This window comes from Miscanthus floridulus, chromosome 9 (assembly GCF_019320115.1).
Source record: "Miscanthus floridulus cultivar M001 chromosome 9, ASM1932011v1, whole genome shotgun sequence".
NCBI lineage: Eukaryota > Viridiplantae > Streptophyta > Magnoliopsida > Poales > Poaceae > Miscanthus > Miscanthus floridulus.
The window spans coordinates 54,253,184-54,325,272 of record NC_089588.1 but is presented as its reverse complement, the minus strand read 5'-3'; the positions used below and the strand labels follow the sequence as shown (position 1 = coordinate 54,325,272).

The 72,089-nt window shown below is 45.4% G+C and overlaps 1 pseudogene; it reads left to right on the top strand.

Moving 5' to 3' along the window:
* The first annotated feature begins 14,275 nt into the window (after positions 1-14,275).
* Positions 14,276-50,357, top strand: LOC136479930 (lipid phosphate phosphatase delta-like; annotated as a pseudogene).
* Positions 50,358-72,089: the final 21,732 nt, after the last annotated feature.

Genomic DNA, 72,089 nt, shown 5'->3' with positions numbered 1-72,089 from the left:
TTCATTTTTTTGTTTTCTTTTCAAAATAGGTTTTCGAAGTCGTATTGTACGCTGCTAATTATACATTTATACGCGCATATAGTATGTTTCGGTTCAAGCACAATGAACGTATTAAATCACACAATTCAAGCATAGAAATATATATATATATATATATATATATATATATATATATATATATATATATATATATATATATATATATATATATGCATGCATGCATCATATATATATTTACATGCATGCATGCATATGTGTATTTTACATTATATTATTTCATGTGCATATATTACAAAAGATTGCATTATAGTTGTTGTGACATAACAAGTTTCTTCTCATCCTCTAGCTTGGCTTCAATGGCAGTGTTGGGTCGAAGTAGAACTCGCCCTTGGAATCGATGACCTGCTCATTAAAAAATCCGGCTATAGACTCTTGAATTGCTTTGATTTGGTCTTGCCGTATGACCTTTTCCTCCAACCATCGAGTCTACAGGTTTGAATTAAAGGAAAATAAATTAATATATGTACATATATATATATAAAGACATAGTAACACAATCAATAATAATAATTAAATGAATATATAGTGTATTTTTAACGTACTTTGAGTCTCTCTGTAGGAGTTCTTTGGGAGACCACCTTGATAAACTTGCAAACATAGTAACCACAGTAGTTGTTCCCCTGTTCCTGCCTCAGACACCACTTTACGAGAAAAAGATTTGTCATCCAATCTGGTGATCCGGTGAAAGCTATATGTTTAATTAATAAAGATGATGCGATTCAGGGGACTTACTTTCAATGGGATTACATTCAGTGGCGCTTTGCATTTTTCCATGTGTTGCTTCTCAATAAAGGTTTTCCAAACACTGCCCAATAAAAAATTTGCCACGTCATCAGATATAGTTAATCATCATGTTTGTGTGTATATATAGTTGCTAGAGATCCCGAAATTACCTCTGGATAATATCTATCATATCTTGGTAGTCTTGTTGTGGTTTTCTCATCGAGTCATAGATTATCAAGTGACTTTTCACCAGATCGATGTCCATCAATATCCAGTGATTGCTGCATGTGTTTATAGGATATAACGCATAACACTCATTAATTAACTAGAATCAACATATGAGCCATTAAGGCTATGATCGACATGATTAACACTCACTTGAAGTTATAGGGAAAGAGTATATCCTTCTTGTGGCGTTGGTTCACTAAGAAGTTCATGAGGTTACTCTCTGACTCAGACTTCCAATTAGTCATTGGAGTAATTGGGTCTTTGAATACTATATGGGGATCAACAAAACCAATTTCATTGCATCCTTCCTTTCTGAGCTCTGTCATTGTAAATCTGCATATATATAGTACTTGTTAGGATAATTTATATGCATATACACACATATGATGAGTTTAATAATAGATCGAAAGAATTATTACTTACAGGCAATAGCAGCTAATGATAACTTTGTCCAGAGAGGTCAGGTGGCATAGTTGATGAAATTCTGCAAAGTCAACATACATAACATCATCGCCACGGAACCAATGTTCGTCTCTAATTCTGACACCAACGCAGAAGTCTCCACTGGTAGACGCCTGCATGTACCACTTGTTTAGCAGGTACATTTGCGTCCCCAGATCAGATAAGGCTTGAGGGTTGTATAGACTCTGGCCTAGTACAAATTTTTTCTTCCAAATATCAACCTCCGCCGCACTCTCAATGTTTCCATCACCAAACATCTGGTAAAGGTCGAGACCAGTCTCATCAAGAAATTCACCAAGGTGATCCAAATCGACATCCGGAGGTATGTTTGCCTGATGCATTAATCCTAAATTCGAACCATATTCATTACCAACAACTAGCGGGGGGATTGATTGGTGCGCTTGTTGTCCGAGTTGGGCAACTCCTTTCCCTGCCCGCTTCTTTTTCTGTGCCGCCTCAATTGACTTGGTGAGAGTGCGGTCATAGTCTGATAACGTTGATTTGGACGGCTTACGAGATTCCCGCTGTTGATGCTGGTAAGAAGTCACTTTTTTTCTTAAAATATCCGGAGCTACGAAGAAGTACGGTTTCTCTGGGTTTCTCCTTGCTTCTTGATTCATTTTAAGTTTGTCATAGAATCTAGACATGTCTTTTTTATATGCATCAGTTCCTTCTTCCTTCTCTTCAGATATTATTTTGGGAATAGCCCTTGGTTTCACGGTGGCTTTCTTTGCAGGCGGGGACTGGTTCTTCGTTTGAGGGGCTGGCCTCTTGCTAGGCTTCTTGGTAGGCGGGGGCGGGGGAGGCGTTGGAGACCTCCTTGGAGGTGTTGGCAGCGGCGTTGGAGACCTCCTTGGAGGTGGCGGCTGCGGCGTTGGAGACCTCCTTGGAGAGGGTGTGGATGCAGCCTCGTCTTCCAACACAATGTCATCGTACAGAGCACTATGATGATCTGGCGATTGAACAATTGGATTTAGGTTGGGGGAGGATCTGCTACAAAAAAAGGAATGACATATTATTATGAGCAGATTGTTAATTATTTAAGCCAATACAAATTAATGATGTAGTGTTTTTATCCGCACGTACCTATGGTGAGGTAGTTCAGGAGGAGGTGGAGCCGACATCCCTGGAATGATGATGTAGCGCTTGCGCCATAGAATGAATGTCTTCTCCGCTTCTCCTAGAGTCTTCTCACCATCACCTCCAGGAATGTCAAGAGGCAAATCACTAAAACCTTTTTCAGCTTTATCTACCGAGATGGTGGCATATCCTTCTTGGATTATATTCCCATGAATCCTTGGTGTCTTGGTTCGGTCGATAGGATTAACAAGACCGATAGCCACCTTGATTGTGGAATTCTCCTTCGGAATGTGTAGCTCACACGTTGTACAAGGTTCAGTGACGTCATCCACAGGGAAGCGCAGTCCTGTGTCCCCTTGATTTGGTATCTCCGTGGAAGCGCAGCTGCTTTTCAACTGAACAGATTGGCTAATGTTGATTCCTGGCTCTGATGCCTGCTTGCTTGCACTCACTGCTATTTGCACTTGCCTTTTGATTTCCTCCTGCATTCTCGCTTCAAGGTTTTTTTCCCGCTCCTGTGCTTCACGCACCGCTTCCTCCAACCTCTGGAGCCGTTGTGCCTCTTCTTCCTTCTTTCTCTGGCGACTTCTGTAGGAAGGTCTGTCCTGAGGGAATCCATGCTCCCACGAGACACTTCCTTTGCCTCTAGTTCGGCCACCATGTTCAATAGTCCCGATGGCGTATGTCAGCTCATCCTTATCTCTGTTGGGCCTGAACGCACCACTAGCAGTAGCTCTCTGAGCATAAAACAATCTTTCTGCTGCTTCTTGCAGTCTTGCGCCATAAACGCACTTCCCTGTCTCCTGGTCTAGTGTTCCCCCATGAGCGAAAAACCAATTCTTTGCACGTTCTCCCCACTCGAGTGATTCTGGTCTGATACCCTTGGCAAGAAGGTCTGCTTCCATTTTGTTCCACTTCTTAATGGCAGTCGGGTAGCCACCTGATCCCAAGGTATGGTGGTATGTCTTCTGTTGGGCATTACGTTGGTTCTTTATCACCCGACTCACACCCTCTTCCGAAGTCTTGTACTGTACAAACTCATCCCAATAGGGCCTCTGCTTTGAGATCGGGCCTGGGACAGTAAAATCTGGTGCTATGTTCTTCTTGACATACGTCGTGTATAGGTGTTTCTTCCAAGTCTGAAACTGGGTGGCCATCTTCTTCATTGCCCAATCCCTAACTCGCTCCTTCAATTCATCACCATCTATTATATCATCATAATCATCTGTTTGGAGCGTGAAATGTACCAAGACATCATTCCAAATTAACGCCTTGTCACGATCGGAGACAAAACTGATATGAGGAGCATTGGTCTTCTTCTTCCATTCACGGGTACTAATCGGGAGCCGGTCCCGTACAAGGTAACCACAGTGGTGCACAAATTTCATTTTATTCGGCCCCCCCCGGTTCTCCTGTATCCACATTGAACTCCGAGATGATGAAGCGACCCTCCAATGGCTTTTTGGGACCTCGAACATTTTTACTCTTCGTTGTAGTTGTTGATGTCGATCCAGAGGGCTACAAAACATAAACATTATTTTTAATGTCATGAGCACACATAAGACATATGATAATATATATATATATAGCTAATAATAAAAAATATATACTTGGCCAATATGTTGTTGCTCATTTTGTTCAAGAGCTAAGTACTGACTCCCGTCATCTACATCCTCTTGCACGTTATTTTTAGCACCATCATCGCCGGCAACTTGAGTGCCAGTGTTGATCAAATTCATCATCAACTCCTCCTCATCCATATTTCTCGGGTCGGCCATCTAGCTTCAAAAAACAAAACCAATATATAGTACGTCAAATCTTTGCTTATTACATGCGTAAAATCTACAAACAATATGCATTATTAAATCTTGCCCCTCGATCACGGACGCAATTCGCCACACTAGGACGAACTACGTCGGTACTAGGGCGAATTAGGGCACGAGAAAGGGCGGTGTGACAAGAGTGGCGGTGCTCCACTCCGCCGTATATATGTCTGTACACATGGGTGAACGAGGGCGGCGGTGCTCCGCCGTATACATAGAAACGCATGGACGAAATGCATATGAATACAAATGACGTATATATACGTGTCGACGCGGTGGCCGGTGTGCTGACGACGATGACGTGAGGCGGGCCGGCGTGCTGACGACGACGACGACGTGAGGCGGGCCGGGGCGGTGTCGGTGCGTGATGTTGTGATCCTATGTACCATGTGATCAACCATGTAGTCATTCATCATATGAGAAAATTCTATGTTAATAATATAAGTATAAGTCATTATGAAATGTAAGTATATGTGTCTTATTGCTCATATAACCATTACTATTTCCGAAATGATAAGAATTTATTTTCTTCTTCTACAGGCGATCTCTGATGCTATGATATAAAGTTTGAAGATAGTCTTCCCGGAAAAAAATATGTAATGCTCATATTACTTTAGCAACATTAATATATTATATCTGTATATTCAAAGTTCACAAATGAAGAAACATGTGATATTTTTGATAAACTAAAAAACGCTTAGTTTACAAACTGGGTATCAAAATTGAGTTCCTATTTGACCATTATATATCCTACAACAAATCCTTCAAAAAAAAAGACCCTACATGAATATATTTGGATAAAATTTCGTTAACAAACATTGATCTATGAAGATAGAAAAAATTCTTCTATTGAAACTGCATCTTGAAATAATGGCATATCATATAGTGATGAATATATGGCGGTTGATGGGCTGGATCATTAGCGGATGGTTCGTAGCGTTGTTTCCAAATAATATATAGCGTGTTTATTATACAAGCCATGGATTTACATCGATCTAATTAATTTCTAAAGTAATTTCATTGGTGATCCTAAATTATACTTGTCATTTAGAGTTCCAAATATTCAAAACTTGCCTTAAGATATGTTTTTATTTAAAATCATTTAGAGTTCCAAATATTCATTTTTAGTTTCTAGATTTTGTGATTCAAAATTTGGAATTTTCAATCGACCTCGACCGTTGACATGGCTTACACCAAAGTTGTAGTTTTCGACGTGATCTATAACTCGGCAGTGGAGGGCTCGGACGAATGTACAAAGAGATCGACGAATATATCACCTCGAAGCTCGGCAGTGTACGTACTGGAGGGCCTCGGGCCGGCGCGGTGGGGCAACGCGCGGTGGAGGGCCTCGGGCGCGGAGGAGGGCGCGGTGGAGAGCCACGGGCAAGCGCGGAGGAGGGGCACGGGCGCGCGCGGTGGAGGCCGCACGAGGAAGAAGACGGCGGCGCCGGTGTCACGGAAGGCGAACGGACGCGGCGCGAGGAAGAAGAGGGCGGCGGTGTTCGACGAGGAAGAAGACGAGCGGATCGATCTGCCAGGCGCTGGAGGTTATATAGCAGAGGAGAATTACTCCCGGTGCCAGCCACCAACCGGGAGTAAAAACCCTTTACTCCCGGTGCGTATTACCAACCGGGAGTAAAGGTACCTTTACTCCCGGTGCGTGTTACCAACCGGGAGTAAAGGTATACCTTTACTCCCGGTTGGTAACACGCACCGGGAGTAAAGGCTTTTTTTTGGCGGGCCACGAAACTGCAGCCCACCTTTACTCCCGGGTGGGCTTCCCACCCGGGAGTAAAGGTGGCCTGCAGTTTCGTTTCCCGCCTGTTTTAAGCAATAGGCTTGTTAAATACAATAGAAATGCAATAGTTTTTATTAAATACATAGTAAATTAAATAAAAGGCATAAAATTATTTTGTTAAAAATATGAATTTTATTTTTGTTTATTGCACATAGGAAAAATCGATAACCTAACTTTTTTTATTTTTTGTTAGAATTATAAAACATAATGTAACTAATATTTATTATTTCGTTAATGCAAAAATGTAGTGTTTAATTAAAATTATTAAAATTATTGGTTTTGGACAGGAAATTTGTTTTCACATCATTTTAACGTTAATATTTTAATATTTCATCACTCAGTATCCTAATTTACCTTTTTGAGAGAGAAATCCCACCAAATCAAACATTGATTTAATTTGAAACATGACATAATAAACATCTGAATTCACAATTATTACATAATATCTCAAACACACACTATATTAAATCACTATATCATCAAGTGGGCACAGCAGTGAACTTCTTCTTTACGTATGTCCCTTGGTTATGATCGCTTCGTAACCATGGAGTGTCCTCATCATTTACCAAGATGCTAGGGTCTTTGTTCACTTTGAAGGGCGGAATTCGGTCATCCTTTTCATATTCTTCTGACATGTCCGACTTGTCCTCAATTCCCACGATGACTCTTTTCCCTGAAAGAACTATGTGGCGCTTTGGCTCTTTGGTTGAGTCATTATCGTTTTTCCCTCTTTTTGGTTTGGTAGACATATCATTGACATAGAACACCTGATTCACATCCTTGGCAAGGACGAATGGTTCGTCTTTGTACCCAATATTACTAAGGTCTACTGTTGTCATTCCATACTCGTTGTCTACTGTTACCCCGCCTCCGGTCACCTTGACCCATTGGCACTTGAACAATGGGATCTTCAAAGTAGGTGCATATTCTAGTTCCCATATTTCATCTATGCGTCCATAATATGTCTGCTTATTCCCATTCGGGTCTGTGGCATCTATGCGGACACCACTGTTTTGGTTGGTACTCCTTTTATCTTGGGCTACTGTGTAGAATATGTTCCCATTTATCTCGTACCCTTTGTATGTGACGATATGCCATGATGGTTGCATAGCCAATAAATACAGTTGCTCATGGATGCTCTCATCACCTTGACATTTTTTTCGCAACCAACCGCCGAAAGTTTCCATGTGCTTATGCGTAATCCAAGCTTCAGTCTTCCCTGGAAACTCGGATCGTAAGAGATCCTTGTGTGTCTCAATATACGGATCTACCAAAGAGGAGTTCTGTAGAACTGTGTAGTGCGCTTTATTGAAATAATCATCATCCGTACCAATATATGTTTTCCTCCCTAGTGTCCCCTTTCCGCTTAGTCTCCCCTCATGTCTCGATTCAGGAACACCAATCGAGTCAAGGTCGGGAATAAAGTCAACACAGAACTCAATGACCTCTTCTGTTCCATAGCCCTTGGCGATGCTTCCTTCTGGGCGAGCACGGTTGTGAACATATTTCTTCAGGACTCCCATGAATCTCTCTAAGGGGAACATGTTGTGTAGGAACACAGGACCGAGAGTGAAAATCTCCTTGACTAGGTGAACTAGGAGGTGTGTCATAATATCAAAGAAGGAAGGAGGGAACACTAACTCAAAGCTGACGAGACATTGAACCACATCATTCTGTAGTTTAGCTAGATCAGTTGGATCAATTGCCTTCTGAGAAATTGCATTGAGGAATGCACATAGCTTTACGGTGGCTAGACGTACATTTGGAGGTAGAATTCCTCTTAATGCAACTGGAAGTAATTGCGTCATGAGAACGTGACAGTCATGGGACTTTAAGTTACAGAATTTCTTCTCTGGCACATTTATAATACCCTTTATATTCGAGGAGAATCCAGATGGTACCTTGATGTTGTTTAAGCATTCAAACATGATTTCCTTCTCCTCTTTGCTTAGAGTGTAGCTAGCAGGACGTAAGTAATGGCGTCCATCATCTGTCTTCTCTGGATGCAGGTTGTCTCTTTCTCTCAAACAACGCAGGTCCTGTCGTGCTTCAAATGTGTCCTTAGGCTTTCCATACACACCCATAAAGCCTAGCAGGTTCACACAAAGATTCTTCGTCAGGTGCATCACGTCGATCGAGCTACGGACCTCCAGGACTTGCCAATAGGGTAGGTCCCAAAATATGGACTTTTTCTTCCACATGGGTGCGTGACCGTTAGCGTCTTTCGGAATAGGTTGGCTTCCATGTCCTTTTCCAAAGACGACTTTCACATCATTGACCATATCGAGTACATCCTCACCGGTTCGGTTGCGAGGCTTGGTCAGGTGGTCTGCTTTCCCTTTAAAATGCTTACCTTTCTTTCTTACGGGGTGATTTGCAGGAAGAAATCGACGATGGCCAAGGTACACGACCTTTCGACATTTTTTCAAGAATACACCTCTAATATCACCGAAGCAGTGTGTGCATGCATTATATCCCTTGTTTGACTGTCCTGAAAGATTACTTAGAGCAGGCCAATCATTGATTGTTATGAACAACAATGCTCGCAGATCAAAGTGTTCCTGTTTGTACTCATCCCACACACGTACACCTTCTTTATTCCACAAAATGAGAAGTTCATCAATAAGTGGTCTCAGGTACACATCGATGTCATTGCCAGGTTGCTTCGGGCCTTGGATGAGCACAGGCATCATAATGAACTTCCGCTTCATGCATAACCAAGGAGGAATGTTGTAGATACTTAGAGTAACAGGCCAAGTGCTATGACTACTGTTCTGCTCTCCAAAAGGATTGATACCATCTGTACTTAAAGCAAACCTTAAGTTTCTTGCGTCATTTGCAAACTCCGAGGAATTCTCTGTCGATTGCTCTCCACTGGGACCCATCAGCAGGGTGTCTCAACATATTGTCTACCTTACGGTCTTCTTTGTGCCATCGTAACAATTTTGCATGTTCTTTGTTTCTGAACAGACGTTTCAAGCGTGGTATTATAGGAGCATACCACATAACCTTGGCAGGGATTTTCTTACGTGGACGTTCGCCCTCAACATCACCAGGGTCATCTCGCCTGATCTTATACCGCGACGCATGGCATACCGGGCATGCATCCAATTTCTCGTACTCTTTGCCACGGTATAGGATGCAGTCATTAGGACATGCATGTATCTTCTCTATTTCTAGCCCCATAGGACAGACAACTTGTTTTGCTTCGTAGGTAGTGGCGGGCAATTCATTGTACTTCGGAAGCATCTTCTTTTGGATTTTTAGTAACTCTCCAAATCCCTTGTCAGATACACCATTCTTTGCCTTCCATTGCAGCAATTCTAGTGTGGTTCCCAACTTTTTCTGCCCTGCATCACAAGTTGGGTACAACAATTTCTTGTGATCTTCTAGCATCCGCTCGAACTTGATCTTCTCCTTTTCACTTTCACATTCTCTTTGTGCATCACGAATGACCTGACAAAGATCATCAGCCGGCTCATCTTCTGCGGCTACCTCTTCTTCAGCTTCTCCCATTGCAGTATCATTGAAGCACGCACCATCAGGAATAATATCATTGTCGTCCCATTGTTCTTCTTCATCTTCTTCCATTACAACACCGGTTTCTCCGTGCTTTGTCCAACAAATATAGTTTGGCATGAAACCCGACTTGAACAAGTGTGAATGAAGAGTCCTTGAGCAAGGATATTCCACCGTATTCTTACATATGGCACATGGGCAGCACATGAAACCGTCGCGTTTGTTTGTCTCGGCCGCACGTAATAAAGAATGCACGCCGTCAATGAACTCTTGTGAGCGGCGATCAGCATTATACATCCAATGACGGCTCATCTGCATTACATGACATAAATATCATATTAAAACCTAGATCATAATTAATTATTTATACAACATGCGTGCCACCACAAAAGATACAAATTTATGAAAGCATCGCTACAATGTAGACAATCCCAACTACCACTAAAAGAACTAAAGCTAAAATACATTTCAGGAGCACAAGGATTTCGCGACCAATCTCAACTAAAACAGACAGATCCCCCGATTGTGCAACATCTTTGGGCTTCTTCGGCTGGATCACTGCCTCATTAGCCGCCGTATCTGCCTGTTGTGCAAGATATTTTTGCACGAGTTCAACATACTCTTCCTCCCAGTAGAAGCCTGAACATCGTCCACTGCCATCCCACTGAAATTAAAACAAAAAATTAGAACTTTAATCACAACCATCATGAAAATAGGTATAAACTAACCATAATCATTAAATACGATAAAATAACTCACATTGCGATCCGGACACTTGTAGAAGATACGATCCTTGTTGGGACCCTCCTTCTTCACTCGGTACTCCATCACAATCTTCGTCTCATCACGACACTTGCCGCATGGAATGAGAGGAAGGCCCGGCCTAAGTCGCTTTGGAAACCCATGAGAGGCCGATGACCCGGAAGCAGTTGCCATCTACTCTCTATACTCATTTTTTAATATACTATAAATTTCTTCTTTTATAAACAAATAAAATTAACAAACTATAAAATTATCTAGATCTCTAAACAATGATATTTTTAATGGTCATTGTGTTCTCGTCTTTTACTGCGGCAGGTAAGTAATTCATATGATATTTCCGCAAATTAACAGAAGAATGGGAATGTACACACATAACAGACTACTACGACGATATCGGGACGTGTGAATAAATAACCATCCGTACTAGTTGACCTTGCTTACGTGATCATCTCGGCGAGCATTTCTCCACCGGACAGCACCGTACTTGGTCAAGGAAGAGCTCCGATTCTATGAGGAAGGGAACACGGTCTCCCACGACCGTTGTCGCTCTCCCTCGTAGAATCAAAGCTCCTCCTTGATGTCCGTTACCGCTCGACAGAGAACATGCTTGCCGAGCTGAACACGGTCCGCAAGTTCAACTAGTACGGATTTTCTATAATTTTCTAACTATTTTCTAAGTTTTTATTTATATATACTACGTTTAGGTACGGTGATTGACAGACTACTACGACGATATCGGGACATGTGAATAAATAACCATCCGTACTAGTTGACCTTGCTTACGTGATCAGCTCGGCGAGGATTTCTCCACCGGACGGCACCGTACTTGGTCAAGGAAGAGCTCCGATTCTACGAGGAAGGGAACACGGTCTTCCACGACCGTTATCGCTCTCCCTCGTAGAATCAAAGCTCCTCCTTGACGTCCGTTACCGCTCGGCAGAGAACATCCTCGCCGACCTGAACACGGTCCGCAAGTTCAACTAGTAAGGATTTGCTATAATTTTCTAACTATTTTCTAACTTTATATTTATATATACTTTAACCTTCTTTCATGTAAATATGCAAGCTTAAAGTGATTTTGAGCTCAAATTGCTTACAAATGAAAAAAAACCACAATAAAGAACCATAAATATATATAGTGAATAAAATGGCATAAGAAAATGGTAAAAAATGAGAGTATGAGATTGGTAACCTTTACAACTGAAGAATCGACGGAGGAATCGAAGAATGGATGGAGGAACAATGGAGGGAGGAAGGAAGCAAGAACACTACTGCAGTGAGCTTCAAAATGTGCTGAGCTCGGGCTCGGGGAGGAAGGAGGAGACGGCCGATTTATAAAGGGAGAACATTTAGTCCCGGTTGATGGATCCAACCGGGACTAAAGGTAACTTTCCAACCTCGGGCGCAGCCACGGCCCGGGAGTAGACCTTTACTCCCGGTTGGAGCCACCAACCGGGAGTAAAAGTATACCTTTAGTCCCGGTTGGTGGCTCCAACCGGGACTAAAGGTCCCTGCCACCTCTGTTTGGCGCAGTAGCCGTTGGGCAGGGACCTTTAGTCCCGGTTGGAGCCACCAACCGGGACTAAAGGTATTTCTAGTCCCAGGGGCAAAAAATTCCGGGACTAGAGCCCATTTTGGCCGAGGATCAAAGGTCTGTTCTCTACTAGTGTAACTTTTGTAGCTGAAATCATTTAAGGTTTTAAAATCTTGTTTGAAGTTGCCATTTATTGAAATTCAAAATTTGAACTGTTCAAATTTTGTCAAATAAAAGGATGACCAAAATAAAAATTGTAGATAGTGATGTGTTCAATAACTTTTATGTTTATCACCTTTACAGCTGAAATCATTTAGTGGTTGAAAATCAGGTTTGACGTTGTCATTTTCTGAAATTCAAAATTTGAATTGTCCAAAATTAGTGACAAAGATAGATGACCAGACTAAAATGATAGAGCAGGATTTTAGAAAAAATTTAAAAAAACATTACATTTGGAGTTAGCATGAGGGAGAAAAACTAGTTATAAGTTTCAGCCACAGATTAAAAGGAGAAATCACACTTTTCATCATTGATCATCATGAACAGTTGTGGTTTTTCTTTTTGATCTTTAGGTAAAATTTGTAACTAGTCTTTCTCCCTCATACTAACTCCAAATGTGATGATTTTTTTCCTAAAATTTTCTAAAATCATGCACTATCAAGTACCGTGTTGATTTGGTCATTCTTTTCGTTTGACAAAGTTTGAGCAATTCAAATTTTTTAATTTTAAAAAATGATAAGTTCTAACAAGATTTTGAAACACCAAATAATTTCAGCTGAAAAAGTGATGAATACCAAAGATGTATAACTCATTAAGATCTACAACTTTTATTTTGGTTATTTCTTCATCTGACAAAGTGATAGTAAACATTGTTCACAAATCAACATGTCTCGCATATAATTCACGAAACTATGAGTGATATGTAAATTTATGAACAATGTTTACTAACACTTTGATAAATAAAGAAGTGACCAAAATAAAAGTTGTAGATAGTGATGAGTTCAACAACTTTTGTGTTCATGACTTTTGTAGATGAAATTATTTAAGGTTTCAAAATCTTGTTTGAAGTTGCCATTTATTGAAATTCAAAATTTGAACTGTTCCAATTTGGTCAAATGAAAAGATGACCAAAATACAAGTTGTAGATAGTAATGTGTTCAACAACTTTTATGTTCATGACTTTCTTATTTGAAATCATTTAAGGTTTCAAAATCTTGTTTGAAGTTGTCATTTATTGAATTTTAAATTTTGAACGGTTCAAATTTTATCAAATGAAAAGATGATCAAAATAAAAGTTGTAGATAATGATGTGTTCGACAACTTTTATGTTCATGGATTTCTTATTTGAAATCATTTAAGTTTTCAAAATCTCATTTGAAGTTGCTATTTATTGAAATTCAAAATTTGAACTTTTCAAATTTTGTCAAATGAAAAGATGACCAAAATATAAGTTGTACATCTTGATGAGTTCTACAACTTTGATGTTTACAACATTTTCATTTTAGATCATTTTTGTCTTAAAATTCAATTCGAAGTTCACAAATTCAAATTTTAAAATTTTTAAATATATATTTTTTAAATCTATATATATAAGCAAGTAATTTTTTATGTGTAAGGAAAAATATAGCAAATTATTTTTATTACATTTATACATTTATATATATATATATATTTACACATTTATAAGAACTATGCAGAAGTAATATTTAAAAATATGTGAAAATATTTGTAGGGGCGGCTGAATCAGAAACCACCCCTACAAATGCATTTGTAGGGGCGACTGGTCTTTAGAGCCGCCCCTACAAATAACTCTAAGTATATATTTGGAGCACAGTCGGCCCTCTCTCTCTCTTACGCTCCTAAGTCGCTACGCGAGCAAGGCGACGGCGTAGGGCCACCTTGGCGGTGGTCGGCCCTCCACGCAGCGGCAGCCACCCTTGTCCTTTTCCTCTTCCTTGTCCTCATGACGCAAGGCAGCGGGTCGCAGCGGCACGAATGGCAGCCTAGGGTTTGGCCCCTCCGTCGCCGGTCGTCCCCACAGGCGTGCACCACCGCGGTGGCATCGCAGGTCGTTCCCACGGATTGTCCCCAGCGGTGGCGCCCCAGGGACGGCCGATCCCGGCGTAGCGGCCCTTGGCGGCGGCGGCCTGCCATCGGAGCCACGCGGTGTCCTCCTCGCCTCCTCGCCAGTCGCCGCCCTCCACCTCCGCCTGACGCGCCGTACACCTCCTCGTTCCCTCGTCTACGACCAGGTGGCAGCGGTGGGTCGTGGGTTTGGGCACCGGCATGGGTGCGGGCCTGACCAGGTGGCAGGTGGCGGCGGTGGCGGCGGTGGCCGGGTGGGTGTGGGCGGCCTCCTTCTACGACCTCACGCGCCAGACGCGCGCCCTTGTCCAGCCGTGGGTCATGCGCCGGGTGCACGCCGAGACGGTGGCCATCCTTAGGTTCTAGGTCTGATCCCCTCCGCGTCATCTCTCCTCCTCTATGGTCACGTAATTTCTACTCATTTCTAAATTCTAATTTCTCTGATGAGCAAATTAGCTGCATTACGCTGCTTCTCTTTAGGATTGTTGAATTTGTACATTTGATGCTACCTTTTTGCTTCGCCGTCGCGTCCTTTATGTCTATTATAGGATCTGCAACTTTGTAGCAAGGGCCGGTAGAATTAACTCATCGATTAATTTAAGATGAACTTGGCTCCAGTTCATTCTCTTACTCTAAATTGAGCGGATTGGCAATTATGCAGTAAACAAGGTTGTCTTGTAAAAACTCTGGTATCTTAGTTTTAGATTTCCATATCTTCGGTGTTTCTCAAGTGTTGAATCAATGCAGAGGTTGTTGGAGCACAAGTTGTTGGACAATTTCTTCTCTGTGATGTCATGCATTGTCTCCATGCCCTTCTACATGGGATTCCTCCCTCTCCTCTTCTGGGTATGTCTTCTGTCTCATGGCCCACTGATTTGATTGCCTTGCTTTCTTTATTTTCTGTAATAATTCTGTTTGATTCTGAATTCTTAAACAATATATATTGTAGAGTGGACACAACAAGCTGGCTAGGCAGATGACCCTCCTCATGGCTTTCTATGATTACCTCGGCGACTCTAAGGTTTGTCATCTGTTCATAATACAATTGAAAGGATAGGCTTTAGTTTAATCGCTGTTAGAAGAGTGACAGCTACAGAAGATGAGAAGGAAAATGCCATGGAATATGGGCTGCCATCATCGCATGCTCTCAACACTGTTTGTTTGATGGGGTATGTTCCTGCTCTTATTTCGATAAGGGAAGGATGAGAAGTTGGCTAATGCTGCTTCGGATCAATGCAGATATTTATTACATTATGTCCTCACATGAGGAGAACATGGCAGTGTTATAGTTGCTGCGGGTTTATCTCTATCTTTCTTACTTGTTACGCTAGTTGCCATTGGTGAGTCAAGAGTTCTTAAGACAACAATTTTTTTCTCGAGTTACTAAAATATACTGATGATTTGGTTTACCTTAAATTGGCAGCAAGGATATATTTGGGTATGCACAGCTTGACCAATGTTGTTGCTGGAATTGGTTTTGGTATTGTCATCCTTGCATTATGGTTGGTTGTCGATGACCATGTTGATGCCTTCATTGTCTCTGGGAAAATTGGTACATCCATACACCTCAGTGCTTGTGTGCTGCAAATTTTGGAGGCACGTAAGGTGTGACGTTGAAAGTTCAAAAGTATTTGTTGGTGTTTTGAACAAACACCAAATAGTAAATTTATAATTGTTGCATGTTAGGCTCGGATGGTGTACTAAAGGATACAAGGTTTATACTGGTTCGGGCTGAATATCCCTATGTCTAGTTTACTGCTGATCGTGTTATTAGTACCAAAAAAGGTTCATACTAGGGGGTACAAACGGTCGAAAGAGGGATAGGTCCCAAGTCTCTGATGGAAGGGTCGAAAGGATGCCAAGAGCTTGGTTGTTTCTTGGTTGTATGCCATGTGTGAAATCGATTCATCTTTGTCTGAATTCGATCCCCTTAGCGGGACGTCCTGCCCTCCCTTTTATAGACAAGGGGGGCAGGAGTTATAGATAGGAGAAATGACTATACGCCTGTTACTGTAGATGATGTGAGTTCTTCCTTGGATTATAGTGGTTGTCGTATACCTATGTTAGTATCTGCACCCAAGGGCTGATGGCGGCGCCTACAACACTGTAGGACAAAAGTCAGCACCTACAATACTGTTCGGGCTCTGTTAGGTCGAAAAGGGCTTAAAGCGCCTGTCCCATCGTATCCTAATGGTACCTTCTTGCAAGCATGTAGGGCATGGTCCTCGGTACTATGGTTGTCTCGAATGTCCTGTCGTACCCTTGCTCGTCATCATGAAGGAGCAGGGTGCAGCCATTGGGTGAGGGGGAGCCTACCCTCAGCCGTTGAGCGAGGCGGAGCCTGCCCTTAGTCGTCGGGCGAGGCGGAGCCAGACCTCAGACATCGGGCGAGGCGAAGCCCACCCTCAGATGTCGGGCAAGGGAGAGCCAGCCCTTAGACATTGGGCGAGGCAGAGCCAGCCCCTGGACGTTGGGTGGGGTGGAGCCAACCCTCTACCGTTGGGCGAGGCAGAGTCTAGCCCTCGGGGGTCGGGCGAGGCGGAACCAATCTTTCGTAGTTCGGACAAGAAGCATAGTAGCATTCTTGTCTGACCGAAAGCATCACTGTTCGATGGTTTATTAGGTCCACCTCATTGGGTACCCCGGTATTAGGTCCCCAACAGTAGCCCCCATGCCCCCGGGTGATTCGGAGAGAATCGCCCGAGGGGTGATTTGACTTGCCAGAGGGTGCGCGCGAGCGCACCCGACGGGTGTAGCCCCCGAGCCCCCAGGTGATTTGGGCAGAATCGCCCAGGGGGTATTTCGATTCGTCAGAGGGTGCACGCGAGCGCACCCGTCGGGTGTAGCCCCCGGGTGATTAGGATAGAATCACCCGGGGGGTAATTTTGGACCCTTCGCGGGTATGGCTGTGAGATTTATTTTTTGTCAGCTGGACAGTTTAAAGGAAACCCTGGTATCCCATTCATGGGGATTTGTCCAAGGTTAGCCCGGTTGGGATTTGATCGTGGATCAAGGTTCCCTTGAGGCTTGTGTGCCTGAGTTCTAGCCACTCGTGGACCCATCCCTCGTTGGGACGACCATCGAGACTATTGGGCCAACCCTTGAACTCCTGGGCCTAGGCGGGCTAGAGAAAAGCTTTTTGACCCATATCCCCTCTATGGGAAAAAAGTCCTGGTTTGCTTGGGGAAGTCGAAACATCTGGCATGATTTTGGTGGGAAAGGATAGGGATCGCGGGCGCATATCCCACGATGTGATGCGGCGGCGTATCGTGGTAGGCTCGGAGACCTAGGCAGGTTGGTTGCTCTTCTCGCATCCATCTCCCCTATAAAACCAGGGGGTTCGCCCCCAATGTTCCGTACTTTGCCTCCTCGCCTTTGCATATACAACCTCCACCGCCAATCGCCTGAGCCTCCCACACCCACATTACAGCCGCCATCAAGCTTGCATCCGCATCGCAGCCACCGTTAAGCTCGCATCCACCCCCTCCCAATCATTTCAATGGAGCTGGGGTGCAGATCTGTCATCACCCCTCAGCGCTTGGAGGGCCTCGTTCATCGTGGCCTCCTTTGTCCGCTGACCGCCGCTGAGGAGTGGTGGCTGCCCGATAGTGAGGACAAGCTATTGCCACCCGAAGGGTATGTTGTGTCCTTCGCTCACTTCCATGAACGGGGATTCGCCATACCTGCTCACAAGTTCCTTCGGGCACTGTTGGATTACTACCAGGTGGAGTTGCAGCACCTTACTCCCAATGGGGTCTAGCACATTACGACGTTCGTCACCTTGTGTGAGGGCTTCTTGGGGATTAGTCCCCACTTTGACCTATGATGGTATCTCTTCGCCGTCAACCTATCGAAGAAGCGGGTTGGGAAGCAAGAGCTAGGCATGCCGATGGGATGTGCCAGCATTCATCTCCGCAACAATCGGGTGAACAAATACCCATCGATGCGTCTGTCGACCTCTAGCAAGGGGTGGCATTCGTAATGGTTTTACATCAAGGACGACGTTGCTGCCCCCTTGCTGGTGTTCTCTGGGCACATCATCAAAGAGGTCCTGGGGTCATGGAAGTGGGGTGTCCCAGACAAGGACAAGAAGAGGATCAAGGACCATCTCACCATAGTCCAAATTCTGCAGGAGAGGGGCATGAAGGGATTGGGGATCATCGACACCTACCATACGCGGAGGGTGATGCCATTGATGAGCCACGCGCTTCCCCTGTACCTGATGGGGCCTAGAGCATCACTCGAAAGGATGGCGCTTGTCGATGAATCACTCCCCCTCCCAAATGGCGCCGCACATCAAGGAGGTGATGGAGCCTTTGAAGGACAATGCTAGCATTGTCCTTGATTTTGTGTATCCGGTGCCGGGACATCACCCAATGTGGCCGAAACTAGGGTTCATTGACTTCATAAGTTCTCCTTTCCCGTGCCTCTTTTTCACTTGAATTTCTAACCCATTGACGCTGACCTCGGGATAGCAGGACCAGCCAAAGAGACTCATCTTCGGGGATAGCCCGGCTCCACTGCCGAAGGACTGGATTGTGGCGACGGCGAATCACACCACGGCCGAGTGGGATAGGAAGATAAGGGAGCTCAAGAGGAAGGAGATGCTATGAAAGCAGCGAGCATGGGAGCGAGGAGAGGAGATAGGCAGTGACGATGACGATGATGACAAGGAGGAGTTTGACGAGGTAGTTGCCGATGTGGAGTGGGATGTCCTAGAGGGCGAGGATTCACTGATAGGCACCCACTTGTCCATGCAAGGACCCTTCCCGTTCCATGCGGAGGGAAGTGAGTCCATGAGGCCGGCGGAGACGGGCCAAACCATCAGCCCATCCTTAGGACCGATGGGAGCAGGAGGATCTGTCGCCACACCTGGGGTGTCGACGGAGGACTGGTGGATGGGGGAGATGGATCTGCTACCATGCCTAAGGTACCGGTGGAGGGGGGTGGCTCCACTGTCACGCCCCATGAGCTGATAGGGGTAGGCAGATCTACCGTCATGCCTAAGGAGCCGACAGAGGGGGACGGCCCCGCCGCCGTGCCCTCAGAGGGAAGGGAGACGAGACCCTCTGCCCGAGAGCTGGGGGTAGGCTCAAAACGGTCCCACCTAGATGAGTGGGAGCAGGAATCTAGGGGTTCATCCCCAAAATGTTCCTACCGCCCAACAGCGCCAGCATAAGTCATCAATTCCTCTGTTTTCATGTTTTTCTGTTTTGCAGTGTGACCTTATGCCTTTTAACTCTTGCAAAGTCTTGCAACAGGGCCATTCTTTGGTGTTGGCGCCCAAGAAGAGCGTTGCTCTTTAGGCAGAACGGACGCCGTCATCCAACATCGCTCCTGTTTCGAGCAAGAGCGGCGTTGATGTTGTGGCCTCGTCAGTCGATCAGGCACTGCCCATGGTGGTGCCTGTGCCCTTGGAGGGTCAAGTAGGCACAGGGGCTGAAGAAGCTCCTTTGGGGGTCACCGAGCAGACGACGGCGGAGGTGACTCCGCCGCCTACGTTGGAGCGGACGGAGCCGCCACTTGCACTTGTGGTGCCCTCTATGGTGGGCATGGCACCGCAAGCCAAGCCCCTGGTGTTGCAAATGGAGGTGGCCATGACCGTGATAAGCCAGGCATAGCCGTACGCAGCCACGGTGGTGTCCAAAGGAGCGGCGCAACCTGTGCCACCGGCGGCCCGGGCGATGGCGCCCGAGGTGGGTCGGACGAAGGAGGATGCGGCTGATGGGTCCTTAGGCGTCATGGTGGTGGTGGAAAGGATTAGCAGGGGGTTGCCCTCAACCCTGATGTTGGGGAGTAGCTTCTTGCCCACGTGAGGTGAGCCGCCGCTCTAGTGGATGGCTCCTCAAGACCCAATGTCGACTCTCTTCTCGCTCGACGATGCTACCGAGAGCATGGAGCGGGAGAGTCTTGACATTGGGTTCTCGGCCATGATGGATGCCTTGAGCTAGGCCAGGGGTGTCCTGTGTGATGTCATCATTCCCACTGGCCGGGTATCCGCTTGATCTTCCCTCTCGCTTTCTTCTTTCTTCATGTATTTTTGTTATTTTTGTATTTTTGATACTGGTCTTCTTTTCGGTCCCATATTGCTCGTAGCCGGGAGAAATCTTGGTTCCTCTATGAGCAGAAGGTAGAATGGGACCGCCTCATTGAGGAGGCTTGGCTGCATGGAGATGTGAGCGCCCAGCTTGCTGCCGCCCAACAGCAGGAAGCCGAGGCGCATCGGGACATGGAGGAGATCCATGGGATGTTCTAGGATCTGTCGGTGAGGGTGTAGTAGGATGAGGAGGCGGCCGCCAAGGTCCAAAAGGAGCGGGACGAGCTGCTCTAGAAGGATGTCGAGGCTGCCGAGTGGGCTGTCGACCTCTTGGATAAGCCGGAGGTGGAGCGGGATCTCAAGCTAAGAGCCGAGGAAAGGTCCACGGCCCTGCAGTAGAGGGTGAATCAGGATGCCGAGGCGATTCCCTGGCTGCACAGGGAGTGAGATGAGCTACACCAGAATGTAGAAAGGCTTCATTCGGAGCATGGCACGGTCCGTGAGGAGCATGACTGGGCCGTCCGAGAACATGATGAGGTGCATCAGGTGGTCAGCTCCCTCTGGGTGGATCTTGGAGCCGCAATGACCTGAAGGCTAGAGGCCGAGAGCATCTCTACCGGGCTGGGCACAGAGCTTGTCGAGGTGCGGGGGATTCTTTAGGACAAGGGTGACGAGCACGTTCTCCTACGCACCGCCGTCGGGTGGTCTTTGATGACCTAGGGGTGGCGCGGCCGGAGGAAACTGGCTCACTTGCGGCCCATGCCGTGGATATCACGGCGCGGGTGTGTTAGCTTTAGGAGAATGCCTTTCACACTGGGATCACCTAAGCCTTTGCCATTGCCCGCTCTCATTATGATCGAGAAATCAACCTAGAGGCAATGAGCCTTGGCTTCGCGCCTGGCTACGCAAACTCCGAGCTAGATGAGATTGAGAAGGCAGTGACTCCCATTGCGCAGAACCTAGAGGACAGGCTAAAAGATATAGTTCTCCCTCCGAGGAAGTAATTAGTCGCATAAGTTTGATAAACATTTATCTATAATATGTGGACAAGTGTTGGTACTTTTGTGTCCAAAACCAGCTTTGTGATTTCATTTTGCAATTTTGTTTCATTCGTTTGATCTTAGTTTCTTCCCTTTTGTAATCGAGAAAAAAGGTTTATGCGATATGACCCTTTCGTTCGTTAAGACTGTGGGGCCTGAGGTGTATAAAGGGGGAATTTTGATTATGCTAGTGAGCAAAGTTACCGTAGTCGTCAGGGCATGGGCTTTTTGTAGTCTTACCAGGCATGCTCGTTTATCTGCTCCTGCAAACCTTGCCACTAACCTTAACACAAGGAAGAGGTTTGATGCAATGACTGTTTCAAAAAAAGGAAGGTATTTATACCTTTATCAGCCCTCGAGTGAGATCTGACCCCTTGCGGTCGTTGGGGCCGGATGTTACTAGAGACCGAAGCGAGGGTAGCAAACTTACTCTTGTATTCGCATGTACCCCTTAATTAGGATTTTGATGATCGTTCAGTGACCTTGCATTTGGTCTCATTGCTGGCCCTGCCTTCCCCGAGCCCCCGCGTGTGGCGGGGATTCGGTCAAGGGTTGGCTCATTTTATGACTGTCGCCCCATCCATGGTTTCCGCAACTAGAGGGGTTGAGGTGGCATCGCTTGCCTCGACGGCTCGAGTGATGTTCTTGATGAGCTCGCTAATGGGGATGTTTGAACGAAATCCGATCCCGTTGCTTTGCGATAGGGTCGACAAAGCCCCCGAGTGGCATTCCGTTGCTCCTTGACCTACCTTCCAATAGATTCCCCCTCAATGGAGATTCTATGGGCTCGGCAAGAGGTTGGATTCAACTAGAAGGTTGAGATGACCCTATCTGCCTCAATGTGGATTGGGCGAAGGCCGCTGAGGCTCATCTGTGTTTTTCTCCCCTGGCTCTTATTTGACACGAGGCGGCCTTGGACCCTTCATGGGCCAGCCTTCGAACCTTGGTCTCTCGATCTTGGATCATGCGGCTCGAGCCCCCAAGCCCCTTGGGGTCTGATAGGGGGTCGGCTGTGTTTCGCGTGTCACCTTGTCCTCGGCTTTTGCAATTGGAGGGGCTGAGCTAACGACACTTGCCTCGATGGCTCAAGGGTCGCGCTTAATGATCTCACTAATGGGCACGTTCATGTGGAATCCGGGTCCATCATTCGCTGATGGGGTCGGTAGAGCCCTCATGTGGCATTCCACTACTTCTTAACCCACCTCCCGGTAGATGCCCGAGTCATTCGATAGGCTCAGGTGGCCCATTGGCCTCTCCTTAGTGGAGATTTTGTGGATTTGGCTCGAGGTCAGAATCGAACGAGAAAGGTCGAGGTGTCCCTGTCCGCTGCTGAGCGGGGTCGGGCAAGGCCGCTAGGGCTCATCTCGGTTTTTGTCCCCTGGCTCTGTTTGACACGAGTTGGCCTCGAGCCCTTTGTGGGCCGGCCTTCGAACCTCAGTTAGTTGCCGCTCATATCGAATGAGGCGACTACCGCTTCATGACGCGACACGAAACGTTGAGATGCAGTGATTACATATGCAATGTTTAGATGTATGGAGTTAATGTATGATTTAATTGAAATGAAAGCGAGGGTCGGTAATGTTACCTTGGTGGCATGAGCGATGAGAAGCTCTTACCGGACATGTCCGCTCGGGGTTCGGGTCCGACGTTTGCGACGGATCCGGCGTAACCTACACGAGCATCGCAATTTTTCGTTTTTGTCTCTCGGTGGCGATCCGAGCCATTTAATTGATTTTAGGTGACCTGGTAGCTTCTCTTTGAAGGAGATTCTGTAGGCGGACCCCTCCGAACCCTTCTCGGGAAGGCAGATGCTAAAGCTTGGGGTGTGGGGAATTGTGAATTCGATTATGCTGGTGAACAAAAACACCATAGCCGTCAGGGCGTAGGGTCTAGCGGTTCATCTAGTTTTACTCAAAGTTTTGCACCCATACACCATGTCTCCAGTTTTTAAGCGTAAGGAGGGGTCAAGTGATGAGGATGTCCAAACAAGTAGACACTCTCGGTAGCCCTCGAGCGATGTCTGTTCCCCTGCCATTGCTGGGGTTGGAAGCTCGATAATGAAACTAACACGCAAAGTAAGTGAACAGAGGTGCTTATGTTTCAGTGGTCGTTCATTCATCATTCTACCTAGGCTATCCAATCGACCCTGGAGGCCCGTTGGGCCCCCTAGATGGGGGTTCAATCGTCGGGTCGTTCCACGTTCCTACCTGGGGAAGCAGAGAGTCGTCTGCATGCGGGTGAGCCCTGATTCTCGCGCCCAGCGCATGGTAGTGGTGGGCCCTACCCAGGCAACGTCCTATATGACCAGGCGATGTCCCATTGATGAGAGCATGTCCCATCGGTCTAGGCGCGTCCTCTCGAATTTCCGTCAGCATCGATTTCCCATCTGCATTGAATAGGGGAAGAGAGAGGGTTTTTCGTCCTAACCTTTCGCCTTTCCTCTGTAGTTGTATCTCCTCTTTAAATAGGGGGAGGGAGGGGGTTCTTGTCCCCATTCCTTCACCTATTCCTAAGCTGCAACCTCCTCTCCTTCTTCCTTCTCACCGAATGCGTTCATGCGTCGCAGCGGCTCTGAAGTGAGAGAGGGTAATGCCAGGGAGAGAAAAACTCACTGATCTGCTCATGAATCTAGAGCGCGATGTCGAGCTAGAGGTCATCCAACGTAGATGAGATGGTGTCGGCCGCCTTTGCCAAGAAGGGACCGCTTCCGCCGAAGGAGGAGGTGCATTGGAGAGTGCTGAGTGTCGTTGGTTTTGCCGTCATTCGTGAGGCCTTCGTCGGGATGGAGCCATACGGGAAGCTCTTTCGGTGAATCTTCTCCGAGCAAATCTTGTTGGTGGGGAAGCCACCTAGAACAGTGTCGGTGGGGGGCTTCACCCTTGTGGCCGCTCAGATCGGCCTATTCATGAAGCTAGGTGAGATGTCAGAGATATCCATCAGCCATGGCGGCCTTTCTTTGGTAGGAAACACCCCCCATCCAGACACCATTGTTAGGGTTGTGGCTAATCACGATGGTGTAGTCCCTGGACGCCCCAGCAAAGGTGCCATTATCAAGGTTGTGGCTGATCATGATGGTGGAGCCCCTAGATGCCCTAGCGGAGGTGCCATTGTTAGGGTTGCGACTGATCATGATGGCGTAGTCCCTAGACGCTCCGGCAAAGGAGCCATGGTCACCGACATGGTGCTCGACATTGCAGATGATGGCACCCTTTGGGATCCCTCGGAGTGGTAGGACGTCACCGATGGACAGCATGGCGCGGCGACCGTAGTAGTGCTCATAGTAGAACTGGTCAGAAACTGTAATCGGATAAGTTATGGGGGAGCCCCTGCGTGAACAGTTTTTTGTATTTATGAATACATCATTCCTTTTCATGATGAAATTACTTTGTAAGCGATGAATTTGTGCAAAAAATGAACAAGTTCTTAAATTTCATTACGGCAAACAGCTTTTTTAGCTCTTCTCCCTCTTTTTGTAAAAGAGGTTTTGGTGCCTTCCAACCCTTCCCATAGTTAAGGTCGCAAAAAACTTGGAGTGTGGGTGAAACAATTCTGATTACGCTGGTGAGCAAGGAGGCCGTAGCCACTGGGGCGTAGGTTACCAGTTATACTCAGATTTTGTTCCAGAAATTCGAGCCTTTAGGACTTACCATGAGAAAAGAGGGAAAAATAGAGAATGTTTGCAAGATGACATAGAGAGTGTTTGTAAGATAAATTACTTATATCAGCCCGAGTGAGGTCCGACCCCTCGCAATTTGTAGGGGTCGAATGTCACTAAAGATCGGGTTTTTTAAGGCAAAAACTAATAAGAAAAAGTATGCATTTATTTAAGGATAAAAACGACGTAGCTGCTTGATGTTCTAGGAGTTGGTGAAGACCTCGCCATCGATGGTTTTCAAGTTGTAGGCACCTGACCAGAGTACTTTCGCGATGACGTATGGTCCCTCCTAGGGCGGGGAGAGCTTGTGACGGTCCTTGTTGCTCTGCACGAGGTGGAGAACTAGGTCCTCGACGTTGAAGGCTCGGTCCCATACCCATCGGCTGTGGTACCATCACCGCACCTACCGATACTTGGCCGAACAGAGGAGGGCGACATCACGAGCTTCGTCTAGCTGGTCCATGGTGTCTTCGTGGGATTCCTCGGCTCCCTATTCGTTATATGCTCTGATTCTTGGTGCACCATAGTTGAGGTCGGTTGGGAGGACGGCCTTAGAACCGTAGACCATGAAGAAAGGCGTGTAGCCGGTGGCCTGGCTGAGAGTTGTCCTCGGGCTCCAAAGCACCACAGGGAGCTCGGTGACCTAGCGTGCACTGAACTTGTTCAACCGGTTGAAGATCCTAGGCTTGAGGCCCTGTAGGAGCATGTCGTTTGAGCGCTCGACCTGCCTGTTCATTCAGGGGTGTGCGACGGCGGCCCAATCGACCCGGATGTGTTGTTCATCACAAAATGAAAGGAATTTCTTGCCGGTAAACTGTGTGCCATTGTTCGTGATGAAGGAGTTTGGTACTCCAAAGCGATGGATGATGTCAAGGAAGAACAGCACGGCTTGCTTAGATTTGATCACGGAGATCGTCCAAGCTTTGATCCATTTTGTGAACTTATCTATGGTGACAAGTAAGTGGGTGTAACCCCCGAGCGCCTTCTTGATAGGCCCAACTAGATCGAGCCCCCAGACCATGAAGGGCCACATGATGGGGATCATCTGGAGTGCCTGGGCTGGGAGGTGAGTTTGCCGAGCATAGTACTAGCACCCTTCATAGGTGCGTACAATCTACTCGGTGTCGGCTACTGCTGTGGGCCAGTAGAAGCTCTATCGAAATGCATTCCCAACTAAGGTTCTAGGTGTAGCATGGTGACCGCAGACTCCACCGTGGATATCGCTCAGTAGAAGCTTCCCCTGTTCAATAGGGATACAGAGTTGCAGAATCCCGGTGTGGCTTCGTTTATAGAGTTTGCCCTCTACAAGAACGAAGGACTTGGCGTGACGCGCGAGTCGTCGAGCTTCTGTCTTGTCCATCGGTAGCGTGTCATGGAGGAGGTAGTCAAGGTAGAGTCGTTGGATCCTCTTCAAGCTCCATGACCTCAGGGCTAGATGGAGCCACTAGTCGGTTAGCCCCTAGGGCTAGATCAGGTGGGCTTTTGCAAGCGCATCGGCCACCTCGTTGAGGCGCCTTGGGATGTGATTGAGTTCGAGGCCGTTGAATTTGTCCTCCAGCCTTCAGACTTCTTGGCAGTACGTAGCCATCTTGGTGTTGTGGCAGCTCGACTCCTTCATGACTTGGTTGATGACCAGCTGAGAGTTGCCCCAGATGTCAAGGCATTGGATGCCCAACTCGATGGTGATGTGTACACCATTGATGAGTGCTTCATATTCGGCCACATTATTTGATGAGGGGAAATGGAGACGAACCATGTACCTCATGTGGACCCCGAGGGGTGATACGAAGACCAGCCCCACGCCGGCGCCCTTCTTCATCAGCAATCCATCAAAGTACATCATCCAGTACTCTTGATCGATGACCGTCGATGGTGTTTGGACCTTGGTCCACTCTGTGATGAAGTCAGCCAACACCTGGGACTTGATCATCGTTCGGGTGGCATACGTGATGCCTTGATCCATCAACTCGAGCACCCACTTTGCGGTTCTTCCCATGGTATCCTGGCTCTGATGACCTCGCTGAGGGGGAATGACGTCATGACCGTCATGTGGTGTGACTCGAAGTAGTGGCGTAGCTTCCTCTTGGTGATGAGGACGGTGTATTGGAGCTTCTGGATTTGGGAGTAGCGGGTCTTAGAGTCGGATAGTACCTCACTGATGAAGTACATAGGGCACTGCACCTTGAGGGCATGCCCCTCTTCCTCTCGCTCTACTACCAGGGCGGCGCTGACCACTTGCGTGGTGGCCGCTATGTATAGCAGGAGGGATTCTCCGTCGCTTGGAGGAACTAGGATCGGGGGCCTTGTTAGAAGTAGTTTGACCATGTCAAGTGCCTCCTGGGCCTTGGATGTCCACTTGAAGTAGTTGGCTTTCTTCAAGAGTCGATAAAGGGGGAGACCTCATTCATCGAGGCATGAGGTGAATCGGTTGAGGGCGGCGAGGCACCCTGTGATTCATTGGACCCCCTTTATGTTCTAAATCAGGCCCATCCTCATGATGGCTGAGATCTTCTCTGGGTTGGCTTCGATGCCATGCTCAAAGACGATCAAGCCGAGTAGCATGCCCCTCGGGACCCCGAAAACACATTTCTCAGGATTGAGTTTGATGCCATTCGCTCAGAGTTTCAAAAAAGTTTGCTCAAGATCGGCAACGAGATGGTCAGCCCGCCTAGACTTAACCACGATGTCATCAATGTAGGCATCAATGATCCGCCCGATGAGGTCCCCAAAGCATTTGAGCATACAGTGCCGGTATGTAGCCCCAGCGTTCTTCAGATCGAACAGCATTGAGACGTAGCAGAACGATCCGAAGGGGTGATGAAAGACGTCACGAGCTGGTTAGACTCTTTCATCGTGATTTGATGGTAGCTGAAGTACGCATCAAGGAAGCAGAGGGTTTCGCACCTCGAGGTAAAGTCAACTATTTGGTCTATGTGCGGTAAAGGAAATGGATCCTTTGGGCACGCTTTGTTCAGACCCATATAGTCTACGCACATCCTCCATTTTCTACTCTTCTTTCGTACAAGAACGGGATTGGCTAACCACTCTGGGTGGTATACTTCCTTGATGAATCCGGCAGTCGACAGTTTTGCTATCTCTTCACTGATGGCCCTGCGCTTCTCCTCATCGAAGCGACGTAGGCGTTGCTTCACCGACTTGTAGCCTGGATTGATCTTCAGGGTATGCTCGGCGACCTCCCTCGGAATGCCTATCATATCCGAGGGTTTCCACACAAAGATGTCTTTGTTGTCGTGGAGGGAGTCGACGAGCGCGCTTTCCTATTCAGTAGAAAGTGTGGTACCAATGCGTACCGTTTTACCCTCAGAGCTGCTAGGATCTATGAGGACCTCCTTGAAGCCCTCAGCTAGTTCGAACGACCTGGTCGATTTCTTCGCGTCGGACGTTTCTTCGGCGACCTCCTCTTTGAGGGCGGCGAGTTCTCCATAGGTGACGATTGCTATGGCATGGCCACAGCACTCGACCTCGTACTCATAGGCCCGCTGGAAGGAGGTGCCGATGGTGATGACCCCATGGGGGCCCAGCATCTTCAGCTTGAGGTATGTATAGTTGGGAACAGCCATGAACTTCACGTAGCATGGACGTCCCAGGATGGTGTGGAAGGTTTCGGGGAACCCAACCACCTCGAAGGTGTGGGTCTCAATCCTATAATCGAACTGATCCCCAAAGGTAATGAGTAGATCAATCTGCCTAAGCGGCATGGCCTACTTCCTAGGCACGATGCCGTGGAAAGGCGCTTGGGTCGGGTGGAGGCGTGTCCGGTCGACGCCCATCTCGTCGAGCATCTTGGCATACATGATGTTGAGGCCGCTGTCTCCGTCCATCAGTACTATGGTGAGTCACTTTGGGCCAATGATTGTATTGACCACAAGCAGATATCTTCCCGGGTATGGGACGATATCCGGATGATCGGTCCGAACGAAGGTTATGGCGGACTCCGACCACCAGAGGAAGGAAGGTGTGGCCGGTTGGGCCATGTAGAGTTCGCGGCGTGCGACCTTCTAATGACATTTGGAGTCGTAGGCCGCTGATCCTCCGAAGATCATAAGGCAGCCATCTAGCGTTGGAAAGCCATCGTCCTTCTCCTCGACGTCGTCCGTAGTGGGGGAAGGGTTTTTTCCCTACTCCCCTTTGTTGGAGCCTCTGGACAAGAACCGCCGCATGAGGCTGCAGTCCTTGAGCAGATGTTTAACAGGAAAGGCATGGTTCGGGCATGGCCCCTCAAGTAATTTTTTGAAGTGGTTTGGAGTGCCCTTCGTGGGCTTTCGACCATCCTTGCGGTCAGTAGCGGCCACGAGCGAGTCCTCGCGCCATTGCTTCTTATTCTTCCTTTTAGCGGAATGATTGGAGGTGCCTTCGCTGGCACCCTTGTCTCGCCTTGCCTTGCCCTTGAGGCGATCGAAGATCGCTCCGATCGCCTCTTCTCCTAAGGCATGGCTGGTGGCGATGTCTAGGAGCTCCTTAGTGGTCCGTGGGCCCTTGCATCCTAGCTTATGAACCAAGGACTCACAGGTCGTCCCAGACAGGAAGGCTCCTATCACATCGACGTCAGCGATGTTGGGAAGCTCGTTGCACTATCGGGAGAAGCGCCAGATGTACCCGCGGAGGGTCTCACCGGCCTTCTAATGGCAGTTCTTGAGGTCCCATGGGTTCCCAGGGCACTTGTATCTGCCCTGGAAGTTTCCCACAAAGATCTCCTTCAAATTTGCCCAGCTCTAGATTGTGTTGGATGGCAGGTGCTCCAACCACGCTCGTGCCGAATCGGCCAAGAACAGTGGAAGGTTGCTGATGAGGACATGGCACCTTCGGATACGAACAATGATTATAAGGTGCACTCATTCCTACATTTGCATAGTGGCTTTGGTTATAATTCACTTGGTTCCACATGTACATGTCACTATTTGATTGTAGGTTCAAATGTGTTTCATAATGGAAGTTCATCAAAGTTGAACTTTCGGTTCGTCGGTAGCCCGACAGTGCCTCATTGGGAAGGCCATAACTCATCCATCCGGAGTGCGATCGAGGTCAATGAGCACTTGATGGAAAGCTTGTTTGATAATCTTTCAAATAGATCTAGTTCCATCTCAATATCACATCGGCAAGGCCTCCAAATCACCAATATATTCTGTCACTATTTCTGGCGGGAGCTACACTGTCGTCATGGGCTTGTTAGACATCCTTGGGACCCAGGCCCAAGTTGGAGCACACCCCAAGAAGATAGAGAACGCCTAAGAGATGGCCTTGGACGTCCTCCTCCTTGGCCACCACCTTAGGAGGCCAGCAAGGACGTCCAAGCCAAGCCAGAGGTCCAGTCCAATCCGAGTTCGAGTCTGCCTCGGCCGTCAGAACTAGTCTACAATAAAACGGACGCCCAGGACGCATCCGAACTCTATTTTTGATGATCCACATATGGATGGAAAGATAATTTCATAAGGAAACCAATGGAAGTGGTCCCACATCAAAATTCCATCATAATCAATGGGAATCATCAAAACAAGTTGATGTCCAGAATCTGTCATGGCGCTGCATCGTCGTCTTTTGGGCCGTTGGGCCTTGTAACGTGTTGGGACACCTTTAGGATGTGAAGAGGGATCCTTGGACATCCCTTAGGCTATATAATCAGTAGCCACCACCTACATTAGGTTTTGGGTTTTGTTCTAGATCAATCTGTCATTGAACAGTCGCCGTTATCGGTTTGCAAGACCCCAACTTCGAGTGCTTAATCATTCATCTGCAATTGTCACTTTAATTGAGTTGCTTTTTATCTTGTTCTTGCTTGTGTTCTTCGATTCACAGCAGGGATTAGCCTTCTTGGCGAGGTCAACCGGATTGTGACACGGTTGATAACCAGAGGAGACGTGGTGCTATGGTTACAGGGTTTGGGTCTTTGTGATCTGAAGCCGGATCGGTGTGTCTGTTGATGCAAAAGTGGATCTGCAAACACAAAGGGCTAATACCCGAATCGATATCCAAGGCGTGCCAGTCGATTTGACCTGTTAATCGACAAGGATGAAGATACGAGCACTTTGGTCCTGACAACAGCGATACGCCCGGAAGTCACGGCCAAGAGGTACTCACGCGGAACTCGAGGATTGCCGAAGGTCGCACTGAAGCAATGCAGCTCACCGAATCAATGAGAACTCGTAAAGAGAAAATAATGCAAATTGACGAAGTCGCTGAAAAGTAAGTAGATGCAAATGGGAGTAAAAATTGGTTTTGATATTGATTGATATATCTAATTACATTGCCCCTCACTCCATATTTATACCCTGATCTAAAGAGACACAACCAAACACAACTAGGACACCAAGCCCATATCTAAGGAAACACGTGACTCTTACAGGAATCATACTCTAACAAATATAGAAAAGGAAATCAACTCCTATCTATTTCCCTGTCCGCCTCAATTACGATGGAAATCTCACCGTCCTCCTTCCCATCGGCATACCCCCTGTTTCATCGGCAATAGTCTTCAAGTCTTCCCTCATCAGCATACTCCTTGTTTCATCGGTAGTACTCCTCAAGTCTTCCTTCATCGGCATACTCCCTGTTTCACCGGCAGTAGTCTTCAAGCCTCCCTTCATCGGCATCACCAGCTATCGGCAACCATCTTTACAAGCTGGCTTTCATCGGCTATCAAAGTATACAGTAACTTTCCCCTTGCCGATTAGTCCACTCCGATCATTTTAACACGTGCAAAAAACGGTGTCAACACATGCCCCCCAATTTCGGAGTATAAAACCATTAATGCTCCGAAATTTACTCCAGATTACCGTAACTCATTCTCCAAGCCAAAACCTGATCTGTTATCAAATCCAATCAAATCTAATCCTGATTCACGCACTTCAGTAAATATCGCACAATTGCCAACCACTCTTGCCTTGATTATGGTTAAGATACCGAAACAATAACCCATCGGCAAGATCTTAACATGATAATGCTATCATTTTCAGAATTAAAATATCCTGTACCGATATCTCTTCCAAGTCATGATTACTTGCCATCAACCCATCTGTACAATCCCCTGATTATCGTGTGAACAGTTACCATATCCATCCGAACCACTTCGACCTACATGCGCGCGGCATAGAGATAAGTCCAAAATACCCCTACTCCAAGCGGCTTATAAATAGATTCCTCCGGAACACTCGTCTTCTACCCTCAGACTCCAATCTTTGACATTTTCTCTTTCCGGCGGCGACTCCGACGAACCACTGCACGACCTCAACCAACAAGAACCCTTCTCCAGCGTTACCTCAAGTCTCCGGCTCGTGCCCTCATCTTCCTCAAGATAATGGCAATCAACTTCGACGTCCCCGCGGTTCGCTCCACTTCCATTACCTTTACTTTGATTCCCCTAGTTTTTGCAAATCCATACAGTTGGTGATTTTTCCTTTCTTTTGTTCTTCGGATCCTTCAAACTTAGGAACTGCGCAACAAATTAGTTATTCCAACCGATCAGCCGCATGTCCAATGCCTAGGACCAATGGGCAACCCAGATCCAACCGATCTGATTAATGCAGAGGTTAACAGAATCCCCTTTAGAGCCCAAAATTTCTCTCTGAATTTATGGAAAGACACATTCCGATCTTGGCCCAAAACCACCAAAGGGTGGAAAGATTGGTACTTGAGGGTTAATAGATCGATGCAAGTATACTGGGCAGAACGAAAGTTAGACCAATGCATTAGGTTATCTATTGCCGATATGCAGAAGAATGAATCGATGATGATTGCAGCTGCTTACTTCTAGTCAGACACAACAAACACTTTTATGTTTGGACATGGCCCAGCTACTCCTACACTTGCCGATGTCCACATGCTCACTGGCTTGGATATTTCAACTGCCGATGAAGGCTCCATTTATGGTAGAAAATCTGAATATAGGGTGAATACCCGCAACATCGGCGGTTGGACGGGATACATTCAAGAATACCAGAAGACTGGGACACTTAACCAGAGGGAACATGCCACATTCTTGAATATGTGGTTAGAAAAATTTATCTTCTATGGTCGATCAGTAGGACCAACCAACGCCTTCCTCCCCGCAGCTGAACTTTTGGCTAATGGTGTAAGGTTTCCTCTTGGCCGATACCTTCTGAGCTCCACTTATCATCTTCTTCATCAAGTGTCTCAGAAACTTCTGCTTGGCGAACCCATCGGCAACCTAGGAGGCCCGTGGTGGTTTATCAACATGTGGCTGAATGCCCATATGCACAAATGTTTGCAATGGGACTTTTTTGCCCAACAATTCCCACGAGAAATTGCTGAAGACCATGTGCTTGGGGATGATGAATCGGCAACACGCTCACCCCTCAATTTTGGTGAAGCCATAATTGTCCTTCCCGGAACAGAGGCCAATGAAGACCAGATCGGCAGATTCTTCCAAACTTCTACAATGGTCTTTCTCGTGATCATAGGGCCTGGGTACCTTATATTGACGAGGAAAACAGATTTCCCCTTCTTTTCAACTTTGCTGATGACACCCTGAATCAGGATAAGGAACTCATGATGGCCATCATTACTCCCAGGGCAATTCCAGTAAATACATTTGGTAGCGGGAAAAACACCAACATTTCATATGAATTTTACAACCCATCGGCAGTATCCCGTCAATTGGCTTTTGGGCAACTGCCAATCAAACTTTGCTTTGCCGATGTGATCAAACCCAGGGAAACAATCACCTGTGGAACAGATTGGAACAAGGTAGTACAACTCTCCCCCAATGCCGATACCACAGATGTTGATATATCCACCTGGATGCCAGTATCCTTCATCACCGAGTCATACAAGCAATGGTGGCGAGAGTGGAAGGAACAACTGTTTGCAACTTCTTCTCACACATATCGGCACATGATCGACCCTGAATATGCCATCCCTGACGACGCAGTAAGTTTCTTTTAACTCCTTTTTGCTTTTTCCCTACATATATCAGTAACTGACTCTCTTATGATAGGTTAACAACCCAGCACCATCGGTGAGCAAAAGTGGGAAACCCTTCGATCTTCAGCCTATTTCCCCGATATCACCGATCGGCTACAACGCCCCCACCTTAACTGCTTTGACCCACCAGAAGATCCGTACCAAGACCATCACCTCTAAGTCCAAATTGGCTACAGCTAGGGCCACTCCATCGGCTGCTGCTACAACCTTGGTCAAGGCATTCAAGGTAACAACCTTGTTTATTTCTACTTATACCGATTACAAACTGTATTAACATTAATCATCAGGGGGTAAGAGCTGCCACTGGATCGTCATCGACAATTCCTCCGATATCAAGCACCACTTCTTTTGACAAACCTTCAGAGGTATTCTCTTGACTTCTCATTTTATCCGTTAAATATCATACCTTACACTTGTTTTGCAGCAATAATTGGGTACATCGGCAAGCATACCAGACGTCCAAGCTTCACAACCAACAAGTGCCGATGCCCCCTAGCCAATCGTTGCCGATGCCCAAGCAAAGCGCAAAGCTTTAACAGATGCCGAGGCACAGCCAAAATGACAAAGGTCCATGCCGATCCCTACATCTGCCCCAATGTCATCGATCATCATACCTCAAGAGCCAACCACTGATAAAGTCACAGAGGACATCCCATCGGCAAGCTCAGCCGATCCCTCACACGGCACACTCCAGGTTGTTTCTTCCAGTCAAGCACAGGAAATTGCCTTGAAACAAGTAAACCGATTAACCTAGCTGATTTACAATATTCATACTTATCCTTAACCGACCTCCTTTTCTTTCTCTCAGGAACAAGACTCCCCAAACAGCCTATTCTCCTTCGCTATTGACATCTCTGACGATGATGGAGAGGAAACAAGTTCTTCCCTTGCACTAGGAACAATATCGGCAGAAACTAAGTCCAGGTTGGAAGCTCTCTTGAACTTGCTACAGCAGGATACCGCCCAACTGGTAGATGACTCGGACTCCGCAAAGGCAATTTTCAAAACAATCCGTGGCCAGGTCCCTGCCGATGTTGAAGAAGTACTCTTCCCAGTAGCCCATTTAGAGAGTCGCCAACTACAATATCAACGGGCTGCTCAACGTATTGCCGATAGAGTAGCTCAGGCTCAACTCAAAGAAGAGATGCTACAACTAAAACAAATTGCCGATGAGAAGCACAAGGGCATCGGCAACTTGCAGACTTCGGGTGCTGAACTTAAGCAGAAAATCTTGGATTTATCAGCAAGGAAGATGGCTCTATTGGCTGAATTGAAGGAAATCGATGCAGCCTTAACTCATGCTCAACAAGAAGAAAGCCAGGTACCCAATGCCATCAAAACCCTTCAGCAAGAAAGAGATATCCAGGCTCGCAAAGCTTTGGCCATGAAGAAAAAACTCAAGCCTGTGGAGGGTACTGCCGATGACGATATCAAAGAAATGGAGGAAGCCGAGCAGATTCGCCTGCGTGCGATATTAGCTATCCAATCCTTGTTGAACTTGTAATCTTGTTTATTGTATCGGCACTTTATGAGACATTGACATCCTTGCATAATTCTAGCCGATAGGACTGTTATCGGCACTTATACTTTTATGCATCCATCCAGATACTAGGGTAATATTTCTTTAAATATTTTCCATTTAATGCTCTAGGAAACACAACCCCTTCGAGGGTTTCTAGAATATATGCGTTACCAGGAACAGACTGATTTATCCGATATGGACCTTCCCAATTAGGAGACCACTTTCCAAACTTTGAACTTTTAGTCCCAATCAGTAAAACCAATTTCCAGACCAGATCTCCATCGGCAAACTCCTTTATCTTCACCTTTTTGCCATACCATCTGGCTACTCTTTTCTTATTTTCTTCGATGCTAACTAAAGCCCTTAACCGATGACCCGCCACATCTTCCAACTCATCCTTCATAAGAGTATTATAATCATCGGCTGTTAGCTGATCTTGAGAACGTATTCGCCTAGAGCCAACTTTAATTTCCCAAGGCAATACTGCATCGTGTCCATATACTAACTGATAAGGCGTTACTTTGGTTGCACCATGACATGACATCCGATATGACCACAAGGCTTCATTTAATACTGTATGCCACCTCCTAGGATTTTCTTCAATTTTGCGCTTAATGAGTTTGATGATCCCTTTGTTAGAAGCCTCAGCTTGACCATTAGCTTGAGCATAATATGGAGAAGAATTTAAAACTTTAATTCCCATACCTACAGCAAACTCATTAAATTCTCCTGATGTAAACATAGTGCCCTGATCGGTAGTGATAGTCTGAGGAATACCAAATCGGTAAACAATATGCTCTTTCACAAAATCAATCATATTAACCGATGTCACCTTTTTCAAAGGAATTGCCTCAACCCATTTTGTGAAATAATCGGTAGCAACCAGAATAAATTTATGTCCCTTACTCGATAGCGGATAAATCTGACCAATGAGATCAATAGCCCATCCCCGGAACGGCCACGGTTTGATTATAGGGTTCATAGCCGATGCAGGCGCTCTTTGAATATTACCAAACTTTTGACATCCCTGACATCCTTTAAAATATTTAAAACAATCTTCAAGAATAGTCGGCCAATAGTATCCATTCCTTCTGATCATCCACTTCATCTTGAAAGCCGATTGATGCGCACCACACACTCCTTCATGAATTTCACCCATCAAAGTTTTCGATTCATCACTGCCAACACATCTGAGTAAAACTCCATCTATAGTTCGATAATATAATTCATCATCGAGGAGCACATACTTAGTAGCTTGGAACCTTATACATCTCTCAACCTTTCTATATGGATCCTTTAAATAATCGACAACCTCCTTCCTCCAGTCATCGGTATCAACTGCCGATGTTAGCACTTCCTGAATAGGCTGATACCCTGAAGCATGCTGAGCTAGTCGATTAGCTTCCTCATTATGCAACCGAGAGATATGTTCAAGACGAAAATCTCTAAATCCTTTCAACAATTGCAAACATCTTTCATAATACGAAATCAAAGCTTCACTTCAGCATTCATAAATTCCAGCCAATTGATTTATAACTAGCATAGAATCACCAAAGATTTCAACAGCATCGGCACGTATCTCCTTCAGTAATTCTAACCCTTTTATCAAGGCTTGGTATTCAGCCTGATTGTTTGTCGATGTAGCAACAATCGGCAATGAAAACTCATATTTCCTTCCTTGAGGTGAAATCAACACAATGCCGATACCTGCTCCTTCACCGCATGTGGAACCATCGAAGAAAAGTGTCCAAGGGGCAATCTCCAGAGAGTCCACTGTATTACAATGCTGAGTAACGAAATTAGCCATAACTTGCCCCTTAACTGCCTTGGTCGATTCGTAACGTAGTTCAAATTCTGATAATGCTAAAATCCACTTGCCAATTCTACCACTTAATATCGGCATTGATAGCATGTACTTGACTACGTCGTCTTTGCATATGACCGTACATTCGGCAGATAACAAATAATGCCTCAATTTGACACAAGAAAAGTATAAACATAGACATAATTTTTCGACGGCCGAATACCTTGTCTCAGCATCCACTAATCTTCTGCTCAGATAATAAATAACACGTTCTTTCCCTTCAAATTCTTGAATAAGAGCTGAACCAATAACAGTATCATCAGCTGACAAATACAACCTGAAAGGCTTCCCGTGTTGAGGTGGAACTAGCACTGGAGGATTTGTTAAATATTTCTTAATTTCATCGAGGGCTAACTGCTGCTCAGCTCCCCATACAAATTCCTGATCGGCCTTTAATTTAAGTAATGGACTGAAAGCCTTGATCTTACCCGACAGATTAGATATGAATCTTCTAATGAAATTAATCTTACCGATCAAAGATTGCAATTCAGTCTTATTGGCAGGAGCAACCACCTTGTTAATTGCATCAATAGACTTCCTACTGATTTCGATGCCCCGCTGATGCACCATAAAACCCAAGAATTGACCTGCCGATACACCAAATGCACATTTATTAGGATTCATCTTCAATCCATGCTTCCTTGTACACTCCAGTATCTTTCGTAGATCGGCTAGATGTTTTGTGATATCTCCAGACTTAATCACCACATCATCAATGTAGATCTCCACTAATGTGCCGATGTATTCATGAAAAATAAAGTTCATAGCTCTCTGATAAGTAGCACCGGCATTTTTCAAGCCAAACGTCATGACTACCCACTCAAACAACCCTACATGACCTGGACATCTGAAAGCAGTCTTGGGAATATCTTCTTCAGCCATGAATATTTGATTGTAGCCTGCATTACCATCCATAAAGCTGATAATTTGATGTCCGGCTGCAGCATCAATCAATAAATCAGCAATCGGCATTGGATAGCCATCCATCGGTGTGGCTTTGTTGAGATTCCTGAAATCAATACAAACACGAAGTTTTCCATTTTTCTTATAAACAGGAACCACATTAGAGATCCACTCTGCATATCGACACTGCCGAATAAACTTTGCCTCAATTAATTTAGTTATTTCGGCCTTAATATCAGGAAGTATATTAGGGTTGCATCGGCGCGCTGGCTGCTGATGTGGCCGAAATCCAGATTTGATAGGTAACCGATGTTCAACTACCGATCGGTCTAATCCAGGCATCTCAGTATAATCCCAAGCAAAACAATCTTTATACTCCTTTAACACATCAATTATTTGCTGCTTACACTTGGAATCTAACTTAGCACTAATAAAAGTAGGTCTTGGCCTATCGCCATCACCGATATCTACTTCTACTAAATCATCTGCCGATGTGAACCCTTGACCTAATTTTCCATCATCGGCAAACCTATCCATTAAAATTCTTCTTCAGAACCGACTGCTTGGATCGGTGGAATTTCATAATCAGCAACTCTAAGGAACTCTTTTTCCCAAGCTTCTCCTGATATGCATTTAGTTCGCTCATAAGTATCTGATTCTGCCGATGCGATGATATAAGGAGAATCACCAGGGACAACCTCAATCTTATCCCCAATCCACTGTACAAGGCATTGATGCATTGTAGAAGGAACACAACAATTAGCATGAATCCAATCCCTCCCTAGAAGCAGATTATATGCACCCTTGCCGTTAATAACAAAGAACGTTGTCGGCAAGGTTTTGCTGCTGATGGTCAATTCAACGCATACTGCCCCTTTAGCCGGTGACACATTGCCTTCAAAATCTTTCAGCATCATATCGATTTTGGTCAAGTCTTGATCTCCCTTACCAAGTTTCCGATACATCACATAAGGCATAATATTAATCGCAGCCCCTCCATCAATAAGTACCTTAGACACAGGCTGCCCATCAACTCTGCCCTTCACAAACAAAGCCTTAAGATGCTGTCTCTCGTCATCGGTAGGTTTCTCAAAAACAGCCATCATTGGATCTAGTGTCAACTGAGCTACTTGATCAGAGAGAACAACTTCTTCCTCATTATCAGATAGTGCCAAAAATTCCATCGGCAACATGAATACCATATTAACATCTGCCGATGGACCCTTATTTTTGTGTTTTACCTACCACTGCTGATGACCGGACCTCTCATTGGAGGAATTTTCCTCTTGGTATAAATCCTCCTGACGCTCATGTTGCATCCTCCTTCTCTGTGTCTTTGTTAGACCCTCCGAGCACCATCGAGGAAACTTGGTTTTCCAAACCGGCTGATAACAGGTCCTAGTCGATTCTACACGGCGTATATTAGGGTCCCTGTAGAATATTTCCTCATCGGGAACTCTTGCATTTGCCATTTCCTCAAGCTCCTCTTGATTCCTTGGAAAATATCCAGCGCGTTTACCAAGCCTTTCATGTACACTAAGTCTACCCCCCAGTCGATCATGTACTGATGCTCTGCTTCTGATCGGCTCATTGATAAATAAACCCTGATTGCCAGGTTGAAATCTTCTTTCTGACCGATTGACCCCATAATAACCATTGCACTCAGGGCAATTTTCAATAGTTGGCAATTTAATACCTTCTTCCCAGCAATGGATAAAAAATGGGCACCTCCAATGATCTTTATGCCGATGCCACTCTTCCCGACGTCTTTCTTCTTGCTGTTGTCGATATCGATCATTACGCTGACGCCAACCCTCCTGCTGCCTTCGATGAGTAATCACAATGCCAGGTCGAGGAGGTTTTTTGGAACTACTACTTTCTCCCAGCAAACCCTTACTTTTTGCATCATCGGTAGTTATCTGATGTTGGGGATCCACTGATGCGTTTTTCTCAGCAGCCTTGGACGTCAATACCTTGGTCTTCCCTTTGGCTTCCAACGTATTTGCTGGAAAAGGGTGTTGATCAATTTTCATCGGCCTTTGGGCATTGGAAGTACCAAACTTAATTCTCCCAGATTCAATAGCCGATTGTAACTGTTGCCTGAACACCTTGCACTCATTTGTACTGTGTGAAGTTGCATTGTGCCATTTGCAGTACAAGATCTTCTTCAACTCTTCTGCTGATGGGATCACATGATTAGGTGACAGCTTAATTTGGCCCTCTTGAAGTAGAAGATCAAATATTTTGTCAGCCTTGGTGATATCAAAGGTAAACTTTTCTGGCTCTTTTTGACCAAAGGGACAAGATATCGGCTTTTTATTCTTAACCCACTCAGCTAAGCCGATAACTGGTTCTTCATCAGAATCAGAATCTCCTACTTCTTCAACAAATGATACCTTTTTACTCCAATTCTTTTTAGGTTCAAAAACCCTAGTATCTTGATCAGAGATCCTTTGCACAAGATGACTGAGGCTTTCAAACTCCTGAGAAGCATATCTGTCTTTAAGATGTGGCAATAACCCTTGGAAAGCCAGATCGGCAAGCTGCCGATCATCCAGCACCAGACTGTAGCACTTATTTTTTACATCTCGTAGTCTTTGCACAAAGCTCTCTACCGATTCATCATTGCGCTGTCTCAATCTTACTAAATCAGTAAGCTTCTTTTCATGGATTCCAGCAAAGAAATACTTATGAAATTGTACTGAAATGAACCACGTAAACGCCGATCCAGACAAAGATGATGAAAATAATCGAACTCTTAATTCATCTCTGCTAGCTGCCTCTCCACATTGAATAATGAAGCGATTGACGTGTTCCATTGTTGATGTATCATCCTGCCCGGAGAATTTAGTGAAATCTGGTACCTTGTACCGATTTGGGAGAGGAATTAAATCATATGCAGGAGGATATGGAGTCCGATAAGAATAAGTATTGACCTTGGGCTTTATCCCAAACTGATCCTTCATAATTTCTGCTATCCTATCGGCCCAAAAAGCATCAGCTTCCTGCTGACGAACTGGCTGAATTTCTACAGGAGGTACCTGCTGATATCCTTCCACATATCTTTGTGGCCCACGATCTCCAGCAATCGGCATATTTGCCGTTACTTGTGGTCCATTAACCTGTTGGAAAGGATTCATCAGCTGAGCTGCCGATGCTTGATTCTGGACACCAGCTTGCATATAACCTTGTTGAATCCCTGCAATCTGTTGATTTTGCTGAACTGTATGTTGAACAGGTAACTGTCCTGACCAACCATTATTAGAACCCATCGGTACAAAACTTACCGATGGCTGGTAATTTGCTGACATTGTTGGATAATTATAACCAGCTTGAGGCATAAACTGAACCCCAGTTTGACTCATAACAGGGGCTTTCTGCTGCATCGGCAGTAAGCTTGCCGATGGATTTGAACTGGGCGTTTGAACCAAAGGCATCTGGAAACCCCCTGGAGTTGGTTGCACAGTAGTTGCTGTGGCATATTGAGGCACTTGGGCCATCGGCGAAACAGCCGATGGTATAGGAGCTTTTCCTACTGCATCAAACACTTGAGGTAATCCAGGATTGAAAGCAGATGACTCCGGAGGCATACCACATCCCCACCAATTAGTAGGAATCTGGCTATTCTGAGACACAGGGCCTGACATAGCTGATGCCGATAGATCTGTACTAAGCTGAATTCGTCCTCCTAGTAGTACCGGATCTGATCATATCGGTGTAGATTGAATATTAGGTAAGCCTGCCGATACTGGAGAAGAAGTAACTTCTGTACCCACAACGGCCGAGGGAGCCGATGAAGTATTGACAGATGTCGGCTCTGGTTGGTGATAGGCAGGCCCAACATAATGCGGTGACGCTTGTCCTTCCTTGAGACTTCGAACCACAGCATTATGAACAGTATTGGACAACACATTGGAATGATTAATCAAAGCATGATTTACTGCAGAATTAACCATCTCTTGAAGTTTACCAGGATTGGAGTCAAAGGTAACCTACCGAGGCAACGGTAAATCTTGCTTCTGGATGACATGTCCACTCTTGTTCAGGCTAAACGATTTTAGACAAAGCTGCCTGTATTCTTCTACGGCCTTTTCCATAGCCTGCCTCTGTTCTTCCTTAAGATCTTCTTCTGATACCGCGATAATGTTCCCCACATCGATCTCGGAATTGAACATATAGATCGGATTGATTGGTCCCACCGAGCGTGCCAAAAGATGTGTTGATGCAAAAGTGGATCTGCAAACACAAAGGGCTAATACCCGAATCGATATCCAAGGCGTGCCAGTCGATTTGACCTGTTAATCGACAAGGATGAAGATACGAGCACTTTGGTCCTGACAACAGCGATATGCCCGGAAGTCACGGCCAAGAGGTACTCACGCGGAACTCGAGGATCGCCGAAGGTCGCACTGAAGCGATGCAGCTCGCCGAATCAATGAGAACTCGTAAAGAGAAAATAATGCAAATTGACGAAGTCGCCAAAAAGTAAGTAGATGCAAATGGGAGTAAAAATTGGTTTTGATATTGATTGATATATCTAATTACATTGCCCCTCACTCCATATTTATACCCTGATCTAAAGAGACACAACCAAACACAACTAGGACACCAAGCCCATATCTAAGGAAACACGTGACTCTTACAGGAATCATACTCTAACAAATATAGAAAAGGAAATCAACTCCTATCTATTTCCCTGTCCGCCTCAATTACGATGGAAATCTCACCGTCCTCCTTCCCATCGGCATACCCCCTGTTTCATCGGCAATAGTCTTCAAGTCTTCCCTCATTAGCATACTCCTTGTTTCATCGGCAGTACTCCTCAAGTCTTCCTTCATCGGCATACTCCCTGTTTCACCGGCAGTAGTCTTCAAGCCTCCCTTCATCGGCATCACCAGCTATCGGCAACCATTTTTACAAGCTGGCTTTCATCGGCTATCAAAGTATACAGTAACTTTCCCCTTACCGATTAGTCCACTCCGATCGTTTTAACACGTGCAAAAAACGGTGTCAACAGTGTCGCTCTCCGATCAAATCGTTGTTTATCTTGAACCTGACGGAAGATCGGGATCCCCATCCCCATTAAGTGGTAATCAGAGCTTCAGGTATACCGTCAAGTTCGCATCTTACCCTTAGTTCGAGTGTTTTTGCTTTTATCCCATAGTCCAATGCCATATTTGTTTCCTATCCTATAACCATCCACGCCATTGCCTTTGCATGATTCAGTTTCAGAGTCCGCTTTGTTGAGTTTGTGTCCTAGGTCAAAGTCTTGTTGCTGGTTTAGATTGTGTTCTTTTCTAGTTTGTGTTGATACCTCCACCCGCCACTATTTCGTATCACCATCGGTTTGCATCTTGTGTCCACTAAATCCCTGATTCGAGCAGCTTCCTTAAAATAGTCATAACTTTTGCATCCGAACTCGAAACGGGAAAAAATTTTATATCTACGGAGAACGCCAGAAAATTTTAGATCTATTTTATCCCAGCGTTGCTAGGTTCGCAAAAATTAGATTTGAGAAATTCGATTAGGAAAATTGAGTTTCTGGGCCCACAAGTTTTGGTATGCTTTTTAGGGCACAGTCCTAATTTTCTATAGGCCACATCTTTTATTCAATTGAGCTCAAATTTTTTGTGGTTTATTCTTGTGTGCTCCTTGCTGAGAAAAAAATATCAAAAGAGCAAAACCAAGAAAAAAAAGATTGGACAAAAAATAAAAGAAAAAAATAGTAAAAGAGAATAGAAGATATCAAAAAGGAGCACATAAGGAACACTCAATAGCTCTATTGTTTGTGATACCTTTTGCCTTATTCACATCCGTTGCTACCTTTGATACTTGTTTCCTTTCATCCTTGTTTCCTCTCTTGTTTATCACAACTGGTGATAGGAACACGTATAGGCCAGCAACTAGTACAAGTGCTCTGGACATTTATTCAATATTGCTGTCTGTCACTGACTTGTGTGCCACATATACATATTTGTTCTTTTGCATGCCTTCCAAGCTCCACATATACTTCAGATCGGTACAGAAAAAGACCCTTGCAATCTTGGTGTCACACCCTCACAGGTATCTCGAACTAGCCACCGGTTGTACCATCCACTGCTTTACGTTGGTAAGAACCTTGTAAGAACTTGGTAAGACGTGTGAGAGTGTGATTCCACTGACCAATAAATAGTTGATAGGGCATTTATTTTGATTGCTAACAATGCCAAACAACGAGTTTCTTTTTAAGTGTGAAATGCAGGACATCATGGATCGACTGACTACAAGGATGGATGAAATAATTGCAAAAGCGGTCACTAGAGCGTGCACACAACCTTCCTCCTCCGCTGCTACAACAACCTCATCACCGTCACCTCCCGCATGTACTACAGAGTTTGCACAGCGCGTGCTCAGTTCTCAAATGGAGAAGGCAGAGCAAAAACAGTTCAACAACTTGTTCCAAACATACTTTGTTGTGAAGGAACGACGTTGTCGTGTTATGATTGATGGTGAGACTTGCAACAACCTTGCAAGCTTAGAGATGGTTGAGAAGCTTGGTCTGACCACACAGCCACATCCACATCCATATTACATGCAATGGGTAAATTTTTGGGATAAGATAAAGGTAACTGAAATTGCTCGTATTGAGTTTTCAATTGGTCTTTATAAGGACAGCATAGAATTTGACATAGTACCTATGCAAGCATGTCAATTATTGCTAGGCAAGCCATGGATGTCTGAAAATAATGTTTTGCACAACACAACTACTAATAAATATTTTCTCAGATATAATGGTAGAAAAATTACTTTTATACCTATGACTGCTACTAAAATTTTAAGAGAAGATCTCATGAGAGCAAAGAGAAGAAAAAATGAGCCTTTTAGAAAAGAATGGGCTATTTTATATGTTACAATACCATCATCTAAATCTGAATTTTTACAAAATGGAGATAGTGCTTTGCCTCTTGTTGGAACTAATATTTTGCAGCATGTATCCCAAAAAGAGGACAAGGTGACTGAGAAAGAACAGGTAAATGTATCAGGTAAGAGCTCTCTTGATGTGCTGATTTTTTCCACCAATGATGCTAATAATTCTATACTAAAATCTTCTATTGATTTACCTTTGACACATGGCGAATGTTCTACTGATGTTTGCGATAGAGAAGAGTTGTGTGAAAGTGATATGATTATTAATGTGCTGCAACCAGTGAATGAGAATGATTCTTTTGTTTTGGAACCAAATACTTGTGCTAAAAATAAACAATTGCTTCCAATTGCCACTGAACAAGATGAACTAAAATTGTTGTCTTCTCTAAATACTTTGGGGTATATTAAGTTTGAGGCACTATGTGCTCTGAGTAGTTTGGAGGAGAAATTTAATTATGCAGGATTGCCATGGTTATCTAGATGTACATATCACTTTATTGGCAAATATAATTGTAAAGGAGAGTATATGGTGCATCATGTCTATATTTGTTCAACTCTGAAATCTCCTTTCATTGTGCAAAAATATGATCAACTAGAGGGCACCAATAGCGATAATGTTGTCATGTCGAAATCCCCAAGTTTTGTAATGAGGCAACATGTTAAATTTCAAGAAGGGGAGCAATGTTGGCTACTACCGACAACTTGTCAACCAGCTAAGCTCAAACCGAGGACGATTTGTTGTCAAGAAGGGGAGGATGATGAGGACATGGCACCTTCGGATACGAACAATGATTATAAGGTGCGCTCGTTCCTACATTTGCATAGTGGCTTTGGTTTTAATTCACTTGGTTCCACATGTACATGTCACTATTTGATTGTAGGTTCAAATGTGTTTCATAATGGAAGTTCATCAAAGTTGAACTTTCGGTTCGTCGGCAGCCCGACAGTGCCTCATTGGGAAGGCCATAACTCATCCATCCGGAGTGTGATCGAGGTCAATGAGCACTTGATGGAAAGCTTGTTTGATAAGCTTTCAAATAGATCTAGTTACATCTCAATATCACATCGGCAAGGCCTCCAAATCACCAATATATTCTGTCGCTATTTCTGACGAGAGCTACACTGTCGTCATGGGCTTGTTAGACATCCTTGGGACCCAGGCCCAAGTTGGAGCACGCTCCAAGAAGATGGAGAATGCCTAAGAGATGGCCTTGTACGTCCTCCTCCTTGGCCACCACCTTAGGAGGCCAGCAAGGACGTCCAAGCCAAGCCAGAGGCCCAGTCCAATCCGAGTTTGAGTCTGCCTCGGCCATCAGGACCAGTCTGCAATAAAACGGACGCCCAGGACGCATCCGAACTCCGTTTTTGATGATCCACATATGGATGGAAAGATAATTTCATAAGGAAACCAATGGAAGTGGTCCCACATCAAAATTCCATCATAATCAATGGGAATCGTCAAAACAAGTTGATGTCCAGAATCTGTCACGGCGCTGCGTCGTCGTCTTTTGGGCCGTTGGGCCTTGTAACATGTTGGGACACCTTTAGGACGTGAAGAGGGATCTTTGGACGTCCCTTAGGCTATATAATCAGTAGCCACCACCTACATTAGGTTTTGGGTTTTGTTTTAGATCAATCTGTCATTGAACAGTCGCCGTTATCGGTTTGCAAGACCCCAACTTCGAGTGCTTAATCATTCATCTGCAATTGTCACTTTAATTGAGTTGCTTTTTATCTTGTTCTTGCTTGTGTTCTTCAATTCACAGTAGGGATTAGCCTTCTTGGTGAGGTCAACCGAATTGTGACACGGTTGATAACTAGAGGAGACGTGGTGCTAAGGTTGCAGGGTTTGGGTCTTTGTGATCTGAAGCCGGATCAGTGTGTCGCTCTCCGATCAAATCGTTGTTTATCTTGAACCTGACGGAAGATCGGGATCCCCGTCCCCATTAGTTGCGGATAATGAAGTCATCATTATCCACACCACCGGCTTGATAGGCAAGCTAATAGTCTTCAAGCCAAAGTCTGGGGTTTGTCTCCCTAGAGTACTTAGGGATAGTGGTAGGTGGTCGATACCTTGGCGGGAAAGCAGCGTTGAGGATGTGCCGGCTGAAGGCCTGAGGGCCTGGCAGGCCGTGGCTCGAGCTCTGGTCCTCGCCACTATCATAGCATCTGCCGTGACGAGGATGATAGCTGCAGTGGGCTCCTTCTCTTGGGTCGCTGTAGGTGCATCTGCGGACATCGACGGAGCTACGTGCATCACGGTTGCGGCCGAGACGTTGATGTATCAGGGTCGCAGCGTTCTGCCTGCCGCCTTGCAGTGCTTGGTGGACTGATGTGTCCCTAGCAGGGCGCACTGAGGGTGTGCACTAGCTGGTGTCGAGATTGTGTCGTTGAGACAACAAGCTTTCCGCCTGCTGCATCGCCGCACGCTCGAGCAGCGTGCGATTTTCGCGGTGGGCCCAATGATCCTCAGGCGTTGTGGCCTCTAGAAGGCCATGGAGCAAGGCTGTTGCGGCGGTGATGTTCTGGCTCACCCGAGCGAAGTGAGGAAGGGTTCCATCATTGGCGATGATCCTTCGTTTTACGTCATGGGTCACGGTGCATGCGCGCCCACCATCTCCACGGCGTTCGATCTCCCGATCAACCTCCGCGTGTTCCCGAACAAGCTATTGTCCAGCTTCATTGATCTCTCACTTTTGGGCTCTCAACTGCTCCACCCCTACGCGAGGTGGGGCTGCTGTCTCCCCTTTGGTTTCACCGCCGAGGTTGCCTGCCGGGGTAGCCTCCTCCGTAGAGACGCTTTCGATGTGTCCCTCAGAGGTACCCGCCATGAAACATTCCCGGGAGGGGTGATGGCTCCCCTTGCTGGAGTCAGAGCCAGAGTCTGACCCCAGCCCCTCTACGAGGAGGCCATGGAGGGATTCCGTGATGCTTTCGATCATCCCCACGAACTCATTATTCGCGGGGGATGGGATCATGCGCTATGGCACAAGGTGGCTAACGGTCGTCGCGGCGTTGAGGAGACCGAATGGAAGCGTTGTCGGGGCGTTTCATGTAGAATGTTCCAGAGAGAGGGTGAGGCGGCGCGGGTCCTCCTTGGACGGCTGGGGTCCAAGGGAGACATTGGGCCAGTGCTCAAGCCTCCCGTAGTTGAAGCCGATGGAGGGGAGAGATTGGATAGCGGCGTGGGCCAATGCCAACTCTCCTCCCACCATGATGATGAAGTCCAGGTCACCAAAACGCACGTGTGCGCCCGGGACCTAGCTGATTGCGTGGTTAGCCATTCGAGGCCTGATTTGGAACGCGCAAAGGCCCCTACCTGGCATGCCAACTATCGGTGTTCCGATCAAACACCAGCTAGTAAATTTATAATTGTTGCGCGTTAGGCTCGGATGGTGTACTAAAGGACACAAGGTTTATACTGGTTTGGGTTGAATGTCCCTACGTCCAGTTTGCTGCTGCTCATGTTATTAGTACCGAAAAGGTTCGTAGTAGGGGGTACAAACAGTCGAGAGAGGGACAAGTCCCAAGTCTCTGATGGAAGGGTCGAAAGGATGCCAAGAGCTTGGTTGCTGCTTGGCTATATGCTGTGTGTGGAATCGATTCATCTTTGTCTGAATTTGATACCGTTAGCGGGATGTCCTGCCCTCCCTTTTATAGACCAAGGGGGAGCAGGAGTTATAGATGGGAGAAAGATAAAAAAAAGGTAGAGAAGGTCCTTCGAAGGTGCCGGGTCTTCCTTTTCCCTTGAGCCTGCCCTGCTGACATGACAGACCACGCTAGGGATAACATGTACCGCTGATCCTAATAGGGCCAGACTCTGGATTTGCTTTAGCGAGTGGTCCTATCCCATCCTCCCCCGGCAGACGTTGCAGTGTGTCTGGGCACCGAGCCATGACTCTATGGGGAGTAGATGGGGAAATGACTATACGCCTGTTACTATAGATGATGTGAGTTCTTCCTTGGATTGTAGTGGTTGTCGTATGCCTATGTTAGTATCCGCGCCCGAGGGCTGATGGCAGCGCCTACAACACTGTAGGACAAAAGTCGTCGCCTACAACACTGTTCGGGCTCTGTTAGGTCATAAAGGGCTTAAAGCGCTCGTCCTATCGTATCCTGATGGTACCTTCTTGCAGGCGTGCAGGGCATGGTCCGCGGTACAGCGGTTGACTCGAATGTCCTGTCATACCCTGTGCTCATCATCATGAAGGAGCAGGGTACAGCCGTCGGGCGAGGCGGAGCCTGCCCTCAGCCGTCGGGCGGGGCGGAGCCTTCCCTCAGTCGTCAGGCGAGGCGGAGCCAGCCCTCGGATGTTGGGCGGGGCAAAGCCTGCCCTTGGACATCGGGCGAGGAGGAGCCAACACCTAGACGTTGGGCAAGGCGCAGCCTGCCCTCAACCGTCGGGCGAGGCGGAGTCTAGCCCTCAGGGGTCGGGCGAGGCGGAACCAATCTTCTGTAATTCAAGCAAGAAGCATAGTAGCGTTCTTGTCTGACTGAAAGCATCACCGTTCAATGGTTTATTAGTTCCACCTCATTGGGTACCCCAGTATTAGGCCCCCGACAGTATCCTAACAGCTTTCCCGCTTTGCACTTGCGGTTGCAACCTTCTGGGCAAGCCTTTCCCTATTGATGTGCTTTGCGTATCCGAAGCCAGAATTTCCTACTCCTAGCTTTGATTACCACACAGCATTCAACGGAGTCGCTTTCAGAATTGTAAGAGCTCTGTTTCTGACTAACATTGCTTAATCAAAACTTGCTCACACCATACTTGATTCTAGTCAGACTGAAGATATTATTGATACATTCTTCTGTCCTAACCTTAGACTAGAAAATCAAGCTAGTTTACAATTAAAAATAATAATGGCAGGATTCTCGTTGGTTCTCTTTGCTTAACCATCTAATTATAATATTCTCTAGTATCCATTTTATGATGAAAGGCATGAAGTTGGTCGTTGACTAAACATACTGCCCCAAGTAAATTCTGTGTTATTACAGAATTAGTTTTGTACTGATGATTTGCTAGTGCACTTTCTTGGTATTCTATGTTTACAATTCAAAAAACAAACTTTAGGCCTCTCGCCTGTGTTTTGGTTTCTTCATGTATCTGCACATCCTATTCTCTATTCTGAATCATATGGTCTACCTGAGATTTTTCTGACATTTCTTTCTGATGAACGTGATTCAGGTGTACGGCGGCCTGCTATATACAGATGTATTATTGTGCCATGCACAAATGTTTATCAGTGGTTTAACAAATATAATGCTTGGGCTGACATCTCCTATCCTATTTCAAGTATGGAGTGAAGTGGTTCGATCCAATATATTTTTGCACATGTCATATGAATTTTGATATAATACAATCCTTCGATATTTGCATTTAGTGTTTCAGGACACGTGAAAATAGCTTTAGGGTTAGTTAATAAACTTGGTAGATTGAAAGATTGTTAGAACTTCCCTATCTGAAGGCCAATTGTAACAACCTAATTTTGCATTTTCTAAAAAAATAGTCAAATTGATTTATTTAAGCAATTTATGTGAGCAATCAAACATAGGAAAGTAATAATTTTTATAAAACTAAAATCAAATATAAGATTAGCTACAAGTGATGCATACATGCTGCTGCATATTATTTTGTGAATGTTTGGTAGTGATCAAAAATTTCAAAGAGAATTGAAATTTGAATTTAAAATGCTTTTGGAAAAAATTATTTGGAAAAAGAAAAGGAAAAATCTTTCTTTTCTCCCCCTCCTCCGTTTTCGGCCTGAGCAGCCGCACAGCCCAACTCCCACTTCCACTGGCCCGCTGGCCCAGCCTTGCGCTCGGCAATGGCCTGCGCGGCCCAGCACCGCAGCAACCGCCGCGCCCTTCCCCGCGCTCAGTCGCTGACCGCCTAGCCCCGCCTGTCAGCTCCCCCACCTTCCTCCTGCAACCGCAGCCCGGTCAAGCCGCTGCAGCAACCGACGCCCCACTCCACGCGCGTCGTGGGAGTGCCCTTCCCCCGCGCCCCGGCCTCTACAAAACAGAGCCCACGCCCGAGCCGCCCCCCTGCTGCCACTCCCCGCTCCATTTTTCGCTCTCGCTCATGCCTCGGAGCCCGCAACCGGCGCGCGAAGAAGTTCCGAGGACCGCCGTCCGCCGTCCGCGTCGCCGTCTTCCCCGAGCCGACTCCGACCCTGATTTACCCCGCTGTGAGCCTTGCCATGCTTCCCTCTACCTCCCCATGCATTCAATTCATTGTTTCACGGCCCCTAGAGCTCTAACCGCATGTGCTGAGGATCTCCGGCCGCCATCCATGGCGACCGCCGCCACGGCCTTCCCCTCCGGTCACCTCTTTAGCATGGCCGAGATTCCCTGCTCCCCCGCTAACCCCCGGTGCCCTCGGTTCTTCGAACCATGGCCCCTAGCCCCCATACCCTGCTCGTCAGAGTGCTTCACGCCGCCAGCCATGGAGAGCTGCCGCGGCTGCACTGTTCCCCGCCGGCGTCTCCTTCTCTCCCCCCACATCTAATCCGAGCCCTCCATCGTCTGATCAACAGCCCTGGATGGCCGATACCCCTTCGCGGGTAAATTTGCTAAAGAGACCCTGAGCTTTTCTAAGTCCTAACCCGCAGTCCAAAGCGCATTTCCCTGAGTACGCATTCTCATTTTGAAAGCGTAAAGTTCACTGCTTTAGTCTAAAATACGTTTTCAGTATTTACAGAAATGCCATTTGAACTGTTTTGCTTATAAAATCATCATTTTAGCTCCGAATTGATCCGTTCAAATCACGTTAGCTTCGTAATTTCATAATCTACATGTTAGAACCACTATTAGTCAAGTTTGGAACTTTTTAATTTCATGGTTAGATTTAATTAAATATATTGCTATAGGAAATCTCGTTTTAATCATAACTTTTGTATTTTAGGTCCGTTTTTTGTGAACTTCGCGTTGACGTGATCGTAGCGAGACGTAGATTACTTTCACAAACATTTTATCTTGTTTTCTATACTGTTGGTGTACTATTCTAATAATAGGAATGTTTGCTTTGCATGAATACTTTTGAAATGTTGTATGTTGCCGTGTTGGTCGCGTTCAGACGGTGAGGAGAACGTTGGAGACCAAGAATTCTTCGACGACCAGCAGGACCAGCAAGAGTTTGTGAACCAAGATAAGTATAGCATGGGCCTACCTTGATGTCCTATTTCACTTTAATCAATTACTCATGTGCATGTGTCTAATTTGGATAACCCTATGGACATTCTAGACAGTTGATGACTTGTTCCCTTGACTCCTATGGGGAAATTGCATATGGGTAGATTGCTAGTACTCTAACTGAACATGATCTACATGATGATGAATGGTTCTATGGAACCAAAAGTATAACATGTTTTATAACAACTGTTCCATAGGGCGAAGGTGCAAATGACTTTTGATCATGTTGCTCCTGGCCCTCCAAAAGGACTTATCTGTCGGCAAAAGCTGGGACTGACAGTGCAACCGGGAGAGTCATATGGCTCTGACTTTAGCTCAGTAATTGGACCTTTTCTAGCTAGTTAGAGGTTACCTTTTTGGCGCAAATGGGGCTTGCCACATTGGGTATAGGGCTGCCTCTGTTCCTATGTGTATAGCCGTGATGGATATGTGCCATAGGAAAGGGGGGTTCCTACATCTGCCTGCCAAGGAAACCTAGTGGCCCTAACTTGTTAGAGAAACCTATGAAATGGCTTCATAGTGTACCCTGCCCGCTCACCTTGGTAGTGACATGGGAGTAATTAACCTGGGCATATGGGAATCACGACTCGCGGTGAATGTGCACCACCTCTGCAGAGGGTAACAAACTGTCATAACAGCCGTGCTCACGATCATGAGCGGCCCGAAAAACTCACAGAATAATTGGTTACTTGTTGTTGATCATTTAAGTTGTTCTATGATGATATATGATACACTTGACCCTGATATCTGTTCATATAGGATTAAATGGGAGCTTAAGCATAATTTGATAATACTTAAGAATAAAAGCTTAACCTACTAAAAATGCTAACTACAGTAAACCAGAGTCAACCTTTTTGAGCTTCATAACCCCATGTTAACTTGTTAAGTACGGGATGTACTTACGCTTGTTTATTTTCTTTATTTGGATAAAAATCCTGGATGGGTAACAGATGACAACGGGTATGAGGAATTCCCTGAGGATTTTTAGGCTTGTGGTCAACCAGTTAACCTTCCCTGTGATAAAGCCCCACGAGAGAGTTATCTTTTTATATTCTGCTGTGTGATGTAAGATTATGTTATATATGAATTTGATTGTAAGAGACACTGTGATGATACTTTATGTAATTTGTCAGCTTGTGTGTGTGATTGATCCCTGGACACACACGAGTTTTGTGCATTCAATTTTATCCTTAAAATTAGGTGTGACAAATTGGTATCAGAGCCGTGTTGACTGTAGGACGCAAGCCTAGTTAGAAAATAGTCGTTTTAGCATCTTTGCTCCTCTGGTTTCTTACTTACTGTCTTATTCTTGTTATTTTATTAAAACATTTATGCTTTTCATACCTTAATCTATTATATAAAATTGTTGATTCTAATTCTATCTCACTTTAAATCTATAGATGTCTCATAACCCGAAGACTGCTCGCCTCAGCACTGTTGGCTATCGTGCCCTGTTCACCCCACGTGCTCCACAGGCGGAGAAGGAGATTGTGATCATCTCCGATGACGAGGAGATGGCTATCCCGACGCCTGCACCTGCTCCTACTCTAGCTGTCGCACTAGTCTATCCTGTCGTACCTTCACCTGAGGAGTCGACGGCTACTTCCCCTACACCTACACCATCCCCCGCTGTCCCCGTGGTGGATGAGGAGATAAGCTGGAAGTGCAAGTACTACTTCAAGCCAGCTCCAGAGACGACCTACTACCACACCCTCCTCACTCATGTGTTGGACGACTACTACCCCGACCTGCACGTCTCCATCAGCTACCACTGTGCAGAGTACCAGTATCCATTGGAGGCTACCTTCTGGAAGGTAGAGCTGGTGGTCACTGCTTGGAACGACGTCAAGAATGGACATGAGGTGGAGGCTGTCCACCGTGCCCCTACCAGGAGGGCCCATGCCTTGGATGGTATGGAGGATGCAGCACAGAACGCCTACATCCACTACCATGGTCGTCGCTTTGAGGCCATGAGGGAGGATCGCTTCAGGTTCCTTCCTTGCAATGATCATGAGGGTGTTTGGCAGGTCTTGGCTCCACCAAAGAGTGACCCAACTCTGGAAGCAACGGTGCAGCATGTCCATGCTATGCAGGGGTGGATGAGGAAGTCAAAGGAGAACTGCGTGCATCCTAGAGGGCTGAGAGACGCCTCCAGAAGCAAGTGGATGAACTTCGAGCTCAACTTAGGCAGCCATCAATCTACAAGACGTAGCGCCGGTCCTTCACCATGATTGACACCGCTCCATAGGTGTTAGGTGCCTTGATCTAGATTACCACGTCGTTAGTTCGTGTTTCATATTTAGTCTTGTTTGGTCTTATGAACTTGGATGATTAGATGTTTTAATTTGTGAACTTGGTTGATTTGATATTTGTTTGATTGCTGGAAGTTTGTGGGCATGTCCACAACTTCCTTAGATTGGAACCTTAAGTTTAGAATGAAATCTTAATGCAGATGTTTCGCTTTATCTTATCTCTGCTGTGCTGATTTCTGGAGCAGCCTGTGTTCTTTTTCTGGTATCTCAAAATCTGGGCTGTCAAAAATTCTGAAAATTTTGTGGAGATAACTAGACCTCTGTATCTTTCAAATGTCTCTGGAATCACATCAATAGCTATTCAGGTTTGTGAGATCTAGCTGTCACAAGTTGATGTTCCTGCACAGTCTAGAACCCAGAACAGATTCAGTTTAGCTTACTTTAGACCATGTGCGTGGCAGAATCTGTAAGAGTGATCTAAATAAAAGTTGTAGATGATCTCCTTAGCTTTCTAACAAATCTTTGTGCACCTCTGTTGGATCTCAGAAACTCGAGTTATAACAGTTTTACTGAACTGCTGAGTTTGAATCTTGTCCAGAAAATTCTCAGCATTGTTTCTTATCTTTTGTAAGCTCTCTGTAATTTGGAAAATCTCTAAATTTTGCGCATTTGTTGTAAAACAGATGGCCGCAAGAGGAGGAAGAGGCAGAGGCCATGGTCATGGACGTGATGCCCTCATAAATCCACCACCCCCCGCCACCTGTGACCATGGAACAAATATTGGGAATGCAAGCGTAGTTGATGCAAGCTATGATGCAGCGCTTGGACAATGAACCTGTAAGAGGACCACCACCTGTTCAGGTCAGAGATAAGCGTGGAGAGTTTATGAAGGGTCGTCCACCGGTGTTCACTCATGCCTTGGACCCTATGGAGGCAGATGATTGGTTGCGTGCTGTAGAGAAGCAATTAACATAGCACAATGCAACGATCTGGAGAAGGTGTTGTATGCTTCTGGTCAACTTCAGGGAGCAGCTCAGGATTGGCGGGATTCTTTCCAGTATGGACGTCCCAACAATGCTCCTGCTATCACCTGGCAGGAATTCAAGGACAATTTCTGATCTTATCATATCCCTGATAGACTCATGGAATTGAAGCAGGAGGAATTCAGGTCCCTCAACAAGGATACATGACTGTGGCGGAGTATCATGACAAGTTTGCTCAACTGTCATGCTATTCTCCAAATGATGTGGCTGAGGACAAGGATAAGCAATGCCGTTTCCTCAAGGGACTCTATGATGGACTACAGCTTCAACTGATGTCCAACACCTACCCCAACTTTCAGTCATTAGTGAACCACGCTATTGTGATTGATGATAAGCGCAAAGAGATGGAAGCCAAGAAGAGGAGGCTTCAAGGGCAAGCTTCTGGAAGTAACACCCACCCGCGTGCCTATCCCCAGCAGGGTTTCTAGCAAAGGAATCAAGGATCATCTAACCTAGGAAACCGTGGACAGTATCCTCAACGGAATCAGTTCCAGCAACGCCCTCAGTACTAGCAACAGTATGGTAATCAGCGTCCCCCGCAACGGACTAGCAATCCGACAACACGCTAGGGACCATCCAACAAAGCTCCTGTGAAGAGTGGCGTACCCAATAACCCCAATGCCTGCTACCGCTGTGGAGAAGTAGGTCACTATGCTCATCAGTGCCCTAAGAAGCAGAACCAATAAGCACCTCAGAACCAGACTGGCAATCAGAAGTTCAACGCCCGACCACCTCACACTGCGAAGGTGAATTATGTGTCAACTGATGCAGCTCAAGAGACGCTAGAGGTTATGTTGGGTACGTTCAACGTCAACTCTATCTCTGCTACAGTACTTTTTGATTCTGGTGCTTCGCATTCTTTTATTTCCCAAGCTTTTGTTAGAATGCATAGCATACCTTTGTGTGCCATGAAAAACCCCATACTAGTAAATTCACCAAGAGGTAGTATGCCCGCTTCATATTGGAGTCCCTCAACTAGCATTTCCTTAAGGGGGTAGACTTCAAAGTGAAACCAATTGTGTTGAGAACATCAGGAATTGATCTTATTCTAGGAATGGAGTGGATGAAACAACATCGGGCAGTGATTCAGTGTCAGGAGAAATCTGTGGTTGTGACATCACTCAATGGAGATAGAATCTGTGTAGAAGTGGTAGTGCAAGCTCAGCCTACAGCCACAGTGAACCAGCTAGATGGTGAAGCCAATAAACAAGATCATGTCATGGAGGAGTTCCCAGATGTCTTCCCCGATGACTTGCCAGGTATGCCACCTGACCGAGACCTTAAATTCATTATTGAATTATTACCTGGAACTGCACCAATAGCTAAACGTCCATATAGAATGGGAGTTAATGAATTAGAAGAGCTTAAGAAACAACTAAAAGAGTTGCAAGAAAATGGTTTCATACGCCCCAGTTCTTCCCCATGGGGGGCACCTATGATCTTTGTGGATAAGAAGGATGGTAGTCAACGGATGTGTGTGGATTACCGTTCACTTAATAAGGTTACAATCAAGAATAAATACCCTTTGCCTAGGATTGATGATTTGTTTGATCAGTTGAGAGGAGCCCATGTGTTCTCTAAGATTGATCTCCACTCGGGTTACCATCAGCTTAAGATACGAAACTCGGACATACCCAAGACAGCATTCACAACACGGTATGGATTATATGAGTACACCGTTATGTCTTTTGGATTGACTAATGCACCTGCATACTTCATGTATCTAATGAATAAGGTGTTCATGGAGTTTCTGGATAAATTTGTGGTGGTATTCATAGATGACATACTAATATTCTCCAAGACTGAAGAAGAACATGCTGAACATATAAGGTATGTCTTGCAAAAGCTTAGAGAGCATAAGTTGTACGCTAAGCGGAGCAAGTGTGAGTTTTGGTTGAAGGAAGTCTCTTTTCTGGGTCATGTTGTCTCCAAGGTGGAATAGAGTGATCCAGGCTGTAACAGAACCGACCAATTTATAAGAGCACAAGTACAAAAGCAATCACCGGAGTGATCAAACCGTCATACTTGAACCCATATAAACCCGGTAGTCAACTGAAACCACGAAGGATTTCAAACCAACTTGCATACAACCAAGATCACAGTAATTCAACATAACAAGCCACATGTTACATCCATTTCCCAAGTAGTTCATAAGTACCACATACATCAGAGTACACATAGTTATTACAAAACGAGTTCACAAATAGCGGAAGCAAAGTAGTTTAACGCCATCACACACACTTAGTTCAAATACAAGCCAGTACCATAGTCATATCCAGCAAAAGCAGTAAGATGAGATAACATAGATGATCATGCCCATGATCTAGTCTTCATCCCCCGCAGGGTGGAGACAATACTTGCAGTAGCCGTTATATAGCACGTCATCTGCAACAAGGGGAAATAAACCCTGAGTACGAGAAGGTACTCAGCTAGACTTACCCGTCGTAAACCAGGAATAAATGACACCAAGGATTATGCAAGGCTTTATCGGTGGATCTAGCTTGACAATCATTTTGCAAAAACGCTTTAGTGATATGAGAGCATAATTTGTTTTATGAGTAAGCAGCAATTTAACAATATTAACCTATCAACTAGATTAGCACCTGAACTAGAGCAAGCAATTGATTAACTCCAAACATTAGTAACCATATCCGGTATAATGTGGTATCATCATCATCAATTTAACCATCAAGTTCAATTAAGTGCTATCTACGTTGCCGCTGCTCAGTCAAGTTCTCACTATCCGGGAGAGACGGCGATTCGAATCGATTCCTATCCAGCTGGAGGGGTATTCCTAACACAAACCCAGACATACCTCGCTGAAGGCAGCCTTAGGTCACCTTTGGTACAATCTCAGGAATCGTGGCTCCGAGCAGCGCCTGCACCCTCAGGGAGTCCACTCTGCCAGGTGGTCAATCTCACCTCGGACTTACGCCAATAGCTCCCCGCACATCCTTACTACCGCCAGGGTGCGCACTTTCACTTCTCGGTCTTCCGGCCTGAGTTGAGCTACTCGGCTTCGCGGTCGGAACGAGTTATCCGGCCAACTAAGTGATAGGCATGCGTTCAATATGACATGAGGACGTACAGCGAATCGGTCCTTAACCGACACAAACGGGGATAGATCCACAACCAAGACCTCCTTGCCTTGTTGCTTCTCTATCGACCTCCCGCCCGGTCACAAATCATTATTAACACATGGTTATTCTCCACGATAGCAATTATAGCCAACCGTGACCAGACATTTTTCTAATATGCAGGTGACAGGAAATCACCTGACTTTTACCGGTCTAAGCATGGCTAAGCTTTGATTCGCTCCTGGACCTAAATAGGATTCAGGGTACGTATACTGGCCAAGGAATAGATATATATGCAACAAGTGTTCGCATCCAATTTCCTATCACTTAATGCAGCAATAAATAAAGATACTCAAAGTAACCATTTTGAAAACATAGGAGTCTTAGAATGCTCCGGGGCTTGCCTTTTAGAAAAGATGAAGGTTGGTGATCGGGGCACTCAAGAACTTCTTCGCTGACTCCTTCTTCGGGGGCTTGCACTTCCTGCTCCTGAGCTGGCTGCTGCTCCTCCGGAAGTACTGGCTCGAATTCCAGAAGCAGTAACTCCCTCCGGAACACCTATTGCATGCCGATGCACAAGATAAATATCATGGATGCATAAAGAATGACATGATGCTCATGATGAATGAATCACGGTAAGTGTTTAACGAAACATCACTGGACACTCGTTTACCGATTAAGAATAGCTCTATTCAAATCACTTTAAAACATGTATCAAAACTTAACTCGAAGAACAAGATCAACTTACCTAACTTGCATAACCTAAGGTAAAGCTGCTCATCTTCAGTTAAAGGCCTAACACCTAAGAACATTACCATAAACTTAGAAATAGTAACGGTATACATAATTTAACATTTAAAGCGTCGTAGGCATACAAGTAGTCCCCTTAATTCAACCACAACCAGAGTTCTACAATTCCTAATGACTTGTATGAGGACATTCTGGAAAGCTTATGAAATTCTCTACAAAACAATTGTAAACATCACAGCATGATACTTACATTAACCAAAACGAATTCTAGTAACCTAGAATTTATCCAGGACGGCAGGGTTACTAACTTATTTATTTAACGATGATGCAAAAGCCTAATTTGACCAAACCAAGCTTACCAACTTATTGCACATACAAGAGGAACACTAAAAAGTATAGCGCTAACTTCTAAATAAATTATTTAATATCCTTTTCCAATTTATTTAGTTAATTAGGTGATTAAAGCAATATATAGTAAAACTACTCACAAAAATCTACAAAAATTACAGTGGCTATCTCATGCTTCACATAGACTACCATAAAATTTTCAAAGCCATTGAGCAAGCAGAACTTGCTGTGCCTAAAATAACAAGTGGTATGTCCATTTTTAGCATAATTAGGAAACCCTAATGAAAAGTGTCAAGCAACAGATTTCACATTTTTCCTAGCATCATTCTAGCATAAGAACCTTACTCACCAAATTTTACCTATACTGGATCTATAGAAAAATTATGAAAATTCACACAAGATCCATCTATTGATAAAAAGAAATTCTATAACTTAAAAACTATGCATGCACTAGCTCTGAAATTTTAACCAGTGATTCTACTGAGCAATAATAGATCACCCACAAAATTTCATCATTTTTGGACCACAGAAACTCAAGATAAAATTCAAACAAGTTTGCATGTAACCAAAAACACATTTCAAAGTCCTATTTAATTTATCCAGACTTTCTAAAACATGTGCTCATATAATATTTTTATTAAATACTAGACATTACTAGGAACTCAACAAAATTGGAGCCATAACAATTGGATCTACCAACTAGGATATACACATTTTTGAATCTATATGCCAAACTGTGAAATAAAACAAACAAAACAAATAAGAAAACAACACAGCCACAGCTGTTGGGCCGGCCCGAGGAACGGCGGCCCATGACGCATGCGCAAGCGGCCCAGCCACACGGTGCGGCCCAGGCTGGTGGCTTCCTCAGCAGCGGCGACTGACAAAGGGCCCCGCGCGCTAGTGAGAGAAAACAGGGGAGGAGGAACGGCGGTGGCGTAGTTCGCCGCCGGTGGCTTCTCCGGCGAAGGGTGTGGCACCAACGTGCTCAGCACACTGCCCCGCGCCGATGGGAGAAGAAAACGGGCTCCCTAGCTACCGAGGAGGAGGTCGCCGTCGGCAATGGTGCTTGCGGCGGCGCTACGCAAGGTATGCCGACCAACTACGGCCATGGCGGACTGACCTAAGCCAGGAGTGAGCATCAAGAGTTCGCAAAGACAACGAGGGATGGGAGAGAAAGGAAGGAGGGAGCTCCAGTGGTGGTTGGCCACTGCGGGCTCACCTCCGACGAGGTTGCGACGGCGCGGGAATGCCGAAAGCGGCCTCACCAGAGGTTGACTGGCTGCGTGGAGGCGACGACGAGCAAGAGGAGGTCGCGGCGGAGCTTGGAGCTGGCTGGTAGCAGCGTTTTTGCAGTGGCGCGAGAGCAAGGTGACGGCGGAGGCCCGGCCGGCAATGGCGAGCGGCTGCGGCTCGGTTCGGTGCGAACTGACGAGGCCAGACGCGCATGGCAAAGCAAATAGGCGAGCTGGGGGGCGCGTGGTGTCGTCGTGTCCGCGATGGCCTGACCCGCGGGCCCAACACTGGCGTACGGCCGCCACTTGGTGCGCGCGGCCTGAGCTCGGTCGGCCATGACTGACCGGCTGAAGCACTGTAGACGCGATTCAGAGAAACATCGATGGAGCCTGACAGCGAGTTTTTGACGATCATTAGTTCTTAAACGGTGCCGATCTAGCTCTAGGTTAAGTTGACAAAGTTGGAGATTGAGGTGAGAACTACAACTTTTCTAATTGGCACACGAGCTGATTCGGTTAGGTTAGGGAGATACAAGGCTCCAAACAATGGTACAAGAAACTGAAATTCAACTTTTGGACTTAGAAAATTTCTAAGTGTAGAATCAGCCCCAATTCTGACTTGTGGGCCATGTTTGAGACTGTTCCACACACTTTCATGACTTGACCTCTAAACAAAGTTTGTTCCATATAAAATTTGCTACAACTTTGCTTTAGGTTGCTCAGACATGCAAACACTCTAAGTTGTACTTTTTAAACAGTCAAAGATAAGAGCTCTAGGGTCAACACAAGTCAAACTATTACTTAGAAGTGTAATTAGGTAAGATGGTCAACATGAACATTGTTGCTAAAGACATTCTAAGTGTAGCTAAGTTGTTTAAGAGGACATTTGGCACACATTTGCATAGCCCACACATGAGCACACACACTTGCTAGCATAAACCAAGCAGTTCAAATAGAAACACACATGAAATGATAATATTCATAATGATATGATGCTTATGAATGAGATGATGATGCTCATGCTCATGTGATGCAAGTGTTTTAGTACAACCATAACACAGAGGTGTTACAGCCCTCCCCCCTTATAAAAAATCTCGCCCCGAGATTTGAAAAGCGTACCATTTTGAATAAAAGGTAGGGTATACATCCTTCAAATAATCTTCCCGCTCCCACGTTGCATCGCTCTCACTACCCTGGTTACTCCACATAACCTTGTGGAACCTGACCACACGATTTCGGGTTACTCTTTCTCTTGTGTCGATAACCCGCACTGGTCTTTCTTCATAGGATAAATCTGATTTCAACTTGACATCTCGAAGTGAAACTCTTTCCTCGGGAACACGGAGACATTTCTTCAATTGAGATACATGAAACACATTGAAGATAGCTCTCATCTCGTAAGGTAACTCTATCTTGTAAGCTACATTCCCACTCTTCTCTATGATCGGATATGGACCTACATACCTAGGTGCAAGCTTTCTCTTCACTCCGAATCGCTGCACACCTTTCATCGGGGATACCTTCAGATAAACATGATCACCCACTTCAAACTCAATGGGCTTTCTTCTTTTATCCGCATAGCTTTTCTGCCTAGCTTGAGCGGCTTTCATATGTTTTTGGATAGTGCGGACTTGTTGTTCAGCTTCTTCGACAAAATCAATGCCGTAGTATCTCCTTTCTCTAGATTCAACCCAGTTCAAAGGAGTTCTACACTTGCGACCATACAACGCCTCGAAAGGGGCCATCTTGATGCTTTCTTGATAACTATTATTATAGGAAAATTCAGCCAAGGGTAACCACTTATCCCATGAACCTTTGGATGATATGACGCAAGCTCTTAACATGTCTTCCAATATTTGATTTACCCGCTCCTGTCTGTCCGGAGGTTTGGGGATGATAAGCAGAACTTCTAACTAAGTTGGTCCCTATCATCTTATGCAGTTGTTCCCAAAAACGAGCGGTGAACTGAGGTCCTCTGTCAGATACAATGGTCCTAGGAACACCATGGAGACGTACTATCTGGTTAAAATATAGCTCAGCATAGTCACTTGGCCGATAGTCAACCCTAACTGGTATGAAATGAGCAGACTTTGTTAAATGATCCACAATCACCCATATGGAATTAAAATTCTTTTGGGTAGGGGGAAGTCCAACAATAAAATCCATATTAATCTCTTCCCACTTCCATCCTGGTATAGACAATGGTTGGAGAAGTTCAGCAGGCTTCATGTGAATTGCTTTGACTCTACAACAATTGTCGCACCTTGCAACATAAGCTGCGATTTCTTTCTTCATCTTTGTCCACCAAAAGCGAGATTTCAAATCTTGATACATTTTACTACTTCCTGGGTGAATAGATAACTTGGATGAGTGAGCTTCTTCTAAGATTTGGTTTCTAAGCTCTTTGTCCTTCGGTACTACTAGTCTATCCTTAAACCATAGAACACCCTTCTCATCAATACGAAAGTGTTTTGTCTCTTGTTCCTTCATCTTTCTTTTGATGTGGAACACACCCACATCGGTTTTCTGAAGCTCGATGATCTTACTTTCTAGAGAGCAACTAAGGGTAATACTGTGCAACACAGCAGGATGTAACTAGATGCGCCAAATGATAATCTGCCTCCAAGAGAGAATTACAGTGAGATTTCCTACTCAAAGCATCGGCAACAACATTTGCTTTACCCGGATGATAGTGAACTTCTAAGTTATAATCTTTAATCAACTCTAGCCATCTTCTTTGTCTCATGTTCAATTCTGGTTGAGTGAATATATACTTGAGACTTTTATGATCGGTATAAATATGGCACACGTTACCGAGCAAGTAATGCCTCCAAATCTTCAAAGCATGCACAACCGCAGCTAACTCAAGATCATGAGTTGGATAATTAGCTTCATGCTTCCTTAGCTGACGCGAGGCATAGGCGATAACTCGACCTTCCTGCATAAGGACACATCCTAAACCGGTACCTGATGCATCACAAAACACATCAAAAGGTTTCTCGATGTCAGGTTGTGCCAACACAGGAGCTGATGTCAACAAGGTCCTCAAAGTGCAAAAAGCAGTCTCACACTCTAGAGTCCAAACAAACTTCACATCTTTTTGGAGCAACCTGGTCATGGGCTTGGCTACCTTAGAGAAATCTGGGATGAATCGACGATAATACCCAGCCAAACCAAGGAAACTTCTGATCTCATGTACTGAAGTTGGTGCTTTCCAATTCATGACTTCTTGCACCTTAGACGGATCAACCGAAATCCCTTCATCGGACAACACATGACCCAAGAAAGGTACTTTCTTAAGCCAAAACTCACATTTACTGAACTTGGCATAAAGCTTATGTTCCCATAGCCTGGATAAAACAACTCTCAGATGCTCGGCATGTTCTTCAGCATTTACAGAAAAGATTAAGATGTCATCAATGAAGACAACTACAAATTTGTCTAGTTCTTCCATGAACACAGAATTCATCAGATATACGAAGTATGCAGGAGCATTGGTCAGGCCGAAAGACATAACCAGATACTCATACAACCCGTATCTGGTGGAGAAAGCGGTCTTAGGCACATCCTCTGGTCTAATCTTTATCTGATGATAACCATATCTCAAATCAATTTTTGAGAATACCTTTGCCTTAGACAACTGATCGAACAAAATATCAATGTGGGGCAATGGGTACTTGTTCTTAATTGTCACCGCATTGAGTGGACGATAATCCACGCACATGCACAATGACTTGTCCTTCTTCTTCACAAATATAGCAGGACAACTCCAAGGGAGAAGCACTAGGTTGGATAAGACCTTTCTCTAACAGATCTTGTAACTGTACTTTAAGCTCTGCTAACTCATTGGGTGGCATCCTATAAGGCCTTCTAGAAATAGGTGCAGTGCCCGGTACTAACTCGATCTTGAATTCAATATCTCGATCCGGCGGTAGACCAGGTAGATCATCAGGAAATACATCTGGAAATTCACACACTACTGGGACTTCCTCGATTCTCGGGGTCTGGATAGCATTAGCAGTGTTGTGGAGTTCTAGCTCTCTGGGAAGTGGCACAAGGAAGGCTTCATTGCTGATAGGATCCCTCAACATAACGACCCTAGTGGAAGTATCAATGAGCACTCCATGACCGCTCATCCACTTCATTCCCAAGATTACATCTATCCCTAATCCCAGGTAGGACTACCACATCGGCCATAAACACTCGGCCCTCTATTTCAATCCTTACCCCCAGCACTATTTGATTGGTCGAAATATTACTTCCAGCTGCACTAATGCAATAACTACCCGTGGATACTGTAATTACCTTCTGATTGTATTTTGATGAAAAAGCTAGGACTCATAAATGAATGCGAAGCACCAGAATCAAATAGTACAACTGCCGGATGGTGATTCACAAGAAACTTACCCGCGGTGACTACCTCTCCTGAGGGTATCTCGGTCACGTTGGTGTAGTTAACATGTCCTTGACGAGCACCAGAATTCCCTTGTTTCTGATTGTTCTTCTGAGGATACGGACAATTCTTGGACCAATGACCTGTCCTGCCACAATTCCAGCAGGGCCTATTAGCTGGCGGAACAAAAGAATTTCCAGGTCCTGTGGTACCCTTTGGAAGAGGTACAGTGAATGCCTTCTTGAACCCAGTCTTTGCCTGATTCTTCTTTTGTGGCGGCCGGTACCGAACGGCTGTAGTCGGTGGGCGAAACTGAGTCTTCGCTACTGGAGCTCTAGCCTAGAGAGACACCTGCCTCTAAGACCCTCTTGCGACTTTTGGAAGCAGCATAGACATTATCGTTATTCTCTTGAGTAAGAGCATCACTTACGAACTCATTGAAAGTGACACTTTTGTTGTTCCCCATGGACTTCATCAGTTTGGGACTAAGCCCTCTCTTAAAGCTGGCGATTTTCTTAGCTTCTGAATCAACGAATTCTGGAGCATACCTTGCCAGATGGTTGAAGGCATGAAGATATTCAGTGAGTGTCTTGGTGCCCTACACCAACTTCATAAACTCATTGTGCTTGATGGCCATCAACCCGGGAGGAATATAATGACTCTTGAAAGCCTCCTGGAATCGATTCCAAGTGATCTGGGCATTTTCTGGTAGTGTGGACCGATAATGTCACCACCATATACCTACTGGTCCTTGTAGCTGATGCGAAGCATACTCCGCCTTCATCTGCTCTGTCACCCTGAGCAAACGGAACTTGTGCTCAAGCGTGTTTAGCCACTCTTCTGCTTGGAGCGGCTCTTCAGCTTCCTTGAAGATGGGTGGTTTGGTATCTTGGAATTCCTTGAAATCACTAAACTAGGTTGGGCTCTGGCCCCTGACGTTGATTGCGGCCTTGGGCTTGATGCTGGGCCAAGGTACGCATAGCATCACCCAACGCACGCTGACCTTCCACGAGCATGGCCAACAGATCAGACGGCGTGGGCGAAGGTGGCGGTGGAAGATCATCATCGCCACTACCCCCACCACGGCCTGAACGTAGATTGCGCGACATCTGCAGAAGCGCATTTGTGAGTAATGATGGACGATGTCAGATATAATGCAGACGGATTGTAGAATTATGCCAAACTGAACTTATTGGAGAGATTAATTTCATACAATAAACAGAGGCACAATAATTCATCCTCATAACATCGCCATAACTTTACTCCGCACATTCATGCGATGCAGCCGCTCATAGGCCAAATTTTTTATCACTTCAAGTTTCAGAGATCACGTCTAAGTATACGAGACTGCTCCGTGTATTCTACTGAATGTAACACCATCCTCAATAGGGTTGGGGTGCCAAACACATGAAGGAATGTGCTGCTCCAGGGCGGTAGTGCTAGTGCGGCCATCAGTAGTAGCATTGCAACTTGGGTGGGAGAGGATTATCTTACAGGATGAGAAAACTATAACAGAATAATTAAAGATAAGGGAGGGAGTGATGCAAAAATGTAATGGCATGAGTAAACATGATGCATGCACGTTCCGTACGTCCTCACGAATCTTAAGTAAATTTAACATTCTAGCGACATAGACGGTGGCACACATACGTTCTCTCATATACGTATCTAGTCGAGCTACGCGTTGCATTGTTAGTGTACCTACAGAAAATTTCATTGCAGCCCATCCCAACAAAAGAAATAAGTACGTAATGAAAGCAGTAAACTAAGATACTCTCCATATATACATCCCCGGATATATATACTTCGGTATCCAAAGCTACCCGATGGATACACCCACAATTAAGTTCCTTCATATGTACATGTGTGCAACATGTAAACATTCCGGTAACCATAGCTAACTCTCCCCTAGACCGATAGTTGGACGGTCATGCTCTCACAACTCACTTTACCTGGGCATAGAGGCAATTGATCCATACATTACCATCCCAGCGGATGGCATCCTATACAATAGCACGCCGTATGGACGACGAAATAAAATGAAAGCAATTCACCCCCAAAAGTTATTACTTAAATAAGCCACCTGAAAGTCCTTATTTGGGCATAGAGGATATGACAACTGGCACTTAGATAAAATTTCAGATTTGATCACCTATATAAAGATAGCTATAATTTTGTCAAAACTGATTTTTGCAAACAAAAGCTTTTGTTTTAAATACACATATGACATGTTTAATGTTGAATCTAGCTCTGATACCAGCTGTAACAGAACCGACCAATTTATAAGAGCACAAGTACAAAAGCAATCACCGGAGTGATCAAACCGTCATACTTGAACCCATATAAACCCGGTAGTCAACTGAAACCACGAAGGATTTCAAACCAACTTGCATACAACCAAGATCACAGTAATTCAACATAACAAGCCACATGTTACATCCATTTCCCAAGTAGTTCATAAGTACCACATACATCAGAGTACACATAGTTATTACAAAACGAGTTCACAAATAGCGGAAGCAAAGTAGTTTAACGCCATCACACACACTTAGTTCAAATACAAGCCAGTACCATAGTCATATCCAGCAAAAGCAGTAAGATGAGATAACATAGATGATCATGCCCATGATCTAGTCTTCATCCCCCGCAGGGTGGAGACAATACTTGCAGTAGCCGTTATATAGCACGTCATCTGCAACAAGGGGAAATAAACCCTGAGTACGAGAAGGTACTCAGCTAGACTTACCCGTCAGTAAACCAGGAATAAATGACACCAAGGATTATGCAAGGCTTTATCGGTGGATCTAGCTTGACAATCATTTTGCAAAAACGCTTTAGTGATATGAGAGCATAATTTGTTTTATGAGTAAGCAGCAATTTAACAATATTAACCTATCAACTAGATTAGCACCTGAACTAGAGCAAGCAATTGATTAACTCCAAACATTAGTAACCATATCCGGTATAATGTGGTATCATCATCATCAATTTAACCATCAAGTTCAATTAAGTGCATCTACGTTGCCGCTGCTCAGTCAAGTTCTCACTATCCGGGAGAGACGGCGATTCGAATCGATTCCTATCCAGCTGGAGGGGTATTCCTAACACAAACCCAGACATACCTCGCGAAGGCAGCCTTAGGTCACCTTTGGTACAATCTCAGGAATCGCGGCTCCGAGCAGCGCCGCACCCTCAGGGAGTCCACTCTGCCAGGTGGTCAATCTCACCTCGGACTTACGCCAATAGCTCCCCGCACATCCTTACTACCGCCAGGGTGCGCACTTTCACTTCTCGGTCTTCCGGCCTGAGTTGAGCTACTCGGCTTCGTGGTCGGAACGAGTTATCCGGCCAACTAAGTGATAGGCATGCATTCAACAATACATGAGGACGTACAGCGAATCGGTCCTTAACCGACACAGACGGGGATAGATCCACAACCAAGACCTCCTTGCCTTGTTGCTTCTCTATCGACCTCCCGCCCGGTCACAAATCATTATTAACACATGGTTATTCTCCACGATAGCAATTATAGCCAACCGTGACCAGACATTTTTCTAATATGCAGGTGACAGGAAATCACCTGACTTTTACCGGTCTAAACATGGCTAAGCTTTGATTCGCTCCTGGACCTAAATAGGATTCAGGGTACGTATACTAGGCCAAGGAATAGATATATATGCAACAAGTGTTCGCATCCAATTTCCTATCACTTAATGCAGCAATAAATAAAGATACTCAAAGTAACCATTTTGAAAACATAGGAGTCTTAGAATGCTCCGGGGCTTGCCTTTCAGAAAAGATGAAGGTTGGTGATCGGGGCACTCAAGAACTTCTTCGCTGACTCCTTCTTCGGGGGCTTGCACCTCCTGCTCCTGAGCTTGCTGCTGCTCCTCCGGAAGTACTGGCTCGAATTCCAGAAGCATAACTCCCTCCGGAACACCTATTGCATGCCGATGCACAAGATAAATATCATGGATGCATAAAGAATGACATGATGCTCATGATGAATGAATCACGGTAAGTGTTTAACGAAACATCACTGGACACTCGTTTACCGATTAAGAATAGCTCTATTCAAATCACTTTAAAACATGTATCAAAACTTAACTCGAAGAACAAGATCAACTTACCTAACTTGCATAACCTAAGGTAAAGCTGCTCATCTTCAGTTAAAGGCCTAACACCTAAGAACATTACCATAAACTTAGAAATAGTAACGGTATACATAATTTAACATTTAAAGCGTCGTAGGCATACAAGTAGCCCCTTAATTCAACCACAACCAGAGTTCTACAATTTCTAATGACTTGTATGAGGACATTCTGGAAAGCTTATGAAATTCTCTACAAAACAATTGTAAACATCACAGCGTGATACTTACGTTAACCAAAACGAATTCTAGTAACCTAGAATTTATCCAGGACGGCAGGGTTACTAACTTATTTATTTAACGATGATGCAAAAGCCTAATTTGACCAAACCAAGCTTACCAACTTATTGCACATACCAGAGGAACACTAAAAAGTATAGCGCTAACTTCTAAATAAATTATTTAATATCCTTTTCCAATTTATTTAGTTAATTAGGTGATTAAAGCAATATATAGTAAAACTGCTCACAAAAATCTACAAAAATTACAGTGGCTATCTCATGCTTCACATAGACTACCATAAAATTTTCAAAGCCATTGAGCAAGCAGAACTTGCTGTGCCTAAAATAACAAGTGGTATGTCCATTTTTAGCATAATTAGGAAACCCTAATGAAAAGTGTCAAGCAACAGATTTCACATTTTTCCTAGCATCATTCTAGCATAAGAACCTTACTCACCAAATTTTACCTATACTGGATCTATAGAAAAATTATGAAAATTCACACAAGATCCATCTATTGATAAAAAGAAATTCTATAACTTAAAAACTATGCATGCACTAGCTCTGAAATTTTAACCAGTGATTCTACTGAGCAATAATAGATCACCCACAAAATTTCATCATTTTTGGACCACAGAAACTCAAGATAAAATTCAAACAAGTTTGCATGTAACCAAAAACACATTTCAAAGTCCTATTTAATTTATCCAGACTTTCTAAAACATGTGCTCATATAATATTTTTATTAAATACTAGACATTACTAGGAACTCAACAAAATTGGAGCCATAACAATTGGATCTACCAACTAGGAGATACACATTTTTGAATCTATATGCCAAACTGTGAAATAAAACAAACAAAACAAATAAGAAAACAACACAGCCACAGCTGTTGGGCCGGCCCGAGGAACGGCGGCCCATGACGCATGCGCAAGCGGCCCAGCCACACGGCGCGGCCTAGGCGGGTGGCTTCCTCAGCAGCGGCGACTGACAAAGGGCCCCGCGCGCCAGTGAGAGAAAACAGGGGAGGAGGAACGGCGGTGGCGTAGTTTGCCGCCGGTGGCTTCTCCGGCGAAGGGTGTGGCACCAACGTGCTTAGCACACTGCCCCGCGCCGATGGGAGAAGAAAACGGGCTCCCTAGCTACCGAGGAGGAGGTCGCCGTCGGCAATGGTGCTTGCGGCGGCGCTGCGCAAAGTATGCCGGCCAACTACGGCCATGGCGGACTGACCTAAGCCAGGAGTGAGCATCAGGAGTTTGCAAAGACAACGAGGGATGGGAGAGAAAGGAAGGAGGGAGCTCCGGTGGTGGTTGGCCATGGCGGGCTCACCTCCGACGAGGTTGCGACAGCGCGGGAATGCCAAAAGCGGCCTCACCAGAGGTTGACTGGCTGCGTGGAGGCGACGACGAGCAAGAGGAGGTCGCGGCGGAGCTTGGAGCTGGCTGGCAGCAGCGTTTTTGCAGTGGCGCAAGAGCGAGGTGACGGCGGAGGCCCGGCCGGCAATGGTGAGCGGCTGCGGCTCGGTTCGGCGTGAACTGACGAGGCCAGACGCGCATGGCGAAGCAAATAGGCGAGCTGAGGGGCGCGTGGCGTCGTCGTGTCCGCGATGGCCTGACCCGCAGGGCCAACGCTAGCGTACGGCCGCCACTTGGCGCGCGCGGCCTGAGCTCGGTCGGCCATGACTGACCGGCCGAAGCACTGTAGACGCGATTCAGAGAAACATCGATGGAGCCTGACAGCGAGTTTTTGACGATCATTAGTTCTTAAACGGTGCCGATCTAGCTCTAGGTTAAGTTGACAAAGTTGGAGATTGAGGTGAGAACTACAACTTTTCTAATTGGCACACGAGCTGATTCGGTTAGGTTAGGGAGATACAAGGCTCCAAACAATGGTACAAGAAACTGAAATTCAGCTTTTGGACTTAGAAAATTTCTAAGTGTAGAATCAGCCCCAATTCTGACTTGTGGGCCATGTTTGAGACTGTTCCACACACTTTCATGACTTGACCTCTAAACAAAGTTTGTTCCATATAAAATTTGCTACAACTTTGCTTTAGGTTGCTCAGACATGCAAACACTCTAAGTTGTACTTTTTAAACAGTCAAAGATAAGAGCTCTAGGGTCAACACAAGTCAAACTATTACTTAGAAGTGTAATTAGGTAAGATGGTCAACATGAACATTGTTGCTAAAGACATTCTAAGTGTAGCTAAGTTGTTTAAGAGGACATTTGGCACACATTTGCATAGCCCACACATGAGCACACACACTTGCTAGCATAAACCAAGCAGTTCAAATAGAAACACACATGAAATGATAATATTCATAATGATATGATGCTTATGAATGAGATGATGATGCTCATGCTCATGTGATGCAAGTGTTTTAGTACAACCATAACACAGAGGTGTTACACAGGCAAAGTGCAAGATGTGTTGAATTGGAAACCACCAACCACTGTAAGTGAGATT